A 72,089-nucleotide genomic window follows, 5' to 3' on the forward strand; every position below is an offset into this window, starting at 1 on the left:
AAAAGTTACATAAGTTACAAAAGGTACAGACTCCTTTCCTCCAACAGCCCATGCCAGATTCCCAATGGCTGGTTTCTGGCCTTGGTTCCATCTCTGGTATATTTAAGAAGATAGGAACAGGAATCAGCCATTCAGCCCCTCAAATCTGTTATGCCATTCAATGAGATCATGGATAATTTGTGGCCTAATTGTACATACCTGAATACCTTTGCTTAACAAAATTTATCTGTGTCAGGTTTAAAATTAACAACTGATCTAGCATCCCCACTGCTATTTGTGGGAAAGAGTCCATGGTACTGTTCCAATGCAACTATGTGGTGATGTTGAAGGGGCTGTGATGAATTGCTGCACTACATTTTACAGACTTCATTTCTTTTCTAATTTACTCAGGGGATATGGATGTCCCTAGCTGGGTTATCACTAGTCCTAGTTGCCCTTGAGAAGCCATTGGTGAGCTGCCTTCTTGAACCGCTACAGTCCATATGCTGTGCATAGACCCAGGAGGCTGTAAGAGAGGGAATTCCAGGATTTTGACCCAACAATACTGAAGGTAGTACGATATATTTCCAAGTCAGGAAGGAGAGTATTATGGAGGGGAACTTGCAGGTGCTGATGTCCCCATGTATCTACTGCCCTTGTCCTTCTCGAGGGATGTTGTTATGGGTTTGGAAGTTGCTTTCTAAGGAACCTCAGCAAATTTCTACAGTGCGCCTTGTGGATGATACACACTGCTGCTTTGGTGAAATCTGAATGGGGTGCCAATTGAGCATGTTCCTTTGTCTGGTCAAGTGTCCAGCTTCTTGGGTGTTGTTGGGGCTGCACCAATCATGGCAAATGGAGGGTATTCCAGTTGGTTCAAATCTATTTTTTATCTGTTTTACAGGTAATGCCAGTAGAAAAGTTTCATTATTTTCTTTAGACCACACAATTAAATTGCATTGACAATATTTAGCCTTTTGTGATTCTTCCAGACTGTTTTGTGTCAAAAGAGCTAAATTTGGAAACATTTCCATTACGTTTTTCTAATAATTTAGTTGTGGAAATAATGAAAATATCATTGTATATATAGTGTCAAGGACAACATCAATGTAAAGTGATTTTTTTTAAATACTCTGTGAAATATTTAAATTTTATGCTCACTTCATAAGGATAAGATCACTGCATCTACCGGTAATTCCTTAGGAAGTTGTTACTTCCTGCAATTAAAAACAAAAATCCAGGCTGTACATTCCAAAAATGTATTTAGACTTCCAGAACATATGTAATGTTCCATAATTTGGGAACTAGAAGGATATATAAAATACTAAACCTCCAATGATATAACCCCATCACTGAGAGTGGGCAGAGGTAATGTTGTTTCCCTGTTAATCTGTAGATAATGTGTTTGAAAATCTAATTTCAATGAAACTTGTTATACAAATGGGTTATGTCCCAAAAAAGAACTGATGCTGACCTTTTTAACGAACTTGTTAACATTAGATGATAAGGCAAACTGACATTTTGTTTAGAATGCTGTAGATTATCTCGGCTGCTGTGGTGATCTTTGTCACAGATAGCAAAAGGTGAGCAAGTTGTTTTCTGTGGATTTACTTGAAGACTGCTCAGTGAGATTCAGGATTTTGATTTAAAAACATTTTTTTTCCAGCTTTGTGTTTTTAGAGCATGAACAAGGCAGAGTAAAGCCTCAAGGAAGAATTATGTAAACATGGAAAATGTACACACTCTACTGAATGGCTATTTGCTGTTTATGAAGTCTTATAAACCTTAGCTTGTCTCTTTCTTACTATATCTTTGAATCACTGACATTATATCTATTAATTGAGATATTAATTGAATTATTTAAAAACTGATTTACAGGCAGATACTCTGCATGGTAATTTATGTTAAATCAGTAGAATGTATGAGAGCTTCAATATTTGAAATCTTGCTGACAGAAAAGCTTCATTTGATTCACTTGCAAACAACAGCTGCACAGGAACAGGAAGTCAGCCATCTTTTGTTGATGTGAGACATTAGCCCTGTGGATACAGATGACAGGCTGAGGCTGCATACATGTTCAACTTAAATGTGAAAAGGAAAAACACAACAGAGGGAAAACAAAATAATGAGGCAAAACAATTGTGTGAATAAAGTATGGAACTGAGTTGCACCAGAGTATCCCTGAACATCTGGCATTCCTGTGCTGCAAGATTGTGTTTTGCTGAATGAATCTGTTTATTAATGAATAGTCTATTAAAGCACTGTATAAATAGATTCATTCTAAAGGATGAATGGAAGCAGGTGGTCAAATGTTTTTGTTTATTTTTTTCATTCCTTTTCATTAACATATTCTGGAGATTAGCTGAGACAATTAAATTTGATCTCAAGCTGTTTCCCCAACTAAGTTTGCTACTTTTAATGATTGGGGACCAATACTCCTACTCTTCTTCATGCTTGTAAAATCATGTATAAAAATAATGCAAGATTGGAGACTTTATATTCCTTACATTTTTTCCCAAAAATTATATTCTTCTTTTCCCTGGCCATGACAATATTTTAATATACTGTATGGATCTTCAGCTCTGTTTTTTTTCTTTTGTTGCGACTGTTAAATTAAATAAGAGAAGGGGGAGGGAGGGAAGGAGGAAGGGGAAGACCAGTGGATGAAGGGTGAAGGGGAGAGGAAGCAGAATGATGGGAAGAAGACAAGAGAGGTGAAGGGCAAGTGAGAGTAAAGGAAAGGAGAATTTGCTACCGGTGGCAGAGTACTGAATGGAGAGCTCAACTCCTGCTTCCCTGTTGTTCGGGATTGCACATCAGTGCTAGACTCTCTTCAAAATTAGAATTAGAAATAGTTTTGTTGTCACGTGTACTCACATGAGTACAGTGAAAAGATTACGAGTTGCTACTTACAGTCCCATCTTGGGTACAAAGGTACAGACTATTGAGTATGAATTCTTAATGAAAAAATAGGAAAGAAACTCCAGTATTACAGATCTTCAAAAATACAAAATCATAGTAATAAATTAGAAAGATAAATAGATTTTAAAAATTTACAAAAACATGATAACATAATGATGGAAAAAATAAATCAAAAAAGAAAATTTAAGATGAAGTCTACTAAGTTAAAATAACTATACCTTTATTTGTCAACTGTGTTAAGGTAGCACATTTGTTTTAAAGATATGTAATTCAACCTCAGTCACGTTTATTGGAATTTGTGCCATGCTAGCTATTGTGCATTTGTTTGGAATGGCATTAGAAATTGTAATGTAGGAGACCCTGAATTGTCATTAAAAGCATTGTTGCAACATTTAAAGTATCCTTTTAGTATGGCATGCATGTTCAGAAATATTTTACCATTTGTTAAACTTCTTGAGTATTTTCCAAAAGGTTTGGACAATTTTCTTCAATTACTTCAAACAAACTTCTTTTTATGACACACTAAACGTTTGTTGAAAAGTACTTGTGGGGATGATTTGGAGCTGGGGACCACATATACTTATGAATGACACTAAAATGAGTGGTAGAGCAAAGTCTGCAGAGGACTCTGAATGTTTGCAGAGGGATATTGTTAGTTTAAGTGAGTGGGCAAAAGTCTGGCAGATGGGGTACAATACTGATAAATGTGAAATCGTCCTTTTTGGTAGGAATAACAGTAAAAAGAACAATTATTTGAATGGTAAGAAATTGCAGCTTACTGCTGTGCAGAGAGACCTGGATATCCTTGTGTATGAATATAAGAAGGTTAGCTTGCAGGTGCAACAGGAAATTAAAAGGCAAATGGAATTTTGTCCTTCATTGCTAAAGGGATTGAGTTTAAAAGCAAAGAGTTTATGTTGCAGCTGTACAGGGTGCCAGTGAGGCCACACCTGGAGTAGTGCGTGCAATTTTAGTCTCTTTACTTGAGAAAGGATGTACTGACACTAGAGGGGGTGCAGAGGAGGGTCAGTAGATTGATTCCGGAGTTGAGGAGGTTGGCTTATGAAGAAAGACTGAGTAAACTGGGATTATATTCATTGGAATTCAGAAGAATGAGGGAAGATCTTATAGAAACATATAAATTATGAAGGGAATAGATAATATAGAAGCAGGAAGGATGTTTTCATTGCCGGGTGAAACTAGAACAACAGGGCATTGGCTCAAAATTAGGGGGAGCACATTTAGGACTGAATTACGAAGGAACTTCTTCACCCCGAGGGTTGTGAATCTGTGCAATTCCCTGCCCAGTGAAGTCGTTGAGGCTTCCTCAGTAAATGTTTTTAAAGCTAAGATAGATAATTTTTTGAACAGTAAAGGAATTAAAGGTTACGGTGAGAGGGCAGGTAAGTGGAGCTGAGGCCATGAAAAGATCAGCCATGATAATAGACAATAGACAATAGGTGCAGGAGGAGGCCATTCAGCGCTTCGAGCCAGCACCACCATTCATTATGATCATGGCTGATCATCCTCAATCAGTATCCTGTTCCTGCCTTATCCCCATAACTCTTGATTCCACTATCTTTAAGAGCTCTATCCATGTCTTTCTTGAAAGTATCCAAAGACTTGGCCTTCACTGCCTTCTGGGGCAGAGCATTCCATACACCCACCACTCTCTGGGTAAAGAAGTTTCTCCTCAGCTCTGTTCTAAATGACCTACCCCTTATTTTTAACCTGCGTCCTCTGGTTCTGGTGATCTTATTGAATAGTGGAGTGGGCTGCAAGGGCCAGATGGCCCACTCCTGCTCCTAGTTCTTATGTTCTCACTGAATATGTTTAAGGAAAAGAAAGATAGGACAGAGTCTTCCCAACCCCTGAATGAACATAGAACATAGAAAATTACAGCGCAGTACAGGCCCTTTGGCCCTCAATGTAGCGCCAATCCAAGCCCACCTAACCTACACTAGCCCACTATCCTCCATATGTCTATCCAATGCCCGTTTAAATGCCCAATTTAATGCCCAGTTCCAATGAACTGGGTATTGGCGAGAATGTTGGAACAGTTGTGGAAATTTGGCATAATGGAGCTCAATGCTGTCCAAAGCAAATGTCCCATTTTCCAAACAGGCGTTGAGTGGCAAGATGAGATTCTCACTAGTGAATGGCAAGGGGCCTACTTGCATATATTTACATGCATTAACATCCTCAATATTATGTCATCCTGCTTCATTGATATGCACTTCCCATTCTGCCATCCACTAGATAGAAACTAGACAGTGACCATTCCCAACATGAATGGCACTAAGAGAAGGTGAGGACTGCAGATGCTGGAGGGTCAGAATTGGAACACAACAAGTCAGCATCCAAAGAGCGGGAGAGTTGATGTTTCAGGCACAAGCCCTTCATCAGGAATGTGGAGGGGGAAAGGGGGTGAGAGATAAAGAAGGGGATGGGGTTGGGGATGGGGAAAGTAGGTCAGAAGGCGTTAGATGGATGCATGTTAGGGGGTGATTGTGAGAGGGTAGAGCAGACAGCTGGGAAGAATGATGAACAGCTAGGACAGGTCAAGAGGGCAGTGCTGAGTTGGAGAGTTGGATGAAGTGGTGGATGAGAGATTTGGAAATTAGTGGAAGTCAGAGCAATAACTTGGAAGTTCCAGCTCACTGCTTGCTCCTCCAAACCACCAACAGCTACTTACATCTCAGGCCCCTCTCCATGGTTGGCAAATAAAGGCACCTCCACCCTCAATCCAGCAGGACCTCCGAGTCTCTGTTGGCAAAGTATAATGCCAATTACCCTCTGCCTGATATATCTGATGCAAATAAAATGAACGGTAGTAGGCAGCTCCGAACTGCCATTGAATGCTGGGTTTTCAGCTGGGTTTAAAGATGATGCTGCCTCTAGGAATCCTGGGGAGTCCTGGCAAGGGCCCAGACCTGCTCTTGCAGCAAGTGGGAGAAATACTCCAAGCAACTACATCGTTAATGTGGCAGGTTTGGGAAAGTAGTGCTAGGAAATTCACCAGGCCTCACAGGGAGGAAATTGTCCATAAAACTAACCAAACATGATTCAGCCGATTTCTGGTAACATTCAGCTAAAGGATTCTTAATGAACGTAAGAGTCAAAGTCTATCAGAGGTATATCGGAAAGTGGAGCTCAAGCCACAATCAGATCACCCATAAGCTTAGTGAGTGGCAGAACAGACTGTCGGGGCCGAATGGCCTTCTTCTGAAGTAATTCACATATTCAGATGCGATACAGACAAAAGTTGGCATATCAGGGAGATAATGGCCCCAGATTTTATTTAAAGATTTTGGCAAATTTATGACACATCAGAGGAGCAAGTGGGACTTGAACCAATACCTTCATGGGTGAGAGGTAGGGACACTATCACTGAGCCTTAAGATATGGCTGCTAAAGTGTTAAGTAATGGATTAAAGCTGGCTTGTATCCATCCATTTAATTAGCCTTTCTACATCTTCTTGTAGCCTATTCCTATTTTCCTTACTGTATACTTTCAGCAGATAAATAAAGTAAGATGGAAACCAGATGCCATTTGTTGACAAGCATACCACAATTCAACAGCATTTTTCTGATCACTGGTAGTTTAAAGGTGGTGATCGTGGTGGTGAAGAGGGCGGTTTGGTGGCTCAGTGGTTAGCCTTGCAGTACCAGGGATCCGGGTTCAATTCCAACCTTGAGCTACCATCTGTGTGGAGTTTGCGCATTCTCCCCAAGACTGTGTGGGTTTCTTCCAGGTGCTCAGGTTTCCTCTCACAGTCCAAAGCTGTATAGGTTATATGGATTGGTGATGCTCAGTTGCCCTATATTGTGCAGGCTAGGTGAATTGGCCATGCAGGAATACAGTAGAGGTGTGCATCAGGGTGGAATACTTTCTGGAGGGTCAAAGGGTTAAATGGCCTGCTCCCACACTGTAGGGATTTAATTAATAAGACAAGTATGAAATGAATTGCTCAGTTAAACTCTCCAGGGACAACAGCTAACCAATGTATCTGCTGAAACTTCTTAATTCTTTATTCTTTCATAGAATGTGGGCATCATTGGCCAGGCTAGCACTTGTTGCCCTTCCTGAAGTATCCTTACACTGAATTATAAAATCACTGAATTTTTATGATGAAGAAGGAGACTATTCAGTCGATGGTGAGTGTACTGGATGTCTCAGTATTTTGACATAATGCATTTCTCCTGCCCTTTTTCCTGTAATCTTGCACATTGATTCTCTTTAAATAATTATCTAACACCCTCTTGAAAACCTCAATTGAACCTGCCTTTACCACACAAGACACTGCACTACAGACATAAACCACTCACTGTATGATAAAGCTTTTACTTTTCGCAACTCATATTTCCTTCTTTTGGAAACACTTTAAATCTATACTTTGTAATTCCTAATTCTCTTAAAAGCAAGAACAGTTTCTCTCTATCTATGAGCCCACTCATGGTTTTGAACATTTCTATCAAGTCTTCCCTTAGATTTGCCTGTCCAAGGAAAACAGTTATAATTTCTCCAATATATTCCCAAGCCTGAAACTATTGTTGTAAACTTCTTCTGTACCCCGCAACATCATAATACCACTTGACAATTTTTGCCTATAATACTCCTGTCTTATTAACTATACTCCTATACTGCTACTTTTGGTAAGGATCAATGGCTTGGGCATAGGAGTAATAGAATTTTTAAAAGGTCAGTTTAATTTCAATTCAATTCAGTTCAATTTCAAATCACACAGAAACTATAGGTGTACAATGAGAAAAATAGGCATGTACTACAAGAGGACATCATTAGACTAATGGAACAGAAATGGAAATCTATTGCAGAAAATTATTAGAGGTTACATTTAAATGGTAAAATTGCAAATGGCACACAAGGTTGGAATTGAACACAGATCCCTCGTTCTAAAGACCTGGAAGTGTTTGTTCTCAAATCTCTAAAGGTTAACAAAGCAATCAACAAAACACATGGAATTCTGGGCTTTATAAATAAATAAAGGTACAGAGTCCAAAAGTTCTTAAGTTCTGCTAAATATAGTTAAAAACATTAGCTTGATTCCAGCTGGAGTAATGTGTCCAATTTTGAGGTGCCTGGAAAGATTTGGAAAGGGCAGGAAAGAAACCAAAGAGAATGGTTCTGAGGACGAAGGATGACTGTTTTGTGGGAAGACTGGAGAAACTGGGATTGCATTTAGAGTAGACAGAAGTCTTTAAAATCATAAAGGGTATTGGAGGTGAGAGTATCTGAGAGAGACAACAGGATTCTCACAGACATAAGCTGATTGGTAAAAGAACAAGAGGCAACATAAGGGAATTTTTTTTATCCTAATATTTGTTTGGATTTAGAACATGCTGCCTGAAACAAAGATTCAAGAAGAATCTTAATAAGTTGGCAAAGAGCTGGGGAGTAGATTAACTGGTTTAACTGGCAACATGGTGGCACAGTGGTTAGCATTACTGCCTCATAGTGCCAGGGACCCAGATTCAGTTCCAACCTCAGGCAGCTGTCTCTGTGGAGTTTGTATGTTATCCCCATGTCTGCATGGGTTTCCGCCAGGTGCTTCAGATTCAACCGCTTCAACTCACATTAATACAAATGAATGACTCATTGTCAGATATAACTAGAGAGATACAGTGAAAAGTGTCCTGTCACCCCTGTCTGACACCATTTTGAGGTACAAAAGAGATAAAAAGAATAAACAGCGTTCATCTTCATCAGGCAGGATCTCAAAACACAGCTACAGGACTTATGCAAGTTCCCTGCAAGGTACCTGCTCTGGACCTACTAGCAGCCAGGAGTCTCTGCCACGTCATTCTGCAGCCTACACCTTGCCACCTCAATGCATCAATGCATCGGGCCTTCGAAGCCAGGGGTCCCTGCTCCGGTCACCACGGACCCGGCTCCAGCGTCCCTGCAACGTTAGGATAATGAAGCAAAGAGAAAGAAAACGAAAAGGGACAAAAAGGAGAGATAGAAAAGGATGTAGCTGGCCTGGAGCAGAGGGGCCTAACAGGCTGGTTCCGCCATCATAAATAGCACGGCTCGTGCTCTCCTACTGCAGCTGCACATGTTCAGGAGGTTGGGCACATAAAAAGCTTTTAAAGAGGGAAAAAAAAGGATAAGGAGCAAAAGCGAAAGAAATAAAAAGAAACAAAGAAAGCAGACAGAGACGGACAAACCTTGGACCAGGAGCTTGAACGCAGCACTGCTACTCCATCACCATCTTATGACAGAACATTGGCCAACACACCAGCCTCTTTTACATCTGTTACTAGAAATGGAGCCAACAGAAACTTTATATCAGCTTATAGATTTTTAAACTTCTCACTCACTTCAGGAAATTAAACTTGTTTCACTGGCTTAATTTCCAATGTCTTATGGGTGCTTTCTTCCAATGTTGAGAATGCAATATTAATGAATGAAAGAATAACTGTCCATAGTAGTTGAGTTAAAGTATGTTTGAAGTTGAATTTGTCCTTCACTATCTCTAAATGCAAGATATCGTTGTTGCTGGCAGGATTTAATGGAAGCAATAGGTTCTTCCCTGCCAATTTCCAAGATGGCAACAATGGAGTAGGCAGCGTCCTCTTCATCTGCTTTTTCCCTTGTTCCCTTTTCTCCCCTTCTTGTTTTCTCAGTTTTATTTTTAGTTTTTGTTTAAACTTACCTTCTAAAGAGAGGTCTTTGGTAGCAAGGCAGTTTTCATGGGGTCTGGAGTGGAGGCGTCTTCAGGAGAAGCATGGTTACAATGTTGGCCAGCCAGTGAAGCTCGGAGTGGGACTCTGAGACAGTGCTATGGTGTGGGCTGGTGAAGCAAGGAATGGGGCTCTGAGGCAGTGGCATGGTGTGGGCTGGTGAAGCCAGGAGTGGGACTCTGGAACAGTGGCATGGTGTGGGCTGGTGAAGCCAGGAGTGGGACTCTGGCGGTGGAGAAGGAAACTTTGGATTCCCTTTAAGTTATCTTTCTTTATTTTTATTGTATTTTAAGTTAATGAGAATGGCACCTATGTACAGTGACAGTGCAAACTTTTCTCTATGTTTTATATTGAATGCACATGACAGTAAACAACTCAATTCATTTCCATCTAGGAAGCCATCAGGAGACCCCTGTTACCTCTTTTTTGAAAGGCCCATGATTCAGGACAATAGGATAGCAGCAGGTCTTTCGAGATTAAAGGACAAATGTCACAGCCACTAGCAGCTGCAAATCAGTCAGAGGCTGCCAGCTCTACTGAACAACAGCACCATGGCATGCGGTGTCTGCTGTCAATCCGACGTGCACTCAATGCTCTGATACTTTGCTGTATATGAGGGAAGGGGAAGGTCATAGGCAGAGGAGTGGGAGGGTTTTGTAGCAAGGGAAAGAGGGAGTCTCTCAACAGGCACCTCCCCTCACTGTCCCAACACCAGGTCTATCAATCAGGTGGACAATCCTTTTGCAAAATGGACCCAACCCAGGAGTCCATAAGGAACCCCTAATCCCACATGGATTTATCTGTCCATGTTTCCCACTCCAGACCCATTCCATGTTAATACATATAGTAGCAATGGTAAGGCTCTTTAGTGAGCATTAATTCAACACGATAATATACTATGTGTCTTTGCAAAGGATGATAAACTGATGAATGAGATAAGCAAAACCAGCATTTAAAGCAGCAAGCAGCACTTCCAGCATTTGCCTTCCAACTATAAAATCGTCAGGAAAGTATACAAGATCTTTTGTGGTTATCACCAATTCCCACCTTTGCTTCCACCTGGTATCCCTGTCACCACTTCTCTTGAAATCCTGCCTCTAAAGAATTGTCCTTGCTACCATTTGGAAATGTAATTTTTAAAATTTGATTGGTGAGCTGCTTTTCTTGTGTGTGTGAGACTGGGAGCTAGCTATAGTTATGTCTGAGTTCCCAGAAAGAGGACACATGAAACCAGACAAGTATTTAGCTTCAGTCTGAAGACTAGATGATTATTTTGCACTTCACTGCGTAAGGACCCAATCATTGTTACTACTTGAAGTGGAAGTCATAATAACAATATTATATTGTAGAGTTACACAAACTGGAAAGGAAATGGGAAAATAGGATCAGAATCTAGACCAGACATATTTGACAGACAAGAATTGAAAAATCGGGCTGGAAAGTGAGTAGAGTTTATAAATAAAAATGCTGCAGTAAATTGAAGTGAATGATTCATGGTGTATCTCTGTTTTCCTTAAGCTAGTCGTAGAGTCATCGAGTCAGAGAGTAAATAAACTGGTTCACCAACTGATGCTTAGAATTATCATTAAGAATGGGGTTGCTTTAGGTGGAATGTGTCTGAAAGTGAACTGTATAGTCAAAGAGAGAAAAATGCAACTAATACAGATCTCGCTCACAATGAAAAATGCATTTCTATGTCAGATTGAAAGCAAGACATAAGACACCTGTTCTTTCAGTCTCATTAACATAAGTCCATCTGCTTTCTTATTTTGCTTTCACTCTGTCATTAAGTGTTAAAACATGTAATTTTATTGAAATCTTGTAGCATCTTTTCTGTGGAATCTCTGACGGGAGGAATATGTTGATCATCAAATGCCAAAACTCCACATGTCAATCCATTAGTGCAAATGTTTTAAATCAATCATCAAAATAGCTAAACTTTATTACAAATATCCAGGACAAGAGACTCTCTCTGGGTTTCTTTAATAAACTCAAAAATAACTTGTTTATTCATAAAATAAGTGGAAAACTGGTCAACAACTAACCTAGAGTCTGAAATTAATCTTTATCCCTTTAATACCAAGAAAATATATTTCACTTGGCAAATAAGACAATAAACTTCTTAATAGATACTTTGGTTTTTAATGAAAAAGCAAAGAGGGGCGAATAAAACAGTCCTTTCAGCCAGAGTCCAAACACTAGTCAATTAATCCAGAGGCCGAGGTAATTCTCTGGGAACCTCGCCATGGCAGATGGTGGAATTTGAATTCAATAGAAAATCTGCAATTAAGGATCTAATGATGATCATGAAGCCATTGTTGGAAAAAACCCACCTGGTTTACTAATGTCCTTCAGGGAAGGAAATCTGCCATCCTCACCTGGTCTGGCTGACATGTGACTCCAGTCCCATCGCAATGTGGTTGACTTTCAGTTGTCCTCTGAAGTAAGATAAAAACAATGACTGCAGATACTGGAAACCAGATTTGGATTAGTGGTGCTGGAAGAGCACAGCAGTTCAGGCAGCATCCAAAGTACAGCGAAATCGACGTTTCGGGCAAAAGCCCTTCATCAGGAATAAAGGCAGTGTCCTTTGAAATAGCCTAGCAAGCTATTCATTTGTACCAATTGCTACAAAATCTCAGAGAAATGAAACCAGATGGATCACCTGGCATTGACCTAAGCACCAGAAAAGACAACAGCAGAAACAGGCCTGTCAACCCTGCAAAGTCCTCCTTACTAACATCTGACGGCTCGTGCCAAAATTGGGATCGGTGTCTCACAGACTAGTCAAGCAATAGCGTGACACAGTCATCCTCATGGAATCATGCCTTACTGACAAAGTCCCAGACACCACCATTGCCATCCCTGGATATGTCCTGTCTTACAGGGCAGATCCAGGAGTGGTGGCTGCGAGTTGGTCTGGAATTCTTCAACATTGACTCCGGACTCCATGATGTCTCGTGACGTCAGGTTAAACATGGGAAAGGAAACCTCCAGCTAATTACCACATACCATTATCCCTCAGCTGGTAAAGCCTCCTCCCTGTTGAACAACACTTAGAGGAAGCACTGAGGATAGTAAAGGCACAAAACATACTCTGGGTGGAGGATTTCAATGTTCACCTCCAAGAGTGGCTTGGCAACAGCATGGCTGATCGAGCTGGTTGGGTCTTAAAGGACATAGCTGCTAGATTGGGTCTGTAGCAGGTGGTGAGGGAAAAACATACTTGACCTCATCCTTATATCAGCTGCAGATGAATCTGTCAATAACAGTATCAGTAAAAGTGACCACCACATAGTCCTTATGGAGATCAAGTCCCACTTTCACACTGAGAATAAACTCCATTGTGTTGTGTGGTTCTATAATCGTGGTAAATGGAACAGATTTCGAACCGATTGAGCAACTCAAGACTGGGCATCCATGAGGCGCTGTGGCCCACTAACAGCAGCAGAACTGTATACCAGCACAACCTCATGGCCTGGCATATCCTTCACTCAACCATTACCATCAAGCCAGGGGATCAACTTCACTGGAGGGTGCAGGAGGGCATGCCAAGAACAGCACCATACATACCTAAAGATGAGGTGTCAATCTGGTGAAGCCACCAAACAGGACTACTTGCACACCAAACAACATAAGCAGCAAGTGATAGACATAAGTAATCCCACAACCAATGGATCAGATCTAAGCTCTGCAGTCCTGTCACATCCAGTTGCAAACGATGGTGAAAATTAAACAACTCACTGAAGGAGGAGGCTCCATAAATATCCCCACACTCAATGATGTAACAGCCCAGCACATCAGTGCAAAAGATAAGGCTGAAGCTTTCACAGCTATCTGGAGCCAGAAGGATGATTCATCTCGGCCTCCTCCAGTGGTCCCCAGCATTACAAATACCAGTCTTCAGCCAGTTCAATTCACTCCACATAATATCAAGGAACAGTTGGAGGCACTGGATACTGCAAAGGCTGTTGGCCCTTACAACATTCTGGCAATCGTGCTGAAGAGTTGTGCTCCAGAAGTTTCCGCTCCCCTAGCCAAGCTGATCCAGTACAATTACAACACTGGCATCTACCCAATAATGTGGAAAATTGCCCACATATGTCCTGTACACAAAAATCAGGACAAATGCCATCTAGCCAATTACCACCCCATCAGTCAAATCTCAATTATTAGCAAAGTGTTGGAAGGTGTCACCAATAGTACTATTAAGCAGCACCTGCTCAGCAATAACCTGCTCAGTGACGTCCAGTTTGGGTTCCACCAGGGCCACTCACCTCCTGACCTTATTGCAGCCTTGGCTCAGAGCTAAAGGTAAGAGTGATAGCCATTTGTATCAAGGCTACAGTTGACCAAGTCTGGCATCAAGGCACCCTAGCAAAACTGAAATCAGTGGGTTTCAGGGTGAAAACTTTCTGGTGGTTAGAGTCGTACTTGACACAAATGAAAATGGTTTTGCATGTTGGAAGTCAGTCGTCTCAGCTCCAGGACATCTCTGCAGGAATTCCCAAGGTAGTGTCCTAGGCTCAACCATCTTCAGCTGCTTCATCAATGACCTCCTCTCCATCATAAGGATGTTCACTGATGATTGCACAATGTTCAGCACCATTTACGACTCCTCAGATACTGAAGTAGTCCGTGTCTACATGCAACAAGATCTGGACAGTATCCAGTCTTGCACAGATGAGTGGCAAGGAACAATCATACCACACAAATACCAGGCTATGATCATCACCAACAAGAGACAAGCTAACCACCGCCCCTTAACATTCAATAGTGTTACCATCACTGAATCCCCCACTATCAATATCCTGGGAATTATCATTGCTCAGAAATATAACTGGACTCATCACATAAACACATGGCTACAAGAGCAGGTCAGCGACAAGGATACTGCAGCGGGTAACTCACCTCTTGACTCCTGAAAGCCTGTCCACCATCTACAAGGCACAAGTCAGGAGTGTGATGGAATACCACCCCCCCCCCCCCCCCCCCCATTTGCTGATTGCAGCCCCATCAATATCCAAGAAGTTTGACACCATCCAGGACAAAGCATCCCATTTGATTAGCACCACATCCACAAGTATTCACTCGCTCCACCTACGATGCTCAGTAGCAGCAGTGTGTACTTTCTACAAGATGCACTGCAGAAATTCACCAAAGAACCTCAGATAGCATCTTTCAAACCCAAGACCACTTCCATCTACAAGGACAAGGGCAGCAGATATATGAGTACACAACCATCTTCAAGTTCCTTTCCAAGCCACTCACCATCCTGATATGGAAGTATATTGTCATTCTTTCACTATAGCTGGGTCAAAATCCTGGAATTCTCTCTATAATGGCATTGTGGGTTGACCCATAGCAGATAGACTGCAGCAGTTCAAGAAAGTAGCTCGCCACCATCTTCTCAAGGACAACTAGGGACAATAAATGCTAGCCAGCCAGCGACACCCAGATCCCACTGAAATTAAAACTCACAGATTCCAGTCAACATGACCAACGTGCAAAGACCTGCAGAACTGATATAAAATCTTCAGATTAAACTTCAGTTTGAACATTGTAGAAGTCTTTGAGTAGAAGTCACAGTTTAGCTTTCAGGATTTATGAGGTTCTTTCTGCTACTTTGGAGCTTTTCTCCCTCTACTGACACATTCAGGTCTACACTGGAAAACAGAAGCCACCACTTGAAAATGTATTGCCAGTCAACCTTCAGCACATCATCAGGTAAAAAGTGAGGTCTGCAGATGCTGGAGATCACAGTTGAAAATGTGTTGCTGGTTAAAGCACAGCAGGTTAGGCAGCATCCAAGGAACAGGAAATTCAATGTTTCCTGATGAAGGGCTTATGCCCAAAACATCGAATTTCCTGTTCCTTGGATGCTGCCTAACCTGCTGTGCTTTAACCAGCAACACATTTGCAACTTCAGCACATCATCCTCAACATTTCCAATCTGAATTTGTCCAGCAATTAAGAAATAGGCCTCACCTTTTATCACTCTGAAAAGCTTTACTTGTTTCCTTTTCAAACATATTTGACTTTTCAGTTCTGAGTAAGTGAGTCACAGCTCACATTATTGTCAACAAATACAAGAAATCATGTGTCCCTCCAAGTTTTTAGTGAACTATTTTCAATCCAGAGGGCCGAATGTTACCAGACATCAAGTCATTTCTAGTAATTTACATGTAGGATTCCTCTTGTGGATCTCTGGTGAGATTTCTTAATCTTTTTTTCTGAAACTGATATAATTATCTATGCACCATGCCTTAATGGTACCATGCTCACCCTATCCTCCCTCTTGCCAGAGGCAGAACTCCTTGCCTCTCCTGAATGCTCCAAGAATTTCTACTTTTAAAGACCAGCCATGCAGCAGGTCAAACAGGGTCAGCCAGGAGTTGACCTTCCCTGTGCAGGTAATGGGAGAGCAACCAAAAAGCATTGGTCCCTACAGTGTGGAAACAGGCCCTTCAGCCCAACCAGCCCACCTGACCCTCCAAAGAGTAACCCACACAGACTCATTTCCCTTTGACTAATGCACGTAACACTATGGGCAATTTAGCATGACCAGTTCACCTGACCTGCACACCTTTGGATTGTGGGAGGAAACCAGAGCACCCAGAGGAAACCCATGCAGACATGGCGAGAAAGTACAAACTCCACACAGACAGTCACCCACGGCTGGAATTGAACCTGGGACCCTGGTGCTGTGAGGCAGCAGTGATACCCACTCAGCCACTGGTGCCAGTGCACATAGGTGGCACAGCTGACACTTCATTGTGAGTTCAAATGCACAGAATAAAGCAGGACAGATCCAAGCCAAATGAAGGCAGGCAAGGGGACAATAGCTGTTCTGATGTCATGAGTAACTGCATATAGTTATGGCAAGATGCAATAACAAAATCAACAGGGTAGGTGAAAAGAGGAAAAGAGAGAGAGAGAGAGGATCCAGAAAAATTAGCCACCATCTTGGGAGAACAGCAGGAGTTCCCCTGTATTAGCCTGAGGGAAGAATAAAGACTATCATGATTTCGACTACATGACACCAAGTACAAACGCTGCACATTCCAAAACCACCTCCCTACTCCATCATTCTACAGAATGGCCTCGGAATCAGTAAAGTATTCTCATCTGTCACAGGCTGCACAGAGGCATGGAACTGACTTCCTGTCAATTTGAATTGCAAATGTTAGCCAACACGCTTTTGTGTACAATGCTGTATTACTTGAGTGATGTAGGGAATGGGGTCAACAAGGTTTCATTAGTCAAACAGCACGCAGAATCTCTCACTGTATTTGTGCATCATGACTTTTGCTGCATTCACTGTAATAAGATTCAGAGGTCCATGGGGAGTCATTCCATGACTCTCCTTGTCAGGGCAGTCCATGTCCCTGCGTGCACAGGTTCACTTTCATAATCTATTGCTATGTAAGAACAAGTCACATGGGTTATCCTTCCTTTGTATCATCCCATTTCAGAATCTCATCTAATGGAGGCTACTCTTTCCTCAATGCCCAGTGTAGCCCAATGTCTTCTCAGTGTTCAATGTGAGATTATCGTATGCTGGAAAGTGTTTAAACAGTTGCAAACAATTACTATTATTCAGCAACATTAAAAACACAAAGAATAAAACAAGCAAAATAAAAGCTGACTTTTCTTCTGGGAACACGTAGGGTCTGCTTACATTCAGAGCAACAATATGTTTACAGCCAATGAGTGATTTTTTTTTCTTTTTTTTCTTTAGCAACCTTGTAAAAAGACTAACATTGTTAAATTATTTTTGTTTCTTTTTTTTCTTTTTTCTTTTTTTTCCCCCACACTACCGCCTAACTGCGGTAGTGCTTATTTTCCCCAGCACCCATGGTGTGTGTGTGCAGGTGTGAGACACAGTGAGAGACACAAAGTGCACAAATCTTTATTTATTTTCCACCACAAGGAAAAATAGGAAAACACCCGAGTGGCCAGTGACAAGCAGTGCCCTTCACATCAAAGAGAGCAATGCTGTGTGATCAAACAGTGAAGGGGAGGGCAGGGACTAAATCAAAATAGAGTTGGAGGGGGAAATGATGCACTCCACTCCCTGCGGCGCCCACCTCTCCCTGAACAACTCCAGGGTGTTGGTAGACACCGCGTGCTCCTTCTCCAAGGACACCCGGACCCTAACGTAACCGCAGAAGAGGGGCAGGCAGTCAGCCCTAACAACCCCCTCCACTGCCCACTGCCTGGACCTGTTTATGGCCAGTTTGGCCAGGCCCAGGAGCAGACCCACGAGGAGGTCTTCAGACCTGCCCTCCCTCCTCCGCACCGGGTGCCCAAAGATCAGGAGCGTGGGACAGAAGTGCAACCAAAAACAGAGGAGAAGGATTTTGAGGAAATCAAAAAGGGAGTGCAAACGTCCACACCCAATATACACATGGTCCACAGACTCCACAGCACCACAGAACAAGCAGTTGGGCTGGGAGTCTGTGAACCACCGCAATCTGCGGTTGCAGGGGACTGCTGCGTGCAGCACCCTCCACCCCAGATCCCCGAGAGAAAGGGGGAGGACTCCAGCATAGAGGGCCCTCCACTGGGGATCCCCACCGCCCGGTGGCAAATGGGCACGCCAAGGCATGTCCGGACGGTGGATGAGGCAGAAGAGCTGGACGGTGTGCAGCAGCAGTCTATACAGGGCACACCTTTTAACGTCCTTAAATGGGACAATGTTAAAATTTCGGAGGCGGCTCAGGTTGTGGGGCACAGGCTCCCGCGGGAAGTATGGGACCTTGGGGCCAATGTGAAATTCCATCCGGGCTGGGGTGAGCGCGGACGGGATCCCACCGCACACCTGAGCGTCCTCCAACTGGTGCACTACGTCGGGTCCAAGCACTGCTGTTTTAAGGCGTCGGATGGCGGTGGCCATGTACCGGACGTCTACCACTGCCTTGCTCGCTATGTCTTGCGGCAACGTCCAGCCCAGGCCCCCGGCACCCAGCACGTCCCCGACCCTGGTTGCCCTCGCCGCCAAGGCCCTCCCCTCCGACAGCCACTCGAACCCGCGAGCATGGAGGTGCGGATTCCTGAGCAACGGCTCCCTGATGACAGCCGCTATTCCTGCCGGAGGGTAGGCGCGACGTGATTCGACCATGTTCCAGACAGTGATCAGGTCCTGGTAAAAGACAGGCAGCACCTTGAGGGCGACCTCCAAACCGTCACGGTCGACGAACAGGAGCTGCGTGTCGTAGTTGAGGTTACGCACCTGGCGGATAAAATACATTGCCAAGGCGCACCACCTAGGAGGAGGCTCGACGTAAAGGTATCGCTGCAAGGTCTGAAGGCGGAAGGTCGCGACCTGGGTGCAGACGCACACCAGCGACTGACCGCCCTCCTCAATAGGGAGACTCAGAACCTGCGCAGCGACCCAGTGCATCTTTTTGTCCCAGAAGAAGTCGACCAATGTTCTCTGGATGTCAGCGACAAAGCCAGGAGGAGGGACCAAAGTGACCAGCCAGCCAATGAGTGATCTCTGCATCAAGCTCACATCTATTGGAATTGAGAGTTAATTGAATCCTGACTGGATTGTTGTGCCTGACCCTTCAGCGCTCGATCATGCTGAAATGATGCTTCTCCTGCTCAAAGTCCTCAACATCCTCTTTGGAAGGCTGTTCAGTGTCTATTACACTGTTTCTTTGTTTGCTCCAGTTGTGCAGAGCGTACTAAGATTGTGTGACACACCTTGTCTCCCACTAGCCATCCATGGAAAGTACCCACCTGAAGCTTCTCCCTTCCTTTTTTCACTCATTTACATTCCTTTTGAAATGATCAGGTCATATGAGTTAACCTGCTGTCCCTCTTCACCCTTTACAGTAAGAACATGGTTTATTCAACTTTTAGTCAGCTGCACCTTTTCACCCTTCCTTTGAAAGTAATTTGTTTTTGCTGGTACCTTATAACTGGCAGAAGAGATCAAAAAGATGACATCGTTAGCAAAGCTGAACAGAGTTTACGACATGCCCATTTACAGCATATAAACGACGCTGAATGACAAAGATGCTGGTAGATTACACCCATGCTGGTAGTTCTTTTTATATACTCACTGTACAGGTTAACACCGATTTTAAGAAGGATTTTTCAGGACTCAGCAAAATGGCAGAGATTCAGTAAAACTGCAATGGAATGACTCCCCATGGACCTCTGAATCTTATTACAGTGAATGCAGCAAAAGTCATGATACACAAATACAGTGAGAGATTCTGCATTTTTTTTGACTAATGAAACCTTATTGACCCCATTCCCTACATCACTCAAGTAATACAGCATTGTACACAAAAGCGTGTTGGCTAATATTTGCAATTCAAATTGACAGGAAGTCAGTTCCATGCCTCTGTGCAGCCTGTGACATGAGAATACTTTATTGATCCCAAGGCCATTCTGTGGAATGATGGAGTAGGGAGGTGGTTTTGGAATGTGCAGCGTTTGTACTTGGTGTCTTGTAGTCAAAATCATGATAGTCTTTATTCTTCTCTAAGGCTAATACAGGAGAACTCCTGCTGTTCTCCCAAGATGGTAGCTAATTATTCTGATCCTTTCTCTCTTTCTTTCTCTCTCTCTCTCTCTCTTCCTCTTTTCACCTACCCTGTTGAGTTTGTTATTGCGTCTGTCTGTGTCAACCATTAGTCTGAACACTTTCGGCCGTAACTATATGCAGTTACTCGTGACATTAGAGCAACTATTGTCCCCTTGCCTGCCTTCATTTGGCTTGGATCTGTCCTGCTTTATTCTGACAAATGTAGAGTGGGAGATATACCAGGGCATGAGGTTGCAGATTGTGTTGGAATACATTTCTATTGCAACTGACAGTTCACAGTGACTCATAGATGCCTGGTCTTGACCTGTTTGAAGTTTATCCCATTTAGTACAGTGATAGTACCACAGTACTATAGAGGTTATGAGTATGACAGTGTTGCTTAACTCATTTTTGAGACAGCTCTCTCAAATTTGGCTTTGATCCCCAGGTGTTGGTAAGGAGGACTTTGCAGGATCAATAAGGCTGTGTGTTCACTGTTGTCATGTTTGGTGTCTAGTGCAACACCAGGTAATCTACCCAGTTTCAGTCGACTTCTTTGAAATTCTTTAGCAGTTGACAAAACTGAAGGCTTTACTTGACTACTTCAGGGGGCATTTGAGAGTGGCCCACATTGTTGTCATTTGTTGTCCAGATTAGGTAAGGATGGCAGATTTCATTCCATAATGGATATTAGATGTATTCTTTCAGAAACTCATTCTTGCGCTGACTTTATCAAACAAAATTTGTATGTTAGCAAAGCATTTTATGAAAAATCCAACAAATAAAAAGTTTCATTGCATTTTTGACATATGCAGAGTGTATAGATCAAATGCCCAAAACAATTCATTCACATTTTCTTTTGAAGTTCAGAGATGGTTACGGTATTATATTGCAGAAAGTAGCCAATTCATAAATAACCTGTAACATTAAAATATTTTGAAAATCATAGTCATAAATGAAGTTAGTTTTTTGCAGTATTGAAATTCTTACTTTTGTATATTTAATTTATGTTAATCTGATAAAGACTAGTTCTGGGAAAGGTTGCACAATATAAATTACTTGGCCATGTAATATGGAACCTATCAAAATTATTAATCCAATCAGAATGGAAGATGTCATTGGCAGTGATCACAGTAAGTGACACATACCCAGTAACTATCAAGAGCTTTAATTTGGCTATCGCTGCTACATAGAGTCATACAGCAAGGAACCAGATCCTTTGGTTCAACCAATCCACCTAACCCATGTTCTCATCTGCCTGCACTTGGTTCACGTCCCTTGAAAACTTTCCAATTAATGAACTTATCCAAATGTCCTTCAAACGTTGTAACTGTACCTACATCCATCACTTTCTCTTACAGTTCATTTCACACATGAACCACTTTCTGTGTAGTCTTTCTCCTCTCACCTTAAAAATATGCCCCTAGTTTTAAACTTCGTCACCATAGGGAAAAGATCCTTATTATTTAGTTTGTTTAAGACCCCCATGATTTTATAAACCCCAACCTCTTATGCTCCAGTGAAAAAGTTCCACTCTTTCCAATCTAGTTTTGTATCGCAAGCCCTCCATTCCCAGCAACATCCTGGTAATTCTTTTCTGAATCCTTGCCAGTTTAAAAACATCCTTCCTACATCAGGGCGACCAGAATCCTACACAGTTTTAATTCTCTTGTTTTGTTGTTAATGCTTCATACATTACAGGTAACTCAACATTTCTACATCCTAAATCATTTCCTGTTTCCTGGCTATTTTAAATTATTTCTTTCCATCCCTTCCTTTTCTTATCTTTAGATCAGAATTATATCCACCTGAAGCTTCTCCCTTCCTCTTTTCACACATTTATGTTCCTTTTGAAATGATCACGTTGTGTGAGTTAATCTCTTCACACTTCACAGCAATAACATGGTTGACTCAACTTTTATTCAGCTGCACCTTTTCACCCCTCCCACGAAAGTAATTTGTTTTTGCTGGTACCTTACAACTGGCAGAAGGGATCAAAAAGATCTCATGATTAGCAAAACTGAGCAGAGTTTATGACATGTCCATTTACAGCACGGTGAGCAACAAAGGTGCTTGTAGATTACACCCATGCTGGGAGTTAATTTTTATACACACTGTACAGGGTAACACCGATTTTAAGAAGGATTTTTCAGGATTTGACAAGATGGTGACAATTCACTAGAACTGCCATGGATGGTTCTGCCTAACAGCCAAGGCATAGCAGTGTTTTTTACCATCTCTGGGCAACTTATATGGAGGAATTGTTAATTTAAAAACCAGAACAACACACATTCGTTAACAATTTAAAATGAGAAGGATGCCAAAAAGGAAAAGGAGCGACCAAACAGCAGCAAGGAGGACACTCCCTGCAGCACCAGGCCTGCCAGAGGCCGCAGTACCGGCCTCCCCCTAACCCCCGGGGGACCTGACAGACTCACAGGAATTGCCGGCGGTGATGGCAAGACTTACCACGAAGGTTGAGGCTGCGATCAAGGAGATTGGTGCCCAGGTCCAACCCATCATATCCGCGCTGCAGAAGCATGAATGGCAGCTCCAGGGCTTCAGGGAGCAGATGGAGGAGGTGGAGGGTCAAATCACAGCCTTGGTAGCGGTGATCGAGTTCTCATCCGGACGGTTCCAAGTGCTGAAGTAGGAAGTGTGGGCTTTGCAAGATCAGGTCAATGACCTCAGAAATCAGGGCCAGAGGATGAATCTTTGGACTGTCGGGCTCCTGGAGGTTGAAGAAGGTGGATAGCCCGTCAGCTTCTTTGAAAACTGGCTGTCGCAGTTCTGGGCCTTCAAACTGAATCCAGGCGACTGCAGATTGAAAAGACCTATTGGGTGGTGATGCGCAGGTCTGGGCTGGTACAGTGTCCCTGCCCAGTCCTAGTGCAATTCCTCACATACAGACACAAGCAAAGGATGATAGAAGCCGCCAGATTACAGCAGAAAGATCTAAAGGCATTGCTGTGCAAGGGGTCAAAAATCGTGTTTTTCCAGGATTTCTCAGCTGCTGCAATTTGAAAGATGAGATCCTTCAATGAAGTTAAAAAAAGGCTGAGTATCCAGTATTCCATGAGATACCCGCAGTGCTCCGTTTCAGCCACGAGGACTCAGTTTATACATTTCACTCAGCGGATAAAGCCAAGAACTTTGTAGACACTTGAAAATAAACTGATTGGTCTGATGTTATGGTTAATGTTTGTCCTCTTTTCCTTCCTTCACTGTGTTTTCCTTTTTTCCTTTTTTTTTCTCTTTCCCTAATTTATTTTTTAAGAAAACAAAAATCTTGGAATATGTTGTTCCTATTATATTTTTATAACTGGATTTTATCATGGGAGATTTGTGGGTGCCCTTTGTAGTTTTCCTTTTTTATTGTTCGTTTTTCTTTTAGTCACAACTAGGGGTGACATGGAGTCGGGGATGGGCAGAGTGCTTATACTGACTTTGTCTTCTTTTGTTGACTTAAAGATTATCTCCTTGTTTATTTACTTTTTTTTGCTTAAGGCTGGGGCACAGTCCAGGCCTAAAGACATTGTGCAGAAGGGGATAGGGAGGTTGAGTGCCCTTTATTGGCAAGGGGAGAGTCTCCCGTTCAAGGTTTTACAGTTGGTTTTCTTTGTAGTTTTTTGGTAGCGATAGTTGTTTGTAGTTATGAAAGAGTAGTTCTTATATACACAATTCTGCGACTCTATGAGCCTCCATTTACTTATGCTCGGCACATTGCAAGCAGGGCTCTCCTTCCCAGGGGTTCAATGGTCTCTGAAATGGCATATGGCTAAGTGTCCTATTAAATGATGCACCTGGAACATCAAGGAAAGTCATTCGCCTGTTAAAAAGAAAGAAGTGCTTTCTAGTCTCAAGGGAAAGGGTTGATATCACTCTGTTGCAGGAAACCCATGCTGAAGCTACAATGGGGGGGGGGGGTGGGGGGGGTTGGTTATGACCAGGTATTCTTTTCATCCTTTACTACTAAAAGTAGAGGAGTGGCGGTACTTATCCAGAAAAATCTTCCATTCACATCATTAGAGTAGGTGAAAGATGAGCGAGGGTGGTTTGTGATACTTAGGGCCCTGATACATTGGGAGGAATATGGCATTTTAAATATCTACTGTAATCCGGCGCATCTCCGCAAATTTTTGATTAGTGCCTTTTCTAAGCTGAGTGCCCTTGGAACAGAACACATTATTAAATGGGTGGGGGGGGCGGTGGATTTTAATTGTCTTTTGGATCTGACAGTGGACAGGTTGCCTAGTGGGCCCCCAACTATTTCTTTGCAGGCCAAGCAGGTGACGAACTTATGCAAGGAGTTGGGGCTGATGGACATTTGGATATGTTTTCACCCTATCAGCAGGGACTCCTTTTTCAAACCCACATAAATGTCACACAGAGGTTGATCTTTTCTTTGGCTCCCTCTACCCTTTAGATTCAATTATGGGTTGTAAAATTGGGAACATAGCCATCTCTGACCGCGTGGTAGTATATTTGGAGGTTAAGACCAAGAGTGAGGGTATCCGTTTGTGGCACTAGCATCTGGATCGTTTTCTCCTTAAGGATTCCAAAATTGTGGAATATATTTTGAGGGAGTTTCAGGAGTTTTTGACTATCAAGTCAGGCACGGCTAGTGGTCCATTTATGCTCTGAGAGACCGCTAAGGCCTTTGCTAGGGGATTAACTATTTACTATTCGGCTAGCCAGAAATGAGAGAAGGAGGAACAGCAGCATCTACTTTAGATGTGACTGAAAGCCGCTGAGGTGGCACATTTTGTGAGGCCTTTGGTGACCAAGCTACAGCAGATCGTGGTCCTTCAGGCTGCCTTGTATTCAATACTGACACAAAGCACAAAGAAAGAACTTGCTATTGCTAGACAAAGGCTGGTCGAGTTTGGGGATATACCAGGGAAGTATTTAGCGTATCTGACGAGGAAAAATTATGCTCCCAATCCATCACTGCAGTTAGAGACAGCACCGGGGTCCTTACACACAATGCCAAAAGGGTACATTAGGCTTTTTGGAGCTTTTACTCTGAAATGTATCAATCTGAAGATTGCGAGGGTAGGAGGGCCAAGACGGAAGTCTTTTTGTAGAGCCTGGACCTCCCAGGGGTAACCCTAAAATAGGCCTTTCTCCTTAATGCCTCTTGATGGTTCAGGAAGTACAGGAGGCAGCTAGGCAACTTCAGAGTGGGCAGGTGCGTGTCCCTGATGGTCTCCCGGGTGAATTTTATAAGGAGTTTATAGGGATTCTGTCAGGGCCGATACTGGAAATGTACAATCACTTCTATATGCATGAATGCTGACCACCATTCTTAAGAAAGGGAAGGTTCCTGAGGATTGTGCCTCATACAGATCCATCTCTCTATTAAAATTTAGAGTTAAGTTTCTGTCTAAGATTTTGGCACTGAGGTTGGAGAAGGTGTTGCCCTATATCGTCAAAGAGGACCAAACAGGTTTTATAAGTGGTCATAGGCCATAATATTATAATATCAGAGCAGGTTGCTGAATATGATCCAAGCATGTCAGCAACAATCGATCCAGGGGTTGGTGATTTCCTTAGATGCAGAGAAAGCATTTGACTGGGTGGAATAGTCGTATCTTTTTTATGTCTTAGAGCAGTTTGGGTTGGATGGGGTCTTTGCTAGGTGGGTGGAGATTTTATATCGCCACCCTCTGGCCGGGGAGATAACCAATGGGTTGAAGTCTTTAGGATTGGTAGGGGTAGTTGGAAGGCTGTCCTCTCTCACCGTTGTTATTTCCGTTGGTGATAGAGCCGCTGGCAGAGGCCATTCATCAAAGCGTCCCCATAACCGCTCCGGAAATGGGATAGACGGTATACAAGATTACACTGTATGCAGATGATGTCCTTCTGTTTTTATCAGACCTGATGAACTCCGTACCCAATCTGATACAATGCATTAATTTATTTGGAGCTATTTCAGGATATAATGTCAGAGGCTATGCCTTTGGGGGACCTCAAGGAAGTGCCAGAGGTTGAAGGTGGCCCTAGGTTCCCTTTTAAGTGGTGATGGGTGGGTTTCCGATACATAGGTATTTTTATTACTCCCAAGTTTGATCAGTTATTTCAGATTAATTTTGCTCACCTGCTCGACAATTTTAGGCGGGATCTTCAGAGATGGGAGGCTCTTATAATTTCATGGTTGAGCCAAGTAGCCCTTATTAAGTGAATGCCTTCCCTCATTTGCTTTATCCCATGCATATGCTCCCTATAATGTTTCTCAGGTCAACGCTGTGGAAAATTATGGGTTAGTTTAGTTCTTTCGTCTAGCATCATGGTCGGCCCCTCATCAAACTTACTAATTGCAGTTGCCTTAAGGAGGAGGAGGAGTTGATTTTCCAGACATCAGAAGGTATCAGTTGAGTTCCCTGCTGTCCTTTGTTTGCGATTGGGCAGGTAACAATCCAGGCTCAATATGGCTGGATATCGAGACCTCTCAGGCAAAGTGCCCTCTCTCTTAACCTATTATTCATGGATAAGATAAAGACAGTTATGGACCACTGCCAGAACCTATTGTTATTAGTACATCAAGGTGTGGAGGACGATGTGTCAGTGAGGGTTGCTTATCCGTGACTTCACCATTTACGCCTATAGTTGGCATGCCGGGGTTCCGACCAGGGATGATGGACTCAGGGTTCAAACTATGGGCAGGGAGAGGAGTTTCTAGGTTGGGAGACTTGTTTGAGGGGGACGTTATGATATCTTTCGAGCTACTGAGCTGTGAATACGGGTTGCCCAGCAGAGATCTTTTCCGCTTTTTTCAGGTTAGGGATTTCATCCAGAAGAAGACTACCCTTCTCACTAAGCCCTATTAGCCCAATACAGAGAGGTTGTTGCTACGTTCCACCAGGATCCTTTTGGATAATGCCCTCTCTCATCTGCTGGGTGGCAGGGCCTGCCAGGATATTAACCGGTTGTGTGAGGTCTGGGATCAAGAGCTACGGGTGGAGATCTCTTCTGAAATGTGGGAGGACATATGGGAGAACGTGTAAAAGATCTCAATTTGTAATAGGACATGCACAAAGTAGTTAAAAGTTCTGCAGAGGGTTCATTTGGCACCAGACGTCTGGCGAAGTTTAATAAAGGGGCATGTTCAGTGTGCCCCAAATGTAAAATAAGTGTAGGTACTCTTACCCATTTCTCCTGGACATGCCACAGGCTCCGTGTTTATTGGAGTGCCGTGGTGGGAGAGATCGGGAGGATATTGAGGACCGAAGTTAAAATAGACCCAACATCTCTCCTCCTAGGTCTACCGAATTTATCATCCTTAGACGGGCATGGGAAGAAACTATTTAATATTCTTGCATACTGTGCACTGAAGAATATTCTGATGAACTGGGTGTCTGAGAACCTGCTGGGATTGTTGGGAAGGCAGAAATTAATTATGGAACACATTCCCTTGGATGTTTTCACAAATGTGGTGCACCACACAACAGACCTTTTTTAGAAGACATAACAGCCCTTTTTGAGTTATTTGGACACATATCTATCTGCTATCTTAACTGGGGCATTTGTTTAACCAGGATGGTTAGGTTGGCTGAACCCTGGGCACTGGAGGGGTCCTCCTGAGTTAGTTCGGGTATATATACAATGCTCCCGTTCTTTTGTTTGGGACCCTTGCACTAAGCATATCTATTTTGTGTTCTTATGTGTTCTTTTGGTGTTTTTATTTTGTTTTATTAGTCACTTACTTATTTGTTGGCATTGTTTTGCACAGTGTTTGGTTTGGTTTTGTATTATAGGGTAGGTTAGTAATTAGTAGACAGTAGTTGTATTGTAGTTTGTAGTTTTTTTTATTATACAGGTATTTGTTATATTTTCAAGAACTTCATACTTTGTAAAGTCAAAAAATGATTTATTTGCTAATAAATATATTTACAAAAAAAAGGAAGGATTTTTCAAGACTTTTTTGGGAGAAAGTATCTCTGGAAATTGTAAAAAAGTGCAGTTAGACACTCTGATAGGATATCTATTACATAATGACTACAGCTAATAGTCACCCTTGATTGAACTTACGTTTAAATCAATTTAACTTCATATGCTCACTATAAATAGTTCATTTACATCTGTTGGAGGGAAAGATTTGTGGCCGATTTTGAAATTGGTCATCCAACGAGGAACTAACTTGTTTCAAGTTCTTGTTTCCTATTTTGCTGCCTTCAGAGAGGATCTGAGAACTCATGTTTATGGTGTAGGAACAACATTTTTACTTCACTATGTATAAGCACACCAGGGAGGAAATGGGTTTTGTCCAATGTTGACTTTAAAGCAGGTGACATGCTTGGAATGAAGCCAGAAGCCAGAGAAAGGAAAGCAATTGGAAAGGATAGAGGGGACAGTCAGGAAGGATAGAGAGACAGTGAAGGATAGAGAGACAGAATGTTGCAGTCATCAATAACAAAGATAGCACTGTGCAAGCACAAAATGCAACTATGAGTGCGCATGTTTACTCCCAGATAAGTGAACATTGGAGTCACAGTAGTCAAAATGGTACATAGTGAATATCAAGCTCTTTCCAAAGAGTGGGCATATGAATGGCAGAACTTTACTGTATTGGTCAAGATGGAGCCAAACAGGACTTCTTCAGCACTGCTATGGAGTTGAGAGGTGCACTTGTCCCTCTCTATTCTATTCCAGTCTCAATCCCATTCAACCACTTCACCGCACCAATTTCTCAACCGTGTCACCAATCTTACCTGACAAATGCAACACCACCACCTACCCCATAATAATCATCCAGCCCAAAACCTATTGGTTCCCAACTTGACAATATTCCTTTCCCAACTGGTCACCAATTCCCTCGTGCTATCCTCCCTACCATAACCCTCCTCCTCCTTCCATGCCAGGACAGGGTAGCCCACTTACCTCTGCTGCTGAATTCCTCTATCCAACCTGCTTTTTGTCACTTAAGTTAGATCAATCACAATTCAATATCGAGCTACATTTCACCAAACTTTGTCAGCATCATAGAAGTGTGCACAGGTATTAATATCAGATGCACCTTGTAATGCATCAATCAGAAACGATAATAATATCCAGCAATAATTTCTCTTTTGTGTTTGTAGGCTATTGATATTTCAGTAACACTTTTTTCAAAACTAAGCTACAATGTGAAAGCATCACTGAGTTATCTACAAACCACACGCAGGTTCTTTGACCTGGTGAGGTCAGGTGCAGAGCTGTGGACTGGGTTTTAATTTGCAGCCTAGCTGACACTGTTGGGGCCCAGTAACAGGGCGAATACTCAGGGGATGTGAAGCTGGTCTGTCAAGGGCTTCTCAACGCAGCCACAACATTGACAAATTACTTCCAAAATTTATGGCCAATTTATATCAGTGGGCAAGGTCACAACACATCAGGTTATATTCTACAATTTAAAGGAACACTCCAAATATCCAGTTTAAACCAGTGTAGGTGGGAAGGAGAAAGAACGGAAAGTTACTTCAGTGGGTAAAAAGCCAAAGGGCTGGACCATGTTTCAGTGATAAGTCACCAGAAATGCAACTGGGGGCAATAAGAATCCAGAGGGCAATAGATTCCCTTACTGATGTCATATAAAGTGCTAAAAGCAAAGTTATCAATGACAATACATCATCAGTGACGTCAGCTCATGTGTCACTGGAGGTTTATGGAGGATGTTCTATATGGAACCTTGATCCAATCTACCCTGTACAGTACGACAATTGTATATAATCAATTAATGTAGCTTTGTTTCCAGCTCTCTTTTAAGCACACCCAGGCACAGCTTACAAGAATATTTCAAGATGGCAGCAGGAAACGTACCACGATAACAAGGAACCTCAATGACAGCACAAAGTGAAAGCCATTGACGAAAATGATAAAAACTGTCACATACAATGCAGCCTGACCATTGCAAAAGAAAATCAAACAGCCAACTGATCAGAGCAGAATATCACTGAGACAGTTATACCTCTGCCCAAACCCTTTGACTGCCTGGAATGCCCCAACCAGGCAGGTGCACTGACAAACTTTGAGATAGGAATGTGTTTAGCTTGGCAAAACAATCTGACAGTCACCCAGAGAAAAGTCACATTGTCCAAGGCCGAGCAATTGGAGAGGCAGGAAGAGGTGTGGAAGTACCGATGGGTTCTAATTCTGGAATTTTGATAACCTTCCTGAAGCCAGGGAACCGACCCAGGCCAATTTATAAAATATCGATACCAATCCAGTATTTTTGTTCACTAAAAAATCAAATCACTCGAAGACTCACTCTTGAAATAAATGAGACAGGAAGTGAATTCATGCCAACTGGGGTTCAATATCACTGGTTAAACAAGTCATTAGTTGTGCTTAGGCAGGGATCCTGTTACCAAATTCAATCACTCACTAGCACCTGTGTGAACCTTACCACCATTGAACAAGACAATGGAAAATGAGTTCCAACCTATCTGTTGTTAAAAGCCTTCTGAAGCTAGCAAGGAGCTTGGCTCTTGACAAACTGGATTCAAACAGTGGCATCTGACAGCTACTATTAGACACACAACCCAGATTACAAATGCCATTCATTAAATATTTTGGGCCTTCCTGTTTCAGTCAGTTACCATTCAGAATAGCCTCAGTACCTGAGATTTTTTAATGTACTATGACCTGCATTTTGGAATGGCTGGAAGGTGTTATCTCTCATATTGACAACATGATCAGTCATGACCTAATGTTTTGATTTTTTTTATTTCAAAAATATACTTTACTCGTAAATATTCATAAAATAATTTGATACACTGTACATTTGGTAATGCCATACATATGTCCACATTAACATACACAGTTTAGAATTTTCCTTTTTACATATAGGTCTGTGCATTTCTCGCTCCTATGCCCATATATTGAGCTGAGGCATCAGCAGAGCCCAAATGATTGTATGGGCCCCCTAACCTTCTTTAGACAGGCAGATGTTACATGGTGGTAATTCCCCACCGCGCCTTGGCGGCAGTTGCCCCAAGTTTCAGCGCGTTCCTCAACACGTAGTCCTGGACCTTGGAATGTGCCAGTCTGCAACACTCAGTCGGGGTCAACTCCTTCAGCTGGAAGATCAACAGGTTTCAGACCACCCAGAGAGCGTCCTTCACCGAGTTGATGATCCTCCAGGCGCAGTTGATGTTCGTCTCGGTGTGCGTCCCGGGAAACAGGCCGTAGAGCACGGAGTCCCGTGTCACGGCGCTGCTCGGGACGAACCTCGATAAATACCACTGCATTCCTCTCCAGACTTCCTCTGCATAGGCACATTCCAGAAGGAGGTGTGTGACAGTCTCGTCCCCCACCCATCAGCCGCTTTGAGGGCAACGTGCGGTGCGGCAGAGAGTCCGGGTGTGCATAAATGATCTCACAGGTAGAGCCCTTCTCACCACCAGCCAAGCCATGTCTTGGTGCCTGTTGGAAAGTTCTGGCGATGAGGCATTCTGCCAAATTGCTTTGGCAGTCTGCTCAGGGAACCACTCAACAGGATCTGCCCTCTCCTTTTCCCGAAGGGTCTCAAGGACGCTACGTGCTGACCACTTCCTGATGGACTTGTGGTCAAAGGTGTTTTTCTTCAGAAATTTCTCCACGAAGGACAGGTGATACGGAACGGTCCAACTACTCGGAGCGTTCTGCGGCAGCGAGGCCAGGCCCATCCTTCACAACACTGGGGACAGGTAGAACCTCAGTACGTAGTGACACTTGGTGTTTGCGTACCGGGGATCCACGCACAGCTTGATGCAGCCACACACAAAGGTGGCCATCAGGGCGAGGGTGGCATTGGGAGTGTTTTCTCCCCCATCGCACCTGTCTTTGTACATGGTGTCTCTTCGGACCCGGTCCACCTTTGATCTCCACATGAAGTGGAAGATGGCCCGGGTGACTGCAGCAGCACAGGTTCTGGGGATAGGCCAGGCCTGTGCCACATACAACAATACTGAGAGTACCTCGCACCTGATGACCAGGTTTTTTCCCGCGATGGAGAGCAACTGTTGCTCCCATCTGCCTAGTTTCTGTCTCATCTTCCTGATCCGCTCCTTCCAGGTCTTGGCGCACGCCCCAGCACCCCCGAACCAAATACCCAGCACCTTCAGGTGGTCAGTCCTGACAGTGAAGGGGATATATGATTGGTCGGCCCAGTTCCCGAAGAGCATGGCCTCGCTCTTGCCTCGGTTTACCTTGGCCCCCGAGGCCCGTTCGAACTGGTTGCAGATGCACAGGAGTCTGTGCACAGACAGCGGATCCGAGCAGAAAACGGCGACGTCATCCATGTACAGGGAGGCCTTAACCTGTAGACCCCCACTGCCAGGAACAGTCACCCCTCTCAGGCTCGCATCCTTCCTGATGGATTCGGCAAATGGCTCTATGCAACACACAAACAAGGCAGGAGAGAGTGGGCAGCCCTGCCTGACTCCAGATCTTACAGGGAAGCTATCTGATTCCCACCCATTGATTGAGCCTGCACTGACAATGTTGGTGTAGAGCAGTCTGATCCAATTGCAGATTCCCTTCCCAAAGCCCATTTTGGAGAGGACATCCCTCATATATGTGTGCGATATCCTGTCAAAGGCTTTCTCCTGGTCCAGGCTGATGAGGCAGGTGTCCACCCCCCTGTCCTGCACATAGGCGATCGTATCCCTGAGGAGTGCGAGACTCTCAGAGATCTTCCTGCCCGGTACAGCACAGGTTTGGTCGGGGTGGATCACCACTCCCAGAGCAGACCTGACCCGTTGGCAATGACCTTTGACAAGATTTTGTAGTCTGTGTTTAACAGTGAGATCGGTCTCCAATTTCTAGTTCCGTCCCTCTCCCCCTTCCGCTTGTAGATGAGGGTGATGATGCCTTTTCTCATGGATTCACTCATGGTACCTGCCCGAAGCATACTGACGTACACCTCCAGCAGGTCCCGGCCAATCAAGTCCCAAAGAGCGGAATAGATCTCAACCGGTAAGCCGTCGCTTTGGGGAGTTTTATTCTTTTCGAAGGACTCGAGGGCCCTGGTCAGCTCATCCAGAGATAGCGGCTGGTCCAGCCTCTCTCGTGTTCCGTCATCTAGGACCTCCGTGATAGAGGACAGGAACGACTGGGAGGCCGCGCTGTCAGTTGGCTTCGCGTCATACAGGCTGGCATAGAAGGATTTGCTGATCCTCATGATGTCAGCCTGAGATGACGTTACCGAGCCATCTTCTTCCTTCAGGCTGCTGAGCACAGAGCTCTCTTTGTGCACCTTCTGGAAGAAGAAACATGAGCACGTCTCGTCCTGCTCTACCGAGCGGACCCTGGACCGGAAGATTATCTTGGAGGCCTCCGAGGCAAAGAGCGAGGCTTGCTGGCCCTTCACCTCCTTCAGGTCCTCCGTGACATCGACCCCCAGGTTCTGCATACTTTTCTGGAGTTGGGACAGTTTTCCCCGCCTCTCTCTCGCCTCCTGAGCACCTTTGAGGATGAATAACCTCTTGATGTTCCCTTTAACTGTTTCCCACCAGTCTGCTGGAGACTCAAAGAGACGCTTCGCGGTTCTCCAACCTGCGTAATCCCTCTTGAGCTCCTCGATGTTTCCCGGGGTCAACAGCTTAGTGTTCAGTTTCCACGTTCCCTTGCCCGCCCGCTGCTCGTCCTGTAGGTGACAGTCGGCCAGTAGGAGGCAGTGGTCAGAGAAGAACACCGGCTTGACGTCGGTGGTTCTGACCGAGAACATTCGGGACACAAACAGGTAATCTGTCCTTGAGCGGATAGACCCGTCTGCCCGTGACCATGTGTATCTACACTGCGCTCCATCTGCAGGGGTGCTGAAGACGTCGTGCAGCTTGGCATCTTTGACCGTTTCCATCAGGGGTCTGGACGTAGCGTCCAGTTTACTGTCCCCCCCGCCGGATCGTCCATCTGCATCAATGGTGCAGTTGAAGTCTCGGGGTGGTTGGGTTGGTTGGTCAGGGTGCTCCAGAGGTGTTCTCTGAAATGTTCTGCAAGTAGGCGGCCTGTCTCCCCAATAGAGAGGAGGCCACATCGGGTGCAGCGGATGCAGTAAATGATGTGTGTGGAGGTGCAGGTGAATTTGTGGCGGATCCGGAAGGATGAAAGTCAAAAGTCATATGACAACAGGTTATAGTCCAACAGGTGTATTTGAAACTATAAGGTTTTGGAGCTCCAAGGAACAGGACTCTAAAAGCTTGCAGTTTCAAATAGACCTTTTGAACTATAACAGTGTTGTGTGATTTTTGACCATGTTAAAGTGTTCTATCAAGATAGGTTGGTATATTTGTAGTGAGAATGAAATGTTCAGAACTGTCATAGGGTTTTTAATGATAAGTGGTTGACGATGGTAGTTACATATGTGTTTTGTCACAATAATGTCCCGTAGAGCCTAGTAGGGAAAATGGTGAAGCAGTAATGGCAGGAGTTTCTCGGGGTGATTCAGGAGGCATGGCAGAATTTTATCCCAAGGAAGGGAAACATACTAAGGGGAGGACAAGGCATCAATAGCTGACAAGGGATGTCGGAGAAAGTATAAAAGCAAAAGAAAAAGCATACAATGTGGTGAAGGAAATTCGGAAATCAGAGGATTGGGAACCCTTTAAAATAAAAGAGGACAATTAAAAATGCAATAAGCAGGGACAGGATGAAATATGAGAGTACATTAGTAAGTAATACAAAAGAAATTGCAAGAGCCTTTCAGATATATAAGAGTTAAGATAGAATGCAAGAATGGACAATGGACTGCTGGAAAATGAGGCTGGTGAAATAATAATGGCAAACAAAAAAAAAATGGAGGAACTGAATAGGTATTTTGTATCAGTCTTTCAGCGAAAGATACCAGTAACATACCATAACTTCAACCGAGTCAGAGGCAGAGGGGTGTGTGCCAGAAATCACTGAGGAGAAGGTGCTGGGGAAGCTGAAAGATCTGTAAGTGGATAAATCACTGGATCAGATGGACTACACCCCAGAGTTAGAAAGGAGCTGAGGAGATTGCAGAAACATTGATCTTTCACTGGAGTTAAGAAGGGTCTCAGATAACTAGAAAATATCTAATGTAATTCCTGTTTAAGGACGGAGAGAGGCAGAGACAGGAAACCATAGGCTGGTTAGCCTGATTTTGATCATTGGTAACATTTTAAAGTCTATTATTAAGAATGAAATTATGGAATACTTGGAAGTGCATGGTAAAGTAGGGCTGAGTTAGCACAATGTGTAAGAGAGGTCATGTCTGTTCAGAGTTCCTTGAGTATGCAATGAGCTAGTTAGACAAAAGGGAAACCATGGACATGGTCTATTTAGATTTCCAGAAGGCTGTTTGGAAGGTGTTGCACTGGAGGCCTCATAAAAAGATAAGAGTCCAGGATATTAGGGGCAAGGTGCTGGCATGGATGGAGGATTGGCTGACTGGCAGAAGACAGAGAGTTAGGATAAAGGAGTGCTTTTCAGGATCTCAGCCAGCGACTAATGGAATTTCACAGGGGTCAGTGTTGGGACCACAACTATTCACATTATACAAAGGAATTGAGGGCATTGTTCCAAGTATGCAGATGACACAAAGATGGGTGGAGGGACAGGTAGTTGAAGAGCTGGCAAGCTGCAGAAGGGACAGACTCAATAGCCAGAATGGCTGAATTCTGCTCTATATTTTATGGTCTAATCTGTGTTGACTAGAGTAAAGCAGGCCTTTAGTAGCAAGGAGAGTAAAATATGTAGAAAATGTGGGAAAAAGATTTAATTTTAAAGTATTTTTATGAATATTTATGCATTTATTAAAATATGATGCTGAGAAAAAAATTGGCAAAGATAGCAGCTACAATTAGCACAGCATTCTGACTGACATATTTTCAAATTGAAATTGACTTTAAGATAGACTGAATTGTCAAGAATACAAGTACAGTGTAATTATATAGACTGGAGGTAAATTCCAAAGAGACATTGTCTCTTCAGTCATGAAAAGGTAGTAATCTTGAATTGAAAAAGTACACTGACTCTGGATCTGAGGTTAATTGTTAAACGAGGACACATTAACACATCAAGAGCTTGGCCTATTTGGAAACTGGGAACATAAATGTGTTGAGGAGAAAGCTGAAGCAGTTATTACACTACATTACATCTACTGGGATTGCAATGTATTAACTGTGGTGCTACATTAGTTAAAAACATCTGAACACAGGGCTGGCAGGAGGTTGCTAAAAACTTACCAACAATGACTAATCATGTCTTCGTAAAGACAACTGACTAAATTTATAATACCACTCTGCACCATTTCCTGAGGAACTGTGGCCATAGTATTTTTTTTAAAGGAGATTGATCTATATCACAAGGAACCACAAAGTCAAAATGTGACAGAGGTGGTCAGAACAGAGAGAGAAAAAATATAAACAGATAGTGCTTCAGAAGCACAATAATATGAAGGCCTCGGGATTGGGTGTGCAGGAGGAAGGGTGCACAACACACTGCTCATGCTCTTGATGACTCAAGCAGGTCTTTTAGATTGCAAATATTTCCCCTATTTACCTTCAATCTTAACGTAACCTAGAACAGAGAGTCACATTAGTAGCTATCACCAACCAATGGACTTACGGTTTACCTGTGATATCATTCTTTTGTGCTGGGCCCCTGATCCTGGGTTCCAATTTAGCTTGGGCTGTCTCTCACTCTAGATGTGGCCTTTCCTTCCTGACCATGCACAGCCTCCTCAATACATGTGAAAACTAACACTGTGCTTTCTGATGATGCCATGTGGGGGCAGCATGTGGATGGGAAATTCAGAGGCATGAGATTAGATCCTTGGGGGACACTAACAGGAGGGAGAACAGGAGAGAAGGAAGAGAAGCCTTTATTTAAGGAAAGTATTGATTATTTGGAGGCAGTTCAGAGAAGCTTCACCAGGATGATCGTCAGAATGGAGGGGCTATGAGCAAAGGCTAAGACTGTACTCACTGGAGTTCAAAAGAATGAAAGGTGATCTCATTGAAACAAATAGGGTTCTGAAGGGATTTGACAGGGTAAATACTGAGAGTGTATTTCCCCTCATGGAAGGGTCTAGGGCCAGAGGGCCAAATGAATGTCAATTTAAGATTGAGTTAAGTCCGAATTTCTTCTCACAGAGGTTTGTGAGTGTTTGGAACTCCTTGCCACACAAAACTGTGGGGATAGCGCCCTTGAGTATATTTAAAGCTGAGACAGATTGATTGGGGAATCAAAGGTTACAGAGGAAAGGCAGGGAAGTGGATATGAGGAATATTGAATCAGCCATGTTCCTATTGAATGGCGGGGCAGCTTGAGGGGCAGAACGAGCTTATTCCTGGCCCTTCCTTTTTATAGTCTTATGGTCTTATAGCATGGGAAATAATCTATAAAAGGTTCATGAAGTTAATCTTGGATATGGAGGGACTTTCCTATGAGAAGAATTGTGGATGTATTTTTTACTGCAGAGGGCTTTTGAGGCTCGTCATTAAATATGTCAGAGAACTTTATAATCAATAAAGGAATCAAAGATTTAGATTAGATTAGATTCCCTACAGTGTGGAAACAGGTTCACATCGACCCTCCAAAGAGTAACCCACCCAGACCCATTTCCTGCTGACTAATGTACCTAATACTATGGGCAATTTAGCTTGGCCAATTCACCTGACCTGCACATCTTTGGACTGTTGGAGGGAACCGGAGCAAACTCACGCAGACAAGGGGGGATTTACAAACTCCACACAGACAGTCATCCAAGGCTGGAATCAAATCTGGGACCCTGGCGCTGTGAGGCAGCAGTGCTAACCACTGTGCCGAGTAAAAAGTGAGGTCTGCAGATGCTGGAGATCAGAGCTGAAAATGTGTTGCTGGTTAAAGCACAGCAGGTTAGGCAGCATCCAAGGAACAGGAAATTCGATGTTTCAGGCCAGAGCCCTTCATCAGGAAATCCATGCCGCCCTGGTTGTAGGAAAAAAGGTAGAAAAGTGAAGTTGAGGATTGTCAAATCAGAAATGATCTGATTAAATGACAGTGGAGACTTGAAGAAAATAATGGATTCCTGCTCTCTGTTTTATGGTTTAATGGATATACATCAGCAAAGGGGGCATTGGTGAGAATGCATCTCAAATACTGGATAAAGTCCTGGTCTCCTTATTTAAGAGATAATGTAAGTGCATTATAGATGGCTCAGAGGAGGTTTAGTAGATGGATATCTGGAATGAAATGACAATGTTGTTTCACGAGGACAGTTTCAGCAGGTTGGGTTCATTTCCACTGCAGTTTCGAAGATTGAGGGGTGCCTCGATTGAAACATTTAAGATTCTGAATGTTCTTTACAAGGTGAATGTGGAAAGGATACTTTCTTTTGTCAATCACTCCAGAATGAGCAGCCACTATTTTAAAATGCACAGTCACCCTTTCAGGACAGAGATAAGGAGAATCTTTCTCAACATGCAACTTCAGAACTCTGTGCCTCCAAAGGTAGTGGAGGGAGTGTCATTGAATATTTTAAAGACAGAGGTGTATAGGTTCTTGTTAAGCATGGAATCCAGGATTATTAGGGTAAATAGGAATGTGGAATTCAAAACCGAAAGAGATCAGACATGATCTTACTAAATGTAGAAAAGGATCAAAGAGCCAAATGGTCTACCCCACAACTATTTCATATATTAATATCCAGTGCCTTTAGCATTTCTTGATATTATTAAAATAAAACAAAATTAGCAAATGGTAGATCTATTTAGGATATCTAGGCAGCATGGACGAGTTGGACTGAAGGGTCTGTTTCCATGCTGTACAGCTCTTTGATTCTATGACTCTATGACTGTAAGTGCAAATGCTGAAGATCAGAAACACGCAAAAACAAAAACTGCTGTAGAAATTCAGCAGAGCTGGAAGCATCTGTGAGGAGAAAACAGAGTTACTGTTTTGAATTCAATGACCCTTCTTCAGAACAAGTAACATCTTGATATCATAGAGTCACTACAGTTTGGAAACAAGTAATTTGGCCCAACAAGTCCACACCGACTCTCTGAAGAACATATTACCAAGACTCACCCCATACCCTATCCCTGTAATCCTGTATTTCCCATGGTTAATCCACCTAGCCTATATATCCCTAGAGACAATGGGAAATTTAGCATGGCCAATCCACATAACTTGCACATCTTTGAACTATGGGAGGAAATTGGAGCATTTGGAGGAAACCCACGCAAATACGGGGAGGATGTGCAAACTCTAGACAAATGGTCACCCGAGGCTAGAATTGAATCGGGTCCTTGGTGCTTTGAGGCAACTGTGCTAAACGCTGAGCTAATATGCCACCCAAAATCTTGTGAAGTGAGTCGAATTGGCTGAAGACTGGTACCTGTGATGTGATAAGATGGATCCAGTGCAGATAAGATGGATCATCCACTTGAAATTTCTTGCTGCAGATTATTGCAAATGCTTCAGGCTTATTTTTTGCACTGATGAGCTGGGCTCCCCCATTATTGTGGGTGGGGTGTTTGTGGAGTCTCCTCCTGGTAAGTTGTTTAATTGTCTAGCAGTACTCATCAGGATGCAGATTGTATTGGAGTATGTTTCTGCTGCTGCTAACGGCTCACAGAGCCACACGCATGCCCAGTCTTGCATATAATGGGAAAGTTGTCTTTTGACATCTGCTGTGCTAATATTACAGGGTTCTGCAAAGAGCTAGGGCATGAAGAGTTGTTTCAGCATGCATTTGACTGATCTATAACAGTTCTTGTGTCAGCATATCTCCTTGTGTAAGTATGCAGCATGTGTGTGGTGTGCACACACGTAATCAGTAGATAGTTAAAAATCGCATAACACCAGGTTATAGTCCAATAGGTTTAATTGGAAGCACTAGTTTTCAAAGCGCTGCTCCTTCATCAGTCAGTAGATAGTCCTTGTCAAGCACAAGACACCTTTAGCTTTGTCACAGATGCCATTATAGATGCCATTGTGGATGACCAGCATTTTCACAGGACAGTTCCTGTCTGATGCTCTATTTCACCAGGTTTACAGACGTCCAATGCAAAGCAATTTCAAAGCCATCATCTAAATTGCACTGCAATACCAAACATAAGTTTATGCCACAATTGAAAACTTTCATTGCCAACAACATGACATTAAAACAGGATCCCAACTATCTCTTTCTACTGGCTGCCAGATTCACCTACAAAGCAGCAGCAACTGCTCTTCAAAACAAGTTACTTGTCTGTGAAGTGCTTCGGGGTATCCTGAGGACAGTGCAAAGATTTGTATACGTGAAAACTCTTCTTTTAGAGAATCAATATACTTCAGTAATTAACTTTTATCGCTGATTTCAGCTGTTACATTTCAAAAGGATGCAAACCTGCAAAGCCTGAAAGTGAATTATTCAAATGATCTCTGAGTCGATTCATTCATGGTACAGCTGAACTTTGATCTATGTATAGTTGATTTGCCTAAAGCTGTTTCACTTTATTTGGGATATCTGGAAACAATGAGGAGGAATTAGATCTTTCAACAGCCTACTTAATAGTACCAGGGTTCTACAGTAACAATAACTGACATTTACATAGACCCTTAACATTGTAAAACATCTTACATGAATTTCACTGCAATGTAACTGAGGAACACCAGACAAAACAAAGAGATTAGTTCAGGTGACTAAAAGTTGGGTAAAGATATGAGTTTTAAGAAGTTAAAAATCACACAACACCAGATTATAGTCCAACAGGTTTAATTAGAAGCACACTAGCTTTCGGAGCGACGCTCCTTCATCAGGTGATTGTGGAGGGCTCAATCGTAACACAGAATTTATAGCAAAAATTTGCAGTGTGATGTAACTGAAATTATACACTGAAAAATTGATTGTCTGTTAAGCCTTTCATCTGTTAGAATACAGTGATAGTTTCACTTCTTTCATGTGTAAATCATGAAACCCTTTTTTAAAAAGTTGCATTCTCGGGTTAGCTTTTAACAATGGTGATAGCTAGACCATATGTTGAAGGTGTTAGCCCCTTGTGTTCTCTGTCTATGACCTGATGTTTAGATTGATTCTAATCTAAAAAGTGAGATAACAGAGTTTTACATAAATTCATGCAGTTTTTGAGCTCAGAATTCTACATGAATTCATGCAGTTTTTGAGCAAAGTACAATGTAACTCTGCAAGTACAAATTCACCCCACAAAATATATGTGTGCCCGAAACGTCAAATTTCCTGTTCCTTGGATCCTGCCTGACCTGCTGCGCTTTTCCAGCAACACCTTTTCAGCTTGTGTGATTTTTAACTTTGTACACCCCAGTTCAACACCAGCATCTCCAAATCATGACTTTCTATAGCAGAGGGACTAGAATTGCATACAGTATTCTAATAGTAGCCTAACCAATATCCTATACAGCCAAAGCATGACCTCCCAACTCCTAAACTCCTAATAAAGGCAAGCATTGTAAAGACCTTATTCACTATCCTATCTACCTGTGACTCCACATTCAAGGAACTATGAATCTGCACTCCAAGGGCTCTTTGTTCAACAACACCTTACCATTAAGTGTATAAATCCTGGCCTGATTTGCCTTTCCAAATTGCAACACTTCACATTTGTCTTAGCTAAACTCCATCTGACACTCCTCAGCCCATTGGCCCATCTGATCGAGATCCCATTTTACTCCAAAGTAACCTTCTTCGCTGTCCACAACACCTCCAATTTTGTTGTCATTTGCAAACTTGCTGACCATGCCTCCTATGTTCACATCCAAATCATTTCCATCAATGACAAAAAACATTTAATGGTGACTGTGTAATGATTGTCATGAAAACTCATCAGGTTCATTTTGGATAAGAAAATCTGCCATCCTCACATGGTCGAGTCTACGTGTGTAAATCCAAATCCACAACAATGTGGAAACCTACCTACTCTTACCTTCCATCTGGAATGGATAAGTGAGGCGTTCAGTTCAGGGGCAACTAGCAATGGGCAGCAGATGGCAGCCTTGCCAGTAACACCCATATCCCATGCAAGAATAATAAAAATTGAAAGGTATGTAATGGAGCTTTCTATAAATCACTATGATTATCATGCTTCTTTTAATTTTCTAATTGCTGCAGAATATTCTACTTAAATTTTTAGATTAACGGCAGAAATGTCAAGACACAGATTACAAATTTAATACAGTTGGCGAAAGAAAAATTGTTTTGCAAATTGAATGTTTAGAAACTGGAGGCATTATATAAAATGGCAGTGGAGTTAGATGTAATCAGGGATTGAATCAAAGAAAATTGGATAAGCATCTAAAAGGAAAAAAAATAGAATGGTTACAAGAAAAGGACAAAGCTCTGGGATTCACTATGTTACTCTTGCTAGGAGCCAGCACAAACTTCTGAGGCCACATATGATCCATACCAACTCTCCAAAGAGCATCCCCCGCCCCCACCCAGACTCCATAACCTCATATTTGCCATGGCTAATCCACCTAGCCTGCACATCCCTGTACACTACAGGACAATTTAGCCTGGCCAATCCACTTAACCCACACATCTTTGGACTGTGGGAGAAAACTGGTGTACCCAGAGAAACCCACACAGACACAGGGAGAATGTGCAAACTTCACACAGACAGTCGGCCGTGGTTGGATTCGAACCCAGATCCCTGGAGCTGTCCCTGTAGCGGTAACCACTGAGCCACTGTGACCCTAACTTCTTGCTGAATATTAAATGTATCTTTTAACATTTCTTTTCCATTTATGCAAAATTTCAGTTTCAAACATAAAAAAAATAGAATCAGAAAACAGGAGCAGGAGTTGGCTATTAAGCCCTTCAAGCCCGCTTCACCATTCAATCTGGTCATGGCTAATCATCAATTTCAGTGTCCTATTCCTGCTTCCTCCCCACATCCTTTGATTCCATTAGTTCTCTGAACTATATCTACCTCTGCCTGGAAAATTTTCAGTGTTTTGGCCCCAAACACTTTCTGTGGCAGAGAATTCCACAGGTTCACCACTCTCTGGCTGAAGACATTTCTCCTCATTTCAGTCCTTAAAACTATGTATGGATTCTGTTCATACCATGGTTTGTGGCAAAGATTCAGATCATGCAGCAAGTCAGGCAGCACCTTCATGGAGAGGAACAGTCAACATTTCAAAACCATGACCTTTCACTGAACCATTGTCTTGAAACTCTACAACGTCGTTATGGTCTCGTGCATTGGTTCACCAACTACATACCCTCCTATATTCTCAAGGTACTTCGGCTAAGTTCCAAGCTCGTGTTTGGAAACATTTCTTAAAGGCGTTTGCCTCTCCCTGGTTACTTAGATTACTTACAGTGTCAAAACAGGCCCTTCGGCCCAACAAGTCCACACCGGACCGCCGAAACGCAACCCATCCTGACTCATTCCCCTACATTTACCCCTTCACCTAACACTACAGGCAATTTAGCATGGCCAATTCACCTAACCTGCACATTTTTGGACTTTGAGAGGAAACTGGAGCACCCAGAAGAAGCCCATGCAGACACAGGGAGAATGTGCAAACTTCTCACAGTCAGTCACCTGAGGCAGGAATTGAACCCAGGTCTCTAGCACTGTGAGGCAGCAGTGCTAACTGCTGTGCCACCGTGCCACCTACTCTTTTTCAGTATCACCATTAAGCTCACCTTTAGGTTTCACATTTTAGTTCCCCTTCCCACTAGTTCTTTCTTTTGGTCAATGTAAATGTCTATGAACCACTGGAACATGTTTGTACATTAAATATGATCTGGAGGTGCCAGTGTTGGACTGGGGTGGACAAAGTTAAACATCACACAACACCAGGTTATAATTCAACAGGTTTATTTGGAAACACAAGCTTTCGGAGCGCTACTCCTTCGTCAGGTAGCTAGAACTGTAGGATCATAGGACACGGAACTTACAGCAAAAGATCATATGGTCATACACTGATGAAGGAACAGTGCTCTGGAAGCTTGTACTTCCAAATAAGCCTGTTGGACTATAACCTGGTGTCATGTGATTTTTAACAACATTAAACATGTTACATTTCGTGATGGAATGTTTGGCAGAGGGGAAAGGTAAGTTTACAATGCAAGAGGATTTGGACAGCATTGCAGAGCAGCTATTTGCATAATGATAGCCAGAGTGAGACAGGAAGGGACAGAGCATAAAATCACATTAAACAATGGTAAAAAGACAAGAATTGTAGTTTCTTTTTATGTGAATGTGCATAGTAATTGGAACAAAATAAATAAATTCATCGCACAACTGCAGCTTAACAAGTGTGATCTTATTGCCATTAAGGAAGCATAGTTACAAGACGCTCAAAGCTGGGAAATATTTAGGAGTATGTGATTTTTCAACAAGCCAAGCAGGAAAGAAACAGTGGTGAGGTGGTATTGTATTGGAAGATGTAGAATCCATATCAGAGGAGGTAAGAAACAGGAAGGGAAAGTAGACACTGGTCGGAGTAGTCTGTAGGGCCCCTAACAGTAGCTATATGGTTGTATGGAGAATAAATCAGGATATAATGAGGCATGTGACAAGGGCATTATATTAATCATGAATGACTGTAATCTTCATACAGATTGAGGTAGTCAGATTGGCAGATGAAGCCATTAGAAATAATTCATAGAGTGTATTCGGGATAGTTTCTTCAAATAATATTTGGTGGATCGACCAAGGCTTTTTTAGATCTGGCAAAACCCGTCATATGAAATAAAATGTGGGGAAATGTGAGTTTATGTACTTTGACAGCAAAAATATAGGAGCTAAATATTATTTAAATAGAGAATGACTGCAGAAAGCTACAGAACTGGGTGATTTGGGAGTCCTCATTCATGAATCACAAAAAGCTAACTTTTAAATTCAGCGGGTAATAGTGAAAGCATGGAATGTTGGCCTTTATTTCGAAGGGAATGAAGTATAAAAGTGGGGAGCTTTTGCTAAAACTGTACAAGGCACTAGTCAAATCATAACTGGATTACTATGAACAATTTTGGGCCTCTTAACTGAGGAAAGATATTGTGGGATTGGAGGCAGTCCACAGAAGATTCGCTGGACTGATATCAACTATAGAGGTACTGTTTTATGAGGAGAATTTGAGTAGGTTGGGCCTGTATTCTTGGAATACTGTGTAGAAGAATGAGAAGTGACGTTATTGAAACATACAAAATACGAAGGGACATGGCGGAGTAGATGCAGAAAGGGTGTTTCCCCTTGTGAGAGAATGTAGAATCAGAGGGCTGAATCTCAGAATAAGGTGTTACATGGTTAAGACAGAGATGAGGATGAATTTGGCAGCACCTGTAAGCAGAGAAAAGAGTTGATGTTTCAAGTCTAACTGACCCTTTGTCAAAACTTTTCTCTCCTAACAGATGCTGCCAGACCTGCTGAGATTTTCCAGCATTTTCTCTTTTGGTTTCAGATTCCAGCATCCGCAGTAATTTACTCTTATGAGGATGAATTTATTGTTTCAGAGGGTGGTGAATCTGAAGAATTCTTTACTACAGAGAGCTCTATGTGGTGGGACATGTCATATAATCAAACCTGAGATAGACAGATTTTAATCAATAAGGGAATCAAGGGTTATGGGGAAATGGCAGGAAAGTGGAGTTAAAGATTATTGCATCAGATATGATCTCATTATGATGCAGCAGACTTGATGGGCTAACTGGCCTCCTTCTGTTCCAATGTCTAATATTCATATGATCTTTTGATCTTATCCAGGAATTTGTTCTGTAGGATGTATGCCATTAGATTCCAGCTGTTTTCTGACCTGCCTACCACCATTATTCTTACTTGTCCTTCCATCTGAAAGGCAATTAACCACAGCACACAGCTAGGGGTGTGACAAGTGACTACTGTAAACATGTACAGACTAATATCAGATTATCTCTTGACCTGTTTTTGTGGAAGGTAGATACCAACATGTCAGATGCCAAATATGTGCTCATTGACTGGTTTTGTGGTATTTTGTGCACCATTATATCTCTTTTGTGGTTGGGTGTTGGGATTTGACACGGAAGTAGGGTGCTATGGCTAGCAAACCACAGTATGTGTGATGTGTGTCAACTGGCAGAAAAACATAACATTATTAACAAAACAACAGATGACAAACACATGGTTCCACAGAGCAACAACATTTTAAAAAGAGCAATAGGGTCAACAGAGAAATACAAAGCTGTCACCTTATATCACCTTACAGTAGGGAAAAAGCAGGAAGATATTATAAAGGATGATATAAGTAGATATATAGATAATAATGATCTGATTGGATATAGCCAACATGGATTTGAGAATGGAAAATCATGTTTGACAAGCCTGTTAGAGTTTTATGATGAACTTAGTAACAAAATTGATAAAGAAAAGCTGATGCTTGTAGCATGTTTAGATTTTCAGAAGCTCTTTTATAAAGTCCCCCACAGGAAATTGGCTATAAAAGTTAAAGTACATGTGATAGGTTTAATATGCTGGCATTAATTAATGATTAGCTAACAGACAGAACGCCGAGAGCAGGAATAAATGGGTCATTCTCTCATTGTCAGGCTGTGATTAATGGAGTACTGTAAGGATCAGTGTATGGGGTCTGAACTGTTCCCAGTGATCCAGAGTTAAGGACTAAATGCAATATTTCAAATGCGTATATAATACAAAGTTCAGTGAGAATGTGCATTGTGTGAAAGATGTAAGGAGGCTTCAGGATGATTTGGACAGACTTAGTGAATGGGCAAGAACAAGGCAGATGGAACATAAAATGGAAAAATGTGAGGTTATCCAGATAGGTAGCAGAAACAGATGTGCAGAGTATTTTTTTAAATGGTAAGAAATCATAGATAGATATAGGGATCCGGATATCCTTGTTGATAAGTCACTGAAGGCTAACTTGCAGGTGAACAAGGTATTAGGAAGGCTAAAGGAACACAAAGACTTGAGAATAAGAATAATGAAGTCTTGTATCAATTGTATGCTGGTTAGACCTCACCTGAAGTTCTGTGTGCAGTTTTATCTTCTTATCTCAGGGAAGATATTTTATTTCATTGAGGGAGTGACTTTTTCCTGGGATGGCAGGACTGTCCAATGAAGGGAGACCATGAAAACTATATCTCCTATGCTGTAGAATTTTGGAGCTACGTAGAGGAATAGACACGGTGAATGCAAGCATGGAATATCCCCTTGTTCGGAAATGTGAAACCAGGGCAATTCCACTTATGTCCAAAATGAGGATCTTTTGTTTGTCAGAGGGTTGTGAATCGTTGGAATTCTCTACCACAGTGGACTTTGGAAACTAGGTCTTTGAACACTTTTTGGTAAAGATTAATAGACTTCTCATTGTAAATGATGTACAATGTTTTGGGGATGAGATGGCTTGAAGGGTTAAAGGTAGTTTAATTAGCCATGGTCATATTGAATGGCAGGGTATGCTTGACAGGTTGAATGACCCACCCCAGTTCATGTACCTTTGATATCACTAAGAACATTTTGTTGGATCTACAGTATATTCAAGGCTATATTGCCTTGTGCTTCTGGTCATATTTTGTTAACTGTGCAAGTTTGATTCAGAAAGCAAAATCATACTGATAACTAGCATTCTTGATAAAAGTGTCTCTGTTTTTAAAATGCATACCAATATTTACAGACCTTAAGATAAAGTTTAAAGCACAATATAAATGCTCATGATTATTCAAGAGAGATGGTGGAGTACCTCAAACTCCAAGTTAATCTGTTTGATTCCCACCATGAGTGTGATTCCCATCATGGTAGGTGGGTGAAATTTAAATTCAATAAAACTCTGAATAAAAAGGTAGCCTAACTGTAACCATTGTCATAAAAGCCATCTGATTTTTAAATATCTTTTAGGGAAGTTAATCTGACATTCGTGTATGGCCTGACCTACATGTGACTCCAAAACCACAACAATGTGGTTGATGCTGAACAATTGGAAATAGGCAGGTAATGCTGGCACAGATACCAAATAACTAATAATGAAAAGTAATTTTCAGTCACTTGTGAAACAGATGCTTTAAAACAATGGTTAATTTGTCAGTCCCATTTCATCCCCAAAATACTGTACATCATTCACAGTCATAAATCTACCAATCTCTCTCCCTTAAAATGCTCAAAGACTGAGTTTCCAAGGTCCACTGTGGTAGAGAATTTCAGAGCTTCACAATCCTCTGACTAAATGAAAGCTCCTCATCTTTGAATGAAGTGGAATTCCCCTGTTCTTAAATTGTGTCCCCTGGTTTTTAAATATTTGGATTCATCCTGTCTATCCTTTTAAGTATTTTATGAGTTTTACTAAGATCTCCTCTCATTCTCCAAAATCTCCATGCTGACTTAAAGGAAAATAAAGTGATTACTCATTAAGGTATTCCAATGATGAGAAGGCAGCACAGCTTCTCTGAAAAAATCTCAGTCAAATCACGTAGTTAGTAAGTTTGCAGATGACACCAAAAGTGGAGGTGTAGTGGACAGCAAAGAGGCTTACCTCAGATTACAACAGGATCTGGACCAGATGGGCCAATGGGCTGAGAAGTGGCAGATGGAGTTTAATTCAGATTAATGCGAGGTGCTGCATTTTGGGAAAGCAAATCTTAGCATCACTTACACACTTAATGATAAGGTCCTAGGGAGTGTTGCTGAACAAAGAGACCTTGGAGTGCAGGTTCATAGCTCCTTGAAAGTGGAGTCGCAGGTAGATAGGGGAGTGAAGAAGGTGTTTAGTATGCTTTCGTTTATTGGTCAGAATATTGAGTACAGGAGTTGGGAGGTCATGTTGCTGCTGTACAGGACGTTGGTTAGGCCACTGTTGGAATATTGCATGCAATTCTGGTCTTCTTCCTATCGGAAAGATGTTGTGAAACTTGAAAGGGTTCAGAAAAGCTTTACAAGGATGTTGCCAGGGTTGGAGGATTTGTGCTATAGGGAGAAGCTGAACAGGCTGGGGCTGTTTTCCCTGGAGTGTTGGAGGCTGAGGGGTGACCTTATAGAGGTTTACAAAATTATGAGGGGCATGGATAGGAGAAATCGGCAAAGTCTTTTCCCTGGGGTTGGGGAGACCAGAACTAGAGGGCATAAGTTTAGGGTGAGAGGGGATGATATAAAAGAGACCTAAGGGGGAACTTTTTCACACAGAAGGTGATACGTGTATGGAATGAGCTGCCAGAGAAAGTGGTGGAGGCTAGTACAATTGTAACATTTAAGAGGCATTTGGATGGGTATATGAATAGGAAGGGTTTGGAGGGATATGGGGGTGGGTGCTGGCAGGTGGGACTAGATTGGGTTGAGATATCTGGTCGGCATGGACTGCTTGGACCGAAGGGTCTGTTTCCATGCTGTACATCTCTATGACTCTATGACTCTATGACATACGATGTTCAGGATTGTTGCCAAACAGTTATTAAAGTCATTGACAATTACTGCTGATCACAGGCATTGTTTTCCCATTGATGAAACAACATGAGTTTCAACTAAATGACCAGTTCTGAAATTATTCTAACTCTGGCATGTATTGAATTGGACTATAATTTTTTTTAGCCATTGTCTATCTCCATGATTGGATCAGTCTTGTTGGGAACCTGTAAGCTATCTGTAATTAGCCATTTAAGCTGCCACTTCCAGAAAATAGTTCCTCAGTCTGGCTTGTGGAAAATGCATTGCAGGAGCTCCATTTGAGCCAATGGAAGATCCTGTCCTCTGCATTATCAGATCATACTGCGGATATAGTAACCATGATGTTAGTTTATAAATATGTGCCTTCATACAGATTAGTAGTTATTTCTCTGGTCACAACCAACATGTTGAAATTTAAACTTAGGAGAATCTACTGCTTTCTGAGTGATAATTTTGAGTGCTAAATACAGCACTGAGCATTATTTTTAGAAGAGGTCTGGTACATTTAAAGTAGCATTTTGCAATGCTATGTGAAGTGAACTCATTTTTGTCCCGTAAAATTGCAATATCACAATGCATCAAGTTAATTCAGGATTAATTCTCCCAATGTAGAAAAGCTATATCCCATCTTTTCCCAAAGTTGCAGCCTAACTAATAGTACACTCAAATCATCATCAAGAGATGCCAGCTTTCAGTTTTCCTTCTGGAAATATCTAGAGTCATCTGTAGAAGGAAGTCCAAAACAAAACCTCAGTCCAACTGTCCCAGCATGCCCTGCAATTTTAGCCTCAAGTGATGGCTAATCACATATGGGCAGTGCATGAAATGTAATTTTGAATTGTTCGAAGATATTTCTTTTCAGCTCAGTTGGTGAGTAAAATTCATTTTTGTCTTGTTTTATTTATTTTCCCACAATGCATCCCTCACTGAACAGAGACCCACAGGTTGTAAGCAATAGTACGTTCTGCATAAAACACAATTTCCTTTTTACTGGTTCATCAATCCCTTCATTGGAACCAGTACGCCTGAGGCCTGAGAACCAATTAAAATAGGATTTTAATTTAAATTAAATTCATTACAAATAAATTAACTGCCAATTGTTCTGGGATGGGGTTTATGGTTGGCAGTGGTGCCAGTCTTTGGGACTGTTAAAGCTGAGAGGATCACTCTTCCCCATTCCAAAGTAAGGAGAGTATTTATTGCATAACACGCTATTTTGGTTGCAGATTTCAACGGTCCCTTTAGGAACTGTTATTTCAGTGCAACACAGTTTTGAGAGGGAAATCTGAAACAGGCAATAAATTTCCTATTGCGCAGAGATGATCTTAGATAAGATTTAAATGTTGAATACAAAATTCAACATAACATATTTTGATGTTCCTGTTCAAAGAGTAATTTATATCTTATACTTTGGCATACAATAGCATGCTTTTGCAAAACTTACCTTTGATGTAGCAGAATCATTTGATTTATTTGAGACCATCTGCATTCCAGACCTGAATCCAGGCACACCTTACGTTTAAGCAGTATATTGGGATTGAATTAACTTCAACTTGGAAGCATCTGATGAAAAAACAATGGTTTCCAAACTATAAATCAATGCACAACACTGGCGTTCAGCAATATTTCAGAGATCAACTCCTGTAGTTGTACTCCTGAGTCCGTCTTCTATATTCCTCAAAAGTACAAGTGTCTCTCAGTTTGAACTAATTTTTTGGTGTATTAAGTTCTAAGATATATGTCAGTCCCCTTGGGAATAGATGTTTATAGTATTTCCTCTTTGGACATTTTTAAGCTCATGCTGGGGGAGGGTGTATGATCAGATGTGTGAGTCACAGTAAAATTCTCTTGATTAAGCATAAATTCACATCTCTCTTGTAAAATCACAGCTTTTTAGTGAATCTGCTTGACCATTAAAACTTTATAACATTATTTTCCAGAACATAGGAAACTCCATATGAGAAGTTCTTTTTTTCCCATGTCGCAAATTCACCACCATTTTCTTTCCAATGCCAAAAGTAAGACACGATGGGATTTTTCAACCTTGCTATACAAACTCACTTTGATTGATTGCAGGGTGTTGAAAAATGAAAAACAGCACAGAGAATGAACATATCTGGGGTAGGAAGAATTTGCGTATTATTTTAACTCACAGCTTTAGATGGTTCACAGAAAAATGAAGGTTTGTGTTAATTCACATTGAAGAAGACTTTGTAACTGTTTGTTTTATTTTTCCTATGTGATTGTGTAAGGCCTCTTTGTTGCACAAACATTCTGGATAGCAATACAAGGTAGAAGGAAGCCTTGTAACTCTCCAGATAAGATGATAGTTATTCTTAGGGTGGCTGTGGTCTTCGTGTTTGTGCAGATTGCAGATGGGTGATCTCAATGTAAGAGAGCGTTACAAAGTGTGCAGTGGTGCACTTCCCTAAAACAGAGAACATCAAACCACAGAACGATGCCCATTTCCCGAGCAGCTGTGGTTCATGGAAGTTTGGATACATTTTTCTGCCATTTCGACAAGCTTCTTGCTTCCTCTTTGTAACTGCTGAACTACAGTAATCAGCCACTCAAGCGCTAATTTCAGTCTGATCCCCTTTCACGCTTCTACTCCCTGTTTATACAATAATTAAATGCTACTTTCAGAGTATTTGATTTAGGAAGATTATCTTCTAGGTTATACAGTCTCTAATTCCATGCACAAATAGTAAATAGTTTGCCTGATGCTTAATGTGTTGGATAAACGCAGTAATTGTACAGAAATGGTAATTATCAGGTATACTCCAAAAGAAAACACTATTGAAGTTTAAATAACTGGAATAAGACAAAGGCAATTTTAGCTAAAAAAAACTTGAAACTCAAAAATGACCAATACATATAAATCTTTGAGTTGGAATGACTTCAATTATTCATATGGATCTTCATTCAATGATAATTCAGCAGAGAAAAATTGCTGTTCCATAGTCTGATAGCATGGATTATATTCATTTACTCTTCAAGTGATAAATTAATTTGCATTGAATCCAGAATAATGGAGATTACTGGGATAAATTTATGGTAAATACATTTCCAGAGAACCAGGGTTGAGAAGTTGTGGCAATTGTTACAAGCCCAGATGAGTCCAACACATTTTGAAGAAATAACAAAGAAGGTTGATCATGGAGAGAGGTGGACATGATCTATGTGGACTTCAGTAAGGAATTTGACAAGGTTCCATATGGCAAACTGGTTCATAAGGTTAGATTACATGGAATGCAGGGAGAACTAGCCATTTGGATATGGAACTGGCTCAAAGGTAGGAGACAGATGGTGGTGGTGGAGGGTTGCGTTTTAGGCTGGGGGTCTGTGACCAATGGTGTGTCACAAGGATTGATGCTGGGTCCACTGCTTTTCATCATTTATATAAATAATTCGTATGTGAACATAGGAGATTAGTTAGTAAGTTTGCAGCTCACACCAAAATTGGAGGTGAAGTAGACTGCAAAGAAGATTTTTCAGAGTACAAAGGGATCTTGATCAGATGGGCCAATTGCCTGAGGAGTGGCAGATGGAGTTTAATTTAGATAACTATGAGGTGCTGCATTTTGGGAAGACAAATCAGGGCAGAACTTATACACTTAATGGTAAGGTCCTAGAGACAGTTGCTGAACAGAGAGCTTGTCGCGCAGGTTCATAATTCCGTGGAAGTGGAATCAAAGATAAATAGGATAGTGAAGAAGATGTTTATTGGTCAATGAATTGACCAATTCCTTTATTGGTCAATGAATTGAACATTGGTGTTGGGAGGCTCCCTATCTCCATTCCTGATGAAGGGCTTTTGCCCGAAATGTCGATTTTCCTGCTCCTTGGATGCTGCCTGACCTGCTGTGCTTTTCCAGCACCACACCAGTCTAGACTACAGGTGTTGGGAGGTCAAGTTGCTGCTGTACAGGACATTGGTTAGGCTGTTTTTGGAATACTGCATTCAATTCTGGTCTCCTTCATGTCGGAAGGATGTTGTGAAGCTTGAAGCGTTCAGAAACGATTTACAAGGATGTTGCCAGGGTTGAAGGATATGAGCTATAAGAAGAGGCTGAAACAGCTGGGGCTATTTTCCCTGGAACGTTGGAGGTTGAGGGGTGACCATATAGAGGTTTATAAAATCATGAGGGACATGGATAGGGAAAATAGACAAGTTTTTTCCTCAGAATGGGGCAGTCCAAAGCTAGAGGACATAGATTTAAGGTGAGAGGGAAAGATTTAAAAGGATACCTGATGGGCAACTTTTTTCACTCAGAGGATGGTGTATGTTTGGAACAAGCAGCCAGAGAAAGTGGTGGAAGCTGGTACAATAACAACATTTAAAAGGCACCTGGATGGGTATATGAATAGGAACGGTTAGAGAGATATGGACCAAATGATGGCAAATGGGATGAGATTAGTTTAGGATATTTGGTCAGTTTGGACAAGTTGGACTGAAGGGTATGTTTCTGTACTGTACAACTCTATGATTCTAAATTATGCTGTAATCCCAGATATGACCACTAAATTTATTTTACAATCTGGTTATGGACCAGTAACCTTTTTGTTTAAAGTGGGAAAAGCTTGAAATCCTAGTTTCTGACGAGAAGAATATAGTTACCACACAGCACAGTTGCGGACAAAATAAAGTTTACTATACAAACTAACAGAAAGTAAAAACAATCTAATATCAAAATATATATAGAACTTATACTAAAATAAATTCTTATTCTATGTACTGTGATTTTTATTGAACAGAAATGTTTCTGTCCTCAACCTAAAGACACACTCTTCCTCCAGTTTTCTTGCAGTCTTGTAAATGAAAACCTACTTCTTATAGCTGATGATGTGATATACTCAACTGCCAGAACTGTTGTTTCCTTTGTTGTAAAAGTCTTGTGGTCTTCCAGATATAACTTGAGGCTGTTGGGATGCTCCTTCAAAATTCTTTGTTATCATCAGTCTTCTTACATTCTGAAAATCCTGTTCATGTTCCACTGCCTGAAACCATCGATCTCACAACATTTCTTTTTCCCTTATAATTCTACAAATGTTTCATTCGGTATTTTCCTTAAAGGTAAAATGCCTATCAATGTGCTGCTGGCACATCCACATAAGTACTTGTTCAGGTCCCAACTCATGTTACTATCCAGATCCCCAACTGAAACCTGGTTTGTTTGACCCTACCATTTTTCTAAGCCATGGAGGTCAGTTACTGAATGAATTCACAAGGAGCTACCAGTGTGCATTTAACAGAAAGTATCATATAATTGAAAGTTTCCTGAGAAATTATTTACTCAATTTAAATAGCAAGTTCTAGGTGCAGCAGAATTCCCAGCAGAATCACCAATTTCTCAGGTGCTCCTTTTGAGTCTGCTGTGATGGGGATTCTGCAAGGTCCCATGTACACCTCATCTATGTCAGGAAAGTGACTGCCTGGCCATGGGAAAACTCAGACAAAATAGTTTCAACTGGTATCTCTTTCCAAGGTAGCTAAAACAAAACTGCTAACTAAACTCACCAGGTATTTAACTTCAGAGCAATTGCAATAGATCTCTAAACTCAGTGTCCATCAGCCTTGTCTCCATTCCTTTGTAACCACAGACACAGTGATTCACTTTCTGGATTGTTCTGGCTTTCTAAGTTGATAGATCCCTGTCACTAAGCAACCATAATCAAAATGGACAGCCAAATGAAAGTATCCTTTGGCCATTTCAACATTGGGCTGACAAGTGGCAAGTAACATTTGCGCCATACAATTGCCAGACAGTGACTATCTCCAATAAGAGCAAATCTAACTATTTCCCTTTGACATTTAACTGCAATACACCACTGAACACCCACTCTCAATGTCCTTGGGTTACCAATCACTAAAAACTGAACTAGAATAGCAATATAAACACTTCTATGACTAAAAGATCAGGTTAGTAGCAATAAATCCCACAGCAAGAAACTCACCTCCCAACTGCAAAGTCTGTCCACCACCCACAAGCCATATGTCAAGGGTGCAATGGAAATATCCTCACTTACCTGGATGAATGCAGCTTCAGCAACCCCGAAGAAGCTTGACAGCATCCACGACAAAGTAATCTGCTTGACTGGCACCATATCCACAAATATTTATTCCCTTCACTACCAAGACAACAGTATCTGCAGTGTGACAGATCTACAAGAAGCAGTGAAGATACCCTCCGAGTCACTCACCATCCTGACTTGGAAATATATTGCCACTCCTTCACTGTCACTGTGTCAAAATCCTGGATACCTGCACCTAATATATTGCAGTGGTTGAAGCAGACAACTCACCAGAACTTCTCAAGAGCAACTACAATGGGAAATAAGTAATGGCCCAATCAGTGAGGCCCACTTCCAATGAATGCTTAAAAGAAAAATTGACAATGTTTGTGATGGTACCATGGCTTTAAAATGTATATTTTGTCCTTTTTTACGAAGAAAGATTGAGGCAGGCATTATTGAGCTGCCTGCTTAAAACCAATATAGTAAACAACTTGAGAGGTCTTAGTATTTTTTTAAAGTTGGAATAATAGAAGCAGTCAAAGTGGGTGGGATCAAGGGGTTCCTGCAGAACCAGGAATTTTGGTTTTAACCTTCAGGAGCAGTTGCTGCGGTCTTGAAGCTAGACATGGAAGCTCTGATTCCTCTCTCTGTTACAGCCAAAAGCTGGAGTTCTCTTCCTGGTGCTAGAATTACATGTGAGACAATCTATTTTACTGAATTTGCCTTTGCCAAAGGTATGTTTATGGGATGTTACTATATTGAAACAGTTAATTAGTAGTTGGTTATATATGTGTGTGTGTGTATATATATTTTAAAATATATTATTTGATTAAGCATTTCGATAAAGTTACTGTTAAGTTAAAACCTTTCTTTTATTTTTACAACGTATTTTAACTGTAGTGTGAAAATAAAGTGTGCTTTGCATAACATCAAGTAGTTTGACCAATCAAATGCAACCACTTTTGGTCTTGTCTATAACACATTTAATTGTTATCTCAAAGCTTAGAGGGAAACTCAACTCATTATCCAAAATATTAGACTCGCTTCTACCAAATAGCCTAAGTTTTCTTTGTTTAGTTCAGGCTATTGTTTTCTTTCTTATTGTTTTCTTTCTTTGAAGTTTTCTGTCTGTATCCCTTTCACAGAACATATTTTCTAACCAACCTGTTCAGAGCCGTTATTGCACACTTCTGGATCAGGTGGAATTTGAACCTATGCCTCCTGGCCAAGAGGTAGCGACCACCGCAGCAGAAGAGACCTATTTTTATATCAGAAACATAGAAAACAGGGCCGTGAGTGGACCATTTGGCTCTTTGAGGCTGCCTTGCTGTTCAGTATGATCACGACTGAGACTCTTGAGCTGTCTTGTGTGCAAACATTGACAGAGTGTACTACCCTTATCACTGAGCAGAATCTGATGCAACTAGTGGTTAAATATGCTGTGCTTATAATAGAATCTGCACAAGTACCAGATTTTGCAAGACCTGGGAATGCAGAAAATGGATTCCATCACAATACATGTTTTGTCTCTGGTACGCCTTCCCCGCTTCATTGCTGGGCGAAGCAGATCATGCCACTCCTCCTTATCTATTTATTGGGAAATTTCAAAGCAAAGAATTGATGCTGATTTTATGCATCTCATGGCTAATTAACGATGAACATTAAAACAATAATTTAGTGACAAAATTGATATTTTGAAAATGTTGACTCTTGATTGGCAGTTTATCAATTTACAGTTGTTCAGGTTAGTTATTGGCAAAAAAAATCAATTAAATATTCCTTTTTTGATCCATTTAAAAAGCTTCGGTTATAGTGGTTTAATACTTTGTGAATTAATTGCAAAACAACTGTAAAAATAAAAAAAAGTTATGAAAATTCTAGATATTTTCTTTTAGAATGTCATTCATATGCAGGCTTTATAAAACAATATTGCTTTCTGTCACAATTTGATGAATAAAATGTATGTTGCATACCAAGCAATAACTGCAACAAATGAGAATTTTGATATATTTAGGGCAATTGCTCAAATAGACTAAATGCTCAAAACCAAGCGTTCACACTTCCCTATATACATATTCAGATTGTTGCAGTAATGTATTGCAGAGTATCCAGTTTATAAATACACTAACATTTAAATTATATAAAGAATCATTTGTTGCCTAGATAGACAAAAAATGCTTTCAACAATGATGATATTTTCACTATTGTAAAGTTCTAATAGTTTTAAACTGTTGGAATGAAATCTCAAAGAGGACAGAAGATATAAAGTACTTGGCCTGAAATGTTAGAAATCCATCAAAATTGTTAATCTCATCAGGATGGACTGTTATTGACAGTGCTAGCAAATAGCATTTAGTCTAGTCATCAATGTTCATTCTACATAAAAGTGCTGTCTTTTTTTACACAACTTATGCTTTTCTTTAACAAAGATAATTTCATTACGAAGATTTCATATTGGCCTGGAATCTTTAGCTATCTGAACGTGTTCTATATTTGAAGATTCACTCATGAACGTCAAATGTGAGAAGATGCATAATGTACGTGCAAAGGAGAAGCAGGACTAAGTTGTTTGTCCTTTTGAGCCTACTCCACCATTCAAAAACGTCATGGTTGACCTGATTGCAGCCGCAACTCCACATTTTCATCTCCCCTCAGTTGATACCCATGGCTTCCTTGCTAGTCAAGAATCTATCTATCTCTGACTTAAAGCTATTCAGCAATTTTTGTCCATCAATCAAAGAGAAATCATTTCTCCTTATCTCTGTATGAATAGAAGACCCTTTGTTTGTAAACTGTGTCCTTTAACTGGGTCTGGTGGCAAGGCATTCTATGGCGGTCAGCTGAAAAATGGCTGCAATCTACTCCACCATCTTGTCTCTGTCCACGATTTGGGAAACGAGGTTTCCTTTCCTCAGTGTGAGCACCACAGTGCGAGATGTTGCTGCTGTCTTGCAGCATCTGGAATGATGTGTAGTTGGGCTTTAAATATTGTCCCAGAGGCATGAATGTTGGAAGGTCCACTTCCACTTTCCTAGCTGCACGATTCACTGAGAAAGGCACACAAGGCCATTACAGAATTAATGAGATGAAGAGTCGAGGATTCCATGAGAAAAGTTATTAGTGGACTGAACACCATGAATCTCACTTAACAAAACTCAAATGGACAAATATAGCCCTATGTAGGTCCATTCCATGTAACCCAATACTGTAAGGAAGCCTGCAATGCTGGTGAATCTCAAGGCGAGTGAGAATGAAATATATTCTCAAAGAATGTTTTAAAAACTCAGCAGATTCCCTCACACACTGCAATTAGTAAACACAAGTTGCTGCAATATCCCTAGCACAAGCCTGAAAGGAGCCACACATATTGCCATAGTCACTTTCACAGCCACTCCAATGTGGGTCTTACTCAGCTCTGAACACAGATTGCAGCTATTCCAACAGTTGGAAAACTTCAGTGAGGATTTGTAATGAAAATGCAGATATCTCAAACATAGAACCATAGAATACAGGAGGCAAATTCAACCGCTTGGCCCATCGAGTCTGCTCCACCATTCAATATAATTATGGTCGATCATCCAATTCAGTACCCTGTGCCCATTTTCACCCCATACCCTTTGATTCCTTTAGCCCTAAGAACTATATCTAACTCCTTACTGAAAACATTCAATGATTTGGCCTCAAATGCTTTCTGTGGCAAAGGATTTCACATAATCTCCACTCTCAAAATGAGGACATTTCTCCTCATCTCAGTCTAAAATCGCCTACCCTGTATTTTTAGGCTGTAATCCCTGGTTCTGAATTACTTGGTTATTGGAGACCTCCTTCCTGCATTTCCCTTCTCTAGTTCCATTAGAATTTTCTAGGTTTCTATGAGATCCCTCCTTCCTAATTCTAAACTTCAATTAAAATAGCCCTAACAAATCTAGTCTCTCTTAATATATCAGTCCCACCATTCCAGGAATCAACCTGTTAAAGTAAATCTTGGTTGCACTCCCTGCATAGACAGAACACTCTTCTTCAGATAAGGAGACCAAAATTACACACAAAACTCCATGTGTGGTCTCACTGAGGCCCTGTATTTTTGCCACAAGTCATCTTTGGTCCTGTACTCAAATCTTCTCACTGTGTAACCCTTCTATTTGCTTTCTTAACCATTTGGTGTACTTCATGCTTACTTTCAATGACTGGTACAAGGACACCCAGGTCTCATTGCATCTCCCCATTTTCCAATTAAGTACCATTCAAAAAGAATCTGCCTTCCTATTTTTGCTGCCAAACCTCACACTAATTCATGTTATACTTCACTTGTCATGCATTTGTCCACTCACTCAATCTGTTCAAATCACAAGCAGCTCTGCATCCCCCTCACTGTTCACTCTTCCATCCAGTTTTTATTTCAGCTATATTAGACATATTACTTTTGTTTCCTCATATAAATTATTGTGAATTATAAACTGTGAATAGCTGGGATCCAAGCACTGATCACTGCAGTACCCCACGGGTCACTGGTTGCCACTCAGAAAACAACTTATTCATTTTATACAATTTATTCATAACCCTTTGTTCCCTGTCTGCTAACCAATTCCCTACCCAGCAAATGCACAACACTGTCATCAGATAGAAGAATTGTTCCCCTGATTATAGAGATGGATACAGACTCCTTCTGACAGTCCTTCCCCATCTTCTCTCCTCCTTCCTCATCTTCTCTCCTCTTTCCTCTTCCAACAGCTTATCATGCTCTGTTCCTCAATGCGTATCCTTCAACATATCTCATATTTCAAATAGAATACAAATGACAAATCAACAGCAACTAACCTGCAATTGGTTGGTGATGCCCTTGGACAGCACTGTTTTGAGTTGCTTCCTGCTGTTGAATGTGTGATTGAGAGATTGTGATAGCTATGTCATTATAGTTCTAAATAGTTATGCTACATCAAATCATCATTGAGTAACAATGTCTGCCAATGCTGCATATTTCTGGTCAACAATCACTTAATACATGTGATGTTCACCAATGTGATGTCTGCGACAACTTGCTCCAGAAGTCTGTGTCTCTCTAATACATCACTTTGAAATTCAAATGGCACCTGGGTTTGAGTTATAAGGAGAGGCTGGGACTTTTTTCACTGGAGCGTACGATTCTGAGGGGTGACCTTATAGTGGTTTATAAAATTATGAGGTATATGGACAAAGTGAACGGCAGGTGTCTTTTCCCCAGGGTGAAGGATTTCAAGACTCTTGGTGCATATTTTTAAGGAGAGGGAAGAAAAATTTAAAAAGGAAATGAGAGGAAACTTTTACACAGAGTGGTACATGTGTGGAATGAACTTCCAGAGGAAGTGATGGTTGTGGGTACAGTCACAAAGTTTAGAAGACATTTGGACAAGTACATGAATAAGAAATGTTTGGAGGGATATGGGTGAAGCACAGACAGAGGGACTAGTTTGGTTTAGGATTACAGTCATCATGGACTGGTTAGACTGAAGGCTGTTTCCATGCTGTGTGATGACTCTATAAGTCTCCAACCAAAGGGTGCTGCCAATCCAAATTTTGCACAATATGAATCTTAGAATTCACCTTATTGTTCCCCTCAATAACCGCTGCTGTAAGCAGATACTCGGCGTTGGGTCTCAGATCAAATAACTCATGGATAATTAGCAATTAGGCACATCACGTAAATCAACATTCCTGGGAGACTCTGATGAGTGATGCTGTCTGGGGAATTTTACTACCCGGGGCACATGAATAGAAATGAGAGATAAGCAACAATATTATTGGAAGGAACTCAATAAATAAGATTTGTTTATAACTTTTACAATTATTCAAGATTTTATAAACAACTAAATGGGAAAAACAGAGGACATCAGATCATCAAGAATGAGTTATTTTTGAAAGATTTAGTGAAACAATTTACTTTCAATTTCAGAATAAAGCAGATTCAAGCATTTACAAATGTTGTTCAAACCAGAAGCAGTTTTCAAAGGCTTGTGTTGTAATTATGAAGCTTTTTCATTTCCCTCAAGAGGATATTGACAGGAGATAAGGTCTAGCAAACAAAGCTTCGATGAAATGACTTGATCCGCATCACAGAATGTATGTGCTGTGATCCAGCAGCCTTACCACAATTCTTAGATCATTTCAACAGGGTAATGGTGAGGCAAAGTTAACGTTAGGAAGGAAATGTTCGATTACAAATCTTTACAGATCCCGATTTCAGTTTTGGCTGCAGTTTTTATTCGTAACTGCATTGGTCATGCAACAGCTTGTCTGTACTATCCATAGCACAAACGTATCAAGAAACATTACATAATAAATCAAACTATCAAAGCAGCATCATATGAGCTAAAAAATCCACTAGAAAACATTGGTTTCATCATGCCCCAATTATTAATAACATACAAGTTATATGCTGTACCAACAAGGTTGACATGAATCAATTATCTACGCCAGAATTGTTTTTGTCCCTGTATAAAGGAACTGCGTATATTAACAACTTTATTTGTAAATTTGTTCATTTCATTAAATATTGAAGTAAGAGAAAAATCTATTTTAAAACACCAATTTTTGGTGCATGGTTTATATTTTAGAAATCCTGAACTCATTATTCAAAACTGGACATGAAAAGTCAGGCAAAAAGTCTGAAAAGGTGAGAGCTAGAAAACTCTCTTTAAGATGTGTAATTTCTGCTCCTTCCGTTTAATGTTGTAATGGTGGAGAACTGGAATATTGTAGAGGGAAGCATAGGTGATCATGCTATAAAGAGGTTAAGGTGAGTAGATCATATTTCAGTCACAAACGACATTGGCCAAAATACTTACAGTGCTCTGATCTGAGCAGCACAGAAGCTGAACTCAAGAGATCACAACAGAGAGTTGTGCAGGTGAGCATGTGGCCAGTTAATATTCCTTTATTCATTTTATGAGGTGTCAGCATTTATTGGTCATCCTTAATTGTCCTAGAACTGAGCTACTTGCTTGGCCATTTCAGAGGGCAATTCAGAGTCAGCCACATTGCTGTGAGTCTGGAGGTATATCTAGGTCAGACCAGTTAAAAATAGTGGACTTCCTTCAATGGAATCAGTGAATCAAATAGATTTTTATGACAGTTTCATGGTCACTATTATAGAGGCTAGTTTTGAATTCTAGATGTTCATTCATTCATTGACATCTTCAGACTCTGCCTCCTGCAAGTTGAAGTCCCCACCTGCGTCAAGAAGACCCCCATCATCTCAGTACCTAAGGAGGCACATGCAGTGTACCTTAATGACTACCACCCAGTGGCTCTGACTTCAATAATCATGAAGTGCTTCGACAGGCTGTTCATGGCCCACATCAATTCAAGTCTCCCAGCCTGCCTCAATCCCCTGCAATTGCTTACCGATATAGCAGGTCCACAGCAGATGCCATATCCCTAGCCCAGCACTCATCCCTGGAGCATCTGGACAACAAGGACACCTACATCAGACTCCTGCTGATTGACTACAGCTCTGCCTTCAACACCATTATCCCCTCCAGACTGATCTCAAAATTGCATGGCTTTAGTCTCAGCTCCACCCTTTGCAATTGGATCCTCAGCTTTCTGACCTCACAGACCATAATCAGCGAAGATAGACAACTGCACCTCCTCCACAATAACACTCAACACTGGAACCACCCAAGGATGCATCCTCAGCCCCCTACTGTACTCCCTGTACACCCATGACTGTGTTGCCAAATTCCAAACAAACGTCATCTGCTAGTTTGCTGACACCACAATAGTGGGACGGATGTGTAACAATGACAAGTCAAAATGCAGAAGGGTGATAGGAGGCTTGGTGACATAGTGCAATGAGAATAGCCTCTCTCTGAACATTGGCAAAAATGAAGAAATGAATATTGACTTAAGAAAGAAAGGAGAAGAACCCACCCCTCCCTCCCACCCCTACCTACCATCTACATCAACAGTACTGAGGTTAAGAGGCGGGGAGAGTTCCTAGGATTGGCAATAATTAACAAACTGTCCTGGACTTCCCAAGTAGACACAACAGTCATGAAGGCACGACAATGCCTCTTCTTCCTCAGGCAGTTCAGGGAATTTGGCATGTCCATGAGGACCCTCACCAACTTCTGCAAGATGCATCATTGAGACCATACTGTCCAGGTGTATAATGGCCTGGTACGGCAACTGCTCTGACCAGGACTATAAGAAACTACAGAAGGTGGTGTGCACAACCTTCCATCCACAGACTCAATTTACCTGGCTCATTGCCACAGAAAGGCTACCAACATCATCAAAAACCCATCGCACCCCAGTAATGATCTCCGACAAACTCTTCCATCAGGCAGAAGATCCAGAAGCCTGAACACATGCACCAGCAGGTTCAGGAACAGCTTCTGTCTGGCATTATTAGCCAGCCTCAAATAATACTGATCTTGTTAATGCTGATCTCGGCTAACATACGCTCTGTGCATTGTAGCCTGTATGCCTCTGTCTAAAAGTAAAAAGTGAGGTCTGCAGAAGCTGGAGATCAGAGCTGAAAATGTGTCACTGGTTAAAGCGCAGCAGGTCAGGCAGCATCCAAGGAACAGGAAATTCAATGTTTCGGGCAAAAGCCCTTCATCAGGAATTCCTGATGAAGGGCTTTTGCCCGAAACGTCGAATTTCCTGTTCCTTGGATGCTGCCTGACCTGCTGCGCTTTAACCAACGACACATTTTCAGCTCTTGCCTCTGTCTAAAGCCTTTTGATCTGTATATCTTTGCTTACTATGATCTGCTTGTACTACTCAAAAGCTTGGGGAAGTGATGGCCCAGTCGTATTATCACTAGACTATTAATCCAAGAACCCGGTAATGTTCTGGGGACACAGGTTCAAATCCTACTACAGCAGATGATGTAGCTTGAGCTCAGTAAAATCTGGAAGTAACAGTCAAATTGATGACTGAGATTTGATTGTGGGGGGAAACCCATCTGGTTCACTACTGTCCTTTAGGGAAGGGAACTGCCATCCTTACCCTGTACATGACTCCAGACCCACACCAATGTGGTTGACTCTTAACTGCCCTCTGGGTAATAAATGTTGACAAGGCCAGTGATGCCCTCATCCTATGAATGAACAAAACAAAACAAAGCTTTTCACTGTATCTCAGTACAGTCACAATCAATCAATTTACATTTAAATACCACCATCTGCCATTGTGGGAAATTGTGCGCAGTATGTGAATTATTTTTTCTGACTTAAGACTGATAAGCATCATATTATCCAATTTGTGCAATATAAATTATAATAGCATCTGGACACCACTCCCACATAGTAGCTCCCGAATTCATACAGTTTTAAGCTATACAATAATTTTTAAATCTTCCTCTCTCCCAGTTATTTGAGTATTCTTTTGTTGACAAATTTAATATTGTATCTTCCCTGAGATACTCTCCTACTTGCAGCCTTCCCTCTGTGAACACCCTCCACCTCACACTCCTTCTACCTTCTGTCACCCAGGACTTTTTTAGACTTTCTCTTCCTTTCAGGGCCTTTTCCTAATTTGCAGCCTTTTTACCCTCACTCAAGCAAGGCACTTGAACTACAGGAGGACCAAGGAAGTGCTTCAAAAATTCCATAAAGGCTTACCTCAAAAAATGCAGCATAGATTTTCAACACCTCGTTCAGAAAAAAACTGACTCGAAGGAACCTCTTGTAAGAATTTTTCGAGCGGAAGTTTGCAAGAGGAAGAATGGAAAAGGAACAGGAGAAAGGAATGCCAATGATCTCGAGGTCAAAGACAATTCGAGCTCCTGGAAACAAATATGTGGTCAGGGATGGGATCGGGCTCATCAGCTACATAAAGACCACAGGCGTAATTTCTGCAGTGGACAATCCAACTCATTAGCCAGTGGTTGCCGATGATAACCCTTGCAACACCTCCTCTGTAGTCTCTCACTTTACATCACATTTGCAGCTTCTCCATGGCCCTTCGTTCCCTTAGGTCAGTCAGTCAGCTTTTTCCTTCATGAGGCTGAGGGACAGATGCCAGCAGCAGTGTTCACAGTGTAGAGAATAAAGGGTTAACTCCAGAACATACATAGAGGAGTAAAATATGAACTGTGGATGTTGGAGATCTGAAACAAGCAAAAAACAGAAATTGACAAAGAAACTCAACAGTTTGTCAGCACCTCTGATGAGAAAATAGAATTAATATTTCGAATCTAGTGATTCTTCGTCAGAACCAGGGTAGATACATACTATGACAGGAATGAAGTCAGAGTTAGCGATAGCCAGTCATACATACTGGGTACGTGCATATTATGTACATAACAGGCTGTGTCATTGGACATCTTAAACCAGATGATGGTAAGGACAATCAGACTTGATAGAAGGGGCAACAGCTCAGCGTTTATGTTGGATTGTGATGAATATAGTTAACATGGTGTAAATAAACAACAGAAGAGTCAAAATGGTTAGAAGAGTCAAAGGCCAGTCTCACTCAGAAAGTACTCATTAAAAACATTGAAGTTAAACTGGAACAAGATTTTTCACATGGAAGCAAAACCCACAATGCAAGATAATGAGCCAATATCCCAGAAATTTAATGAAACTGGCCACCTTATTCACAGATATAAAGCTGACATAAAGATTCAGAGGAACACCAGACCAATTTATTATGGATCTCTAAGCTCTAAGTGAGAAAATTGAACAGGAACTGAAAAGACTAGCATTGAAGGACATTATTCCTATTGCAAGCAAATAGCAGTCTATGATTATGTGGGAATTATAACTTACCTAAATCAAGTATGAGAATTTAATCCACACACTAATTCGCCATATATCAAAGATTTGTTTGCCATCTGTGAGCATATCAATTTTCTTCATAATTAGATTTGACGAAGGCAATCCATAACTTGAATTAGATGGTGATTGAAAGCCGTATTTAGCTATTAATAGTTAGTCACAGAAAATGAGTCATTTTCAGTTCCAAAGACTACTATTTGGTGTTTCTTTAATCTCAGAAATGTTTTTAAGGGACCAAATTTTGCATGAAATTTCAAAAGTAATCTATTATTTGGATGACAGTCTTATTTTACTCCAAATAGGCAGACACGTGACAATAAGTTAAAGAAAATGTTCCAACATTTGGAAAAGCCTGGAGCACGAAGCCTCAGTAATTATGCTTTTTTAAAGAGCCAGTGTAAGCACAGAGGACTGGGTGGCCTCATTCCCCTCTGTAATATTTCTGTGACAGTGTAATTCTGGCTAAGGCAGTGAAATGGAGAATCTTTCAAAATTCTGATTAGACAAAGAGGAGTTACATCCGACCCGGAGTGTGATTCAAGCAAAAGGAAATGCATAACATCCTCAGAATATTTCTCAGCTCAGATCTTTTTTTGGGTCCGGTGAATTATTACAGTAAATTCACATCAAATTTGGCAACATTATTGTATCTATTAAAGGAAATTTGAGGGAGGGTGTTCTATGGTTTTGAAAGAAGAAATGTGAGAAAGCATTGAAGTTGATCAAAAATAAATGCTTGTATGTTATGTGACCAAAAAACTTAAGTCAGCATTTCCACACTGCTTAGGTACAGAGTTGCATTTCCACACTGCTTAGGTACAGAGATCACTTATGTCTTAGATAATGATGAAGCGAAACCAATTGCATGCAGCCTCAGCCTCAGAGAATGACATTTTGTTCAGATAGAGTGTAAAGCATTGTCCTTGATCCTTGAAGTAAGAAAATTTTATACATACACAGCTTGACAGTGGTCTGTAAATAGATTCTTGTTTTCATTAGGACCACAGCTTTTAGGACAACACCATACAACCTTGTCAGAGTAGATGCTGCAAGATGTGTCAGAGTGTTGACACGGATACTAGCATTACACGTTGGGCACCTCCCACCATGTGCATGACAAGTACTCATGCGACTCAGCTAACGTTGTCTATCTCATATGCTGCAGGCAAGGATGGTACATTGGCAAGACCGAGCAGAGGCTATGGCAATGGGTGAATGGACACTGCACAACAATCAACAGACAGGAATGTTCCCTCTCAGTCGGAGAACAGTTCAGCAGTCCTGGACATTCGGCCTCGGACCTTCGAGTGACAATAGTCCAAGGCAGACTTCGGGACAGATAACAACGCAAAGTGGCCGAGCAGAGGCTGATAGCCAAGTTCAGTCCCCATGAGAATGGCCTCAACCAGGACCTTGGGTTCATGTCACACTACAGATCACGCCACTGCACCCCACACATACACACACACACACACACACACACGCACACACCAGTCACACACACACACAAATCAATCACACACACACGCACTCACTCCTACAGACACACATACAGTCACGCTGATCCTGCAGCTACCACCATGTCAGGTTGTTTGGATACAGAATTGGCTGGCCCATAGAAGACAGCAGGTGGTAACAGGTGGAAAGTATTCAGCCCAGAGCTCGGTGACCAGTGGTGTTTCACAGGAATCTGTTCAGGGACTTCTGCTCTTCATGATTTTTATAAATGACTTGGCTATCCAAGTGGAACAGTGGGTGAGTAAGTTTGCCGATGACATGAAAGTTGGTTGAGTTGTGGATAGTGTGGAGGGCTGTTGTAGGTTGCAATGGGACATTGACAGAAGGCAGAGCTGGACTATGAAGTGGCAGATGAAGTTCAATCTGGAAAAGACAGGATTCTTGGAATTGTGGAGGAACAGGGCAATCTTGGGGTCCATGTCTGTTGAGCCCTCAAAGTTGCCACCCAAGTTGATAGGGTTGTTAAGAAGGCATACGGTGTGTTGACTTTCATTAGCAGGGAATTGAGTTTAAAAGCCGCGAGGTTATGCTGCAGCTCTATAAAGCCCTGGTTAGACCACACTTGGAATATTGTGTTCAGTTTTGGCCGCCTCATTACAGGAAGGATGTGGAAGCTTTAGAGAGGGTGCAGAGGAGATTTACCAGGAAGCTGCCTGGACTGGAGGGCAGTCAGAAGAAAGTTTGAGGGAGCTAGGGCCTTTCTTATTCAATAAAGAATGATGAGAGGTGACTAGATGAGATGTACAAGATGATGAGAGGCATACGCAGAGCGGATAGCCAGATACTTTAACTCAGGGCAGAAATGGCAATCACAAATGGGCATCATTTTAAAGTGATTGGAGAAAGGGGAGATGTCAGAGGGAGGTTATTTACATGGAGAGTGATGGGTGCATGGAATGCACTGCCGCCAGTGGTAGTAGAGTCAGATACATTAGGGGCATTTCGCAACACTTCGATAGGCACATGGATGATAGTAAAATGGAGAATATGTAGGTCAGTTTGATCTTACAGTAGGATTAAAGGTCGGCAACATTGAGGGCTGAAGGACCTGTACTGTGCTGGACTGTTGTATGTTTTCAATGTTTCTCCCATAGCCAGCCGCAGAAACATGGCAGTGAAGTGCTGCCCAGCAGCTACTCCCAACTCTAATCTGAATAAAATACCCAGCAAGGTACTAGTATCTGAGCTGGTTGAAGGCACAGGAAGTAGCCTTGCCAATGTATCCTCTGATGTCTCTGAGCTGTCTTCTTCAGAGGTGGAAGAGGGTGAATTGTTGCACTGCAGTCCCCTTGACCTCAGAGGTCGTTGATATCCTGCTTATATCTACAGAAATCAAAAAAGGTAAATGATTGTGACAATGCAAGTAATGGGAGAGTAGCACAGAAATGAATAGCACTTCCTACTTGGTGGCTGGGACATGGTATTCATGGTCCATACCAGTCAGGGCCACCACCTTCTCATCATAAAGAGTGAGGAAACAAATATCTGGCACACCATGACTCATTCTAGCTCATTTGTCCCTGTGATGTTCTGGTTTCTCCTGGAGTGAGATGGAAGTCGTCAACTCAGCTGTTAGTGTTGATGGAGCTTATGAGATTGCAATGAAGTGACCCCAGTAAGTGAATCAAAAGCTCAGTGAGTATGCAGTGTTAGTAATCTGAGAGGTCAGGAGTGTGAGGGGAGGATGTTACATGAGCCAATGACAGCATGAGCCTTAATGGCCAGCAATGGGTGTGGTAGCAGACATAGAATGAGTGTGAGGTTGCAGAGTGAAAATAGTGGCATTTGCCCTAGCTAAACAGAGAAGGTCACTGAATGTCTTTCAGTACTGCTGGGTGTTTCATCAGACCATTAGACCGTGTAGGCTCTGGTGGTGTAGCCTCCTATGGGGTTCCTGGGGCAAGAGGGTGCCCCTCTTCTGCACCACTCCACCCACCAGGACCTCCACGTCCCAACAGCAAAAAAGGGCATTAATATCTCCTCAGATGCCATGGCTGGGGTGAATGCCTCCTTCTGTGGAGGGCAGCTCCTCACCAACGTTCACCCTAAACTGTGCAGCCGCCCTGTACAGCTGCTCCTATGTTCCACAAGTGATCGGCATACCAACTCAGAACACAACTCTGACTCCAGTTTCGGAATTTGCAGCTTCATCCAGACCACAAAGTTTTGTGCAGGATTAAGAGACATTAGGGGGAATGCAGCTCCTTATTGCCAGCACAGGACTGGATATGCAGTGGCCTTTTAAGCATGGCCCAATGCCAGCGGTCCCAGGCCATCCCAGCACTGTCATATATTTCCATCGACAGTGAGTGGAAGTACCAAGTTAGCATTGGACAAGCTTGGTGCCACAGGGCCATGCGAGGTGGTTATTAAAATTTGGAATGATCACACAAAAAAAAGCTCAACATCATAGAGAAGCATTCTCTGTGAATTCCTTCGAAAATGACATTTAGCTAATTTCTTGTAAGATTCTGATTTGTGTTTCAGTATCAGTGATAAACTTATCAGTAACCAAAACTATGAAGCCAGCAAATAAGGCCTAATGCAGAGAAGAAGGTACTCAGGAGTGACTGCGCCTTTAAGGTGAGGTATAGGTTCCTGGGGCATCAAAGGGACAGTGGTTTCTGTCATCTGGAGGAATATTTCTCCATGACCTGGCCTTACACAAATACATAAAAATATCAAAATTATTGGTTTTTCAATGGCTGGTATACGTGAGACTGGCATTTCTCCTTAACCAGTGAGTGGTTCACTCTTTAACTCGCAACTACATGGAGATGGCTGAGGAAAATAATGCACCTCCATTTAAAAGGTAGGTTGACTTGATTTGGAGATTTGCTAATGGAAAATGAAGTGATTGCAAACAAAATGAATAGGTAACAAAATCAGAAATTGCTGGAAAAACTCAGTCTGGTAGCATCTGTTCAGAGAAATCAGAGTTACCGTGTTGAAATGAATGGATATTTTGCCTCTGTCTTCATAATGGTAGGTGAAAGTGGGTCCTGCAGATGCTGGAGATTAGAGTCAAGAATAAACCAGCGCTGGAAAGGCACAGCAGGTCAGGCAGCATCCGAGGAGCAGGAAAATCTACATTTCGGGCAAAAGCATAATGATAGAGACAATTCCAGAACTGGCTGGAAATCAGAAAAAAAAGGGGATGTCAGAACCTTGGAAAATCACAGAGCTGTAGCACTGAATAAATTGATCAAACTACAGGCTGACAAGTGCCAAAGTCTTGATGGCTGTCAGGGGAAGGGATTGTAGATTGAGGATACAATCTGATCAATTATGATCTTATTAAATGGCATGCAGGGTGAGGGGTAAATGGGCTGATCTTGCTCATTTAATTGGAATAGTAGTCGATAAGTGCATGTGGGAAAAAAGATAATGACTGGGATCAAAATGGATTTGAAGAAGCATGACTTGAATATTTGCTCTAACAATAATGAAAACATTTGAATCTGTTTCTATTCTGTGCTATTTAAATCTGATATCTTTCACGTTTCTCAGGTGAAGTCTCAGGACAGTTACACCCAGAAAGTGCTACAAGACAATATAAAGTGTCCAAGCATGGAGTAAATCAAATGAAAAGTGTGTTCTCAGTTGTCAGCATTCTCCTCAAGGATTTAATAACCTTTGTCACAACAAAATAGTGCATAGAACATTTAAGGTTTCACTAGAAGAAATTTAAAAGTGATGTTAAAGTTGATTGGTAGGAGAGTAAATTTCAGGTTATTTAAACTGAAATATTTATTTTTAAGATTTGACCATAGTTGGTCTTTCATCTTTCTGTTTACTCACAGAATGGATTCATTCCATAACACTTAAGCTATTTGACCTCTCCTTTTGCAATGAGCTGATTGACTAGCAATTTTGTGTTTACATGACAAGCAACTGGATTTTACAGCAAGATTAAAGTGCAGTTTCTTGTGCTGACTTGCATGAAAGAATGGTTTGGCTATCATTGCACCATTCATTGCCATGCCCCAGTGCTCAAGAGATTACAAATCAACTGCTGGGAAATGCAGTTATAAGTGCAGATTTTAAGCACAACTGCAATGCAAGTTCTATTGAATTGCGGTGTCACAGTGAGCTTAGCTCTTTTTGATAAAACTTCATTGGGAATATTCCATGAGCTAAATGTTACAAGGGGTGTGCAGCTAAAAAAGCCAATTGTGAGTCTGTAAGCATTAAAAGAGGATGCTACTACACTAATACATTGGGGATGGAGTTAACAAGGTAATTCAGGCACTTAAACCCTCAGGGAAAGTTAGTCCTACCCTAAGGAACTACCAATTATTGTGAAGGACCTGAAATGTTAACTATGCTTTC

This window comes from Hemiscyllium ocellatum, chromosome 1 (assembly GCF_020745735.1).
Source record: "Hemiscyllium ocellatum isolate sHemOce1 chromosome 1, sHemOce1.pat.X.cur, whole genome shotgun sequence".
In the NCBI taxonomy this organism is placed as follows: domain Eukaryota; kingdom Metazoa; phylum Chordata; class Chondrichthyes; order Orectolobiformes; family Hemiscylliidae; genus Hemiscyllium; species Hemiscyllium ocellatum.